The sequence below is a fragment of the Watersipora subatra genome, chromosome 10 (genome assembly GCF_963576615.1).
Source record: "Watersipora subatra chromosome 10, tzWatSuba1.1, whole genome shotgun sequence".
In the NCBI taxonomy this organism is placed as follows: domain Eukaryota; kingdom Metazoa; phylum Bryozoa; class Gymnolaemata; order Cheilostomatida; family Watersiporidae; genus Watersipora; species Watersipora subatra.
In genome coordinates, this window is record NC_088717.1 from 23946080 (window position 1) to 24018168 (window position 72089).

The 72089-nt window shown below is 33.6% G+C and overlaps 2 protein-coding genes across 2 annotated transcripts; one reads left to right on the forward strand and one right to left on the reverse strand.

Moving 5' to 3' along the window:
• Positions 1-493: 493 nt before the first annotated feature.
• LOC137406897 (calpain-15-like) lies at positions 494-31329 on the forward strand. The gene is made up of 12 exons (XM_068093499.1): positions 494-1001; positions 1395-1494; positions 4065-4149; positions 15052-15263; positions 16491-16665; positions 18667-18814; positions 21177-21372; positions 23696-23851; positions 26528-26934; positions 28514-28641; positions 30336-30535; positions 31152-31329. The coding sequence occupies exons 1-12, from the start codon at positions 494-496 to the stop codon at positions 31327-31329; spliced, it is 2493 nt and encodes an 830-aa protein (XP_067949600.1).
• Positions 31330-39890: 8561 nt separating this feature from the next.
• LOC137406898 (calpain-15-like) lies at positions 39891-54691 on the reverse strand. The gene is made up of 7 exons (XM_068093500.1): positions 54534-54691; positions 53162-53323; positions 48544-48702; positions 46708-46883; positions 45215-45342; positions 41294-41472; positions 39891-40044 (listed from the first exon to the last, which is right to left on the reverse strand). The coding sequence occupies exons 1-7, from the start codon at positions 54689-54691 to the stop codon at positions 39891-39893; spliced, it is 1116 nt and encodes a 371-aa protein (XP_067949601.1).
• Positions 54692-72089: the final 17398 nt, after the last annotated feature.

Consider the following 72089-nt stretch of genomic DNA (forward strand, 5'->3'; position numbering starts at 1 on the left):
GCTTTATATGCAGAATTTTTGTCATCAAAATGCTCTAATCTATCTGTTTTCACTTGAAACTAAAAATAGCAGAAGAGAAGGCTGTATGACATCGAAATTGAAAAGTTCATTGACCAACTGATTGAGCACAATGCTTAATGATTGTTAAATATTTGATGTTTTATCCTTGACCTCTTAAAGATGCGACAAAAGGCGTCGCAAAACCATCCTTCTACTATAAAGTAGCTCATGGAAACACGATCTGCTCGTCAGCCCAGCGTAGCGTTTCTGGACTGGTGCACCCAAGTGTTGGACAGTATCGCTGTATGGAAACATATTTAGAAGTTATGAATTAAGCTATCACTAGCTTCTTGCTTCATATTGAAGCTTTAATAGCTGTAAATCTTGCTTTATGCTATAAAACTACTGCTAATAAAGCCTGCACAAATCTTACCATTCTTTCACCCATCATAGGTGTGCTCCTTCATGCCAGTAACACTCGCTCTCCTTCGCAATGTCTGACAGCATATCAGACATGGTTGAACCTCAGACTAATACCGATACCCCCACAACAGTAGCACACTCCCCTGATGAGGGAGCCACTAATCCTGAAAACGGAGGTGACACTCCTGCGCAAGGTTTAGATGATAAAGGCGCCACAGGCGAAAGCAAAGTTGAAGGTGGAGACAACATGCAGGAGGCAGAATTTAAGACTGAAAGTGGAAGCGGCAGTGGAGATCAACAGCAACCTGAGCAAGACGATCTTTCAACTTGGGGAGAGGATGATGATCCAGTGTTTGCAGCAACTTTAGCCGCTGAACGGGAGCAGATGCAAAAAAATACCGAAGCGTATGAACTGTATATGAAAAACCTTCCACCTGAATATTGTGTCTACTGCGATGAAAAACTTCCAAAGGATGTTGAGCGAGAGGACCCCTGTAAACAATGTAACCAACTATATTACATGTCGGTTACTGAGAAGATAGACTGGAGATGTGTCAACTGTGGGTTTACCAATAAAGGTAAGCAACTTGAAAGCTTTCCTCCATTTTGTGTCTTGTTTGTACATATATGATGATAGCGGAAGTATAGGAATACTTTAACAATAATAATAACGTTTATGAGTGGTTAAGAACCTGGATTAGTTAAAACAGATCTGGCCTTTGAACATTTAAACACAGTTTGATAGATTAACTTTTGGTATTAAATTTAGTTCAGTTTTGTTTTTATAGTTTTGAATGTTGCTTTTACTAAGACATTGTTTTAGAATCAATTCTAATTAATTGGCTATAACACTCTCAATTACTCATAACTACATCTATACTTAGTGGAAATAATTTTTACACCAATTTAAAATGTTCTCTTACATTTACAATTTGAAATTTTAAGCTATAAATAGCCTTAATAATCAACAGGAAACAAAAGTCAGTGCCATGTCTGTGAGCTGACAAAGCAAACAAGTCGAGCGAGAGAAGTGGATCTACTCAAGACGCCCATGGAACTTCCCGAAATACCGTAAGTTTTCTTGAGTTTTTATAAAAATAATAAGATTGAATTGTGACCTTGTGTAAGTATGGAAATGTTCAGGTAACTCCTAACCTTTTGTTGAAAATTACCTGATCCGTCAAATGTAAAACTATGAATATTTTAGTTGATGTATAGAAAGTTAGCTTTGGCTAATATAAACTGTTTCATTGAAATGAGACTAAAACGCTAGAAAACTGGCTGTTAGTTGTTATTTTGTTGTGGCACACTGTGTCATTGAGTAAATTACACTGAAGATCATTTCATGGTTTTAAGTGCATTGGTTCCAGTGCCAACACAATTATATACTTTATTTAAATAACTAATAAAAGATATATCAACAGCTGATAGCCAACAACTCTGATTACATAACATACATTTCTAATATTGTATTTGTTTCATTTTGAAATGAAAATAACACAAATAATTTGACTGCTATTGCTATAACTTGTGAAATATGTTAGAATTATTTAATATGAAGGAAATTACTACAGCCATGTGGGTTATAGGTAAACCGACACTTTGTCAAAAAACTATACAGAAAATGGCTTTTTGTTTACAATACATATTATTTTGCACTATTTTACAGTTAGCGAAGCCAGTCGCATCTTTTAATGTGATCGGACTTTTGCTAATATGAACTACTTCGTTCCTACTAAATCACTAGTACGTTACTACTACTAAATCTTCCTACTTTGTTATTTGACAGGTTTTGCGGTGACTCGAGTTTTTCCTTTTTATTTACTAACTACATGAATGTCCGGTGTTGCATGGGTAATAAAATAGTTACTCAATGAATTTAAGCAGCTTACCTTACCATCCAGCTGATCTGCTAAACATCTAAAAACATTTTGATTCCTCTGTACTTCCCATCGATTCGCTTTTGCACCTTGTGATCTTCTATTAGCCATAACAGATTGAATATTTCATCATCGCTAAACTGTGTATTTGGCATTAGTTAATGTTGAAGCATTATTCCCTGTTAAAACCAAGGACTGTTACGACCAAGGATGAATGGAAGTAATGAAAATGTTTAAAATTGACTGGCTGGTGCAGCACTTTAGTGCGCTTCATTTGCATCATGCGCGTTGGTGCTGTTTCCATGATTTGCACGCGTGACGAATTCGATAGAGTTTGGCGAATCGCAAAACTCAATTATCTTGCGGAATCATGCCGTTTCCAAGACGCGGTTAATTTGCAGATTGGCTCAGATTTGGGGATCATGCGCATCATGGAAACGCAGTGCTAGTAAGCTAGTCAAGCTAGGCTAAGCCTTTACCATAGTAAGAGCCGTGTTAGAAGCCAGCTTCATTAATGTTACGCGGACTGATCTTGGACATAATCATGAACTTGATGAGTGCTAGTATTTTTGCAAGTGATGCATAAGTTTGTACCCTATTAATGCATAGTGTAGCATGTAGTGTAGCGAATTAGCTTGATGGACTGTAGACTTAACAGTCCAAGTTCAAATCCAGGGCAAAGTAGAGTTTTTGTTCATAAAACTTTATTTCTAAAACAGCACAGATGAGCGACGGACTACAAACACTGATATTTATATATATAGGGGATACCTTACATTTAAAGGTCATAGTCGTTTTCTCGTTTTAAATAATTAAATTAAAAATTGGTAAATTAAAAATTAATATATTATGTGACTTCAATGTGCTCTCTCTACAAGAGGAGGCCTTTATTTGGATGCGTGTATCAGTAACCTGACACAGTCGTCAAGTCATGACAGAGGAGCACGCAGTCCACTGATATAGAATTCTCCTAGCAGGGATAAAAATAAAATCTATTACAAGATAGTATAGGCACCATTTTTAACTAGTGTACACGATAAGACCATTCTTCCTCTTCCATTAACTAAGAATTGCCAATAAGTTTTTTCCATCATTTTGTTTTCCTGACGCTGATTGCATAAATCATATTTATCATTTGCTTCTTAGATTTTCACACCAGTCATGTTTTTTCATTGGTTTCACACAGAGATTTTTGCGTGTTTCAGTATTGTATATACATTGAACTATACAGCTATGCTGCATTAAAAAGAAACGTACATACATTATGTTTATAGCAACTGAGAAAGTTCAGAAAACTAATTCAAGCAGCATAAAGTGTTAAAATGAAGGCTAGTACTTAAAAAGATCCAGTTTTTATTTCACCAAAGATTTAATTTCATGGGTTTGTTTTTAACGTAACCCACGCAGAGTAGGAAAAACCACTTGATGACAAGTAAGTCTAAAATTACTTTGAAAGTAAGATTAATGTTGATATTAGAACTAACAATAACAATGAAACTGCGATTACCTAGTAATGATAACAATATCAATAGTAACTACTAACTGCAGTTTTCTTTTAACTTGCAAGCATGTCCTAGGACACAAAGACGATTATGGGTCTTATTATAGTAAATATTATTATTATTGTCATATTCTTATGAAGCTAAACTAATAAAATTCTAAAAAACAGCCTCAATTAAATACAAAGAATGCCACAAAAACAATACATAGATAGTGCAAACAGGTGCAATATACGTAATAGAACTCTTATTATATGGACAGAGATTTGCCAAGACAACCAGAAGAAGAAGACGCTGTGATAGAGCTAAAAGAGCTGCTGGAAATAGCTGTAAACAGAGTTAACAAAGTAAGTAATTGGTGGATTTTTATCAACTATTTTGTTGCTTATGCAATAAAAAACTTTATATATTGCAAAACTTACATTTGTACAGCGTTTCTATTATTACTCTACAAATTGATATTATATATTCATTTATACACATTATATATATAATATAATCATTTATATATATTATATATAATATATTATATATAATATATTCATTTATATATATTATATATAATATATTATATATAATATATTCATTTATATATATTATATATAATATATTATATATATAATATATTCATTTATACATATTATATATAATATATTGTATATATAATATATATTATACACATAATATATATTATATATATTAGAAATATATATTAATATATTATATATATATAATACTATATATAATATAATAAATACATTATATATAATAATGTATATACTACATATAATATATACTATATATATGTATTACTTTTTTGACGACAGTTTCAATTTAAACAAATTTTTTTTAAAATTATGCCATACAACAAGCTGCTCCAGTTTTGCAGGCCATATACATGTATTAACTCACAATCTGCCATTGTATTTCATGATCAGCTTATACTTTGTCATATTATCTATAGTATACTATTTATTATTTGGCAATTATGCAGATTGAACTAGTTAAAAAGAGTTTTAACACTTCCTCTTGGCTACTGATGATTATGCAACTATGATTATGTAACTTGAGTAAGAACTGTTTATTTTTAATTGGTGCACTTTTTATCTTTTCAATGAATTTAGAATGCAATTTAGGATAGCAACAAGTTATTATCAGAAAAGAGAGAGGGCTACACTTGAACAATCGTTTCATGAGCTCTTCTGTTTCTTAGTCGTACACCGAATATGAGACAATAAATTTACCCATTTAAGTAAATAAATTAAGCTTATAGTAAACATGGGAACTTTAGCGTGAAACCAAGCCTACTTGATAATCTGTTTTTATTGCATGTTTACCAAAATTGTGGCAACCTCTAAACAATACGACACTTGCTGTTTCATTTAAGGTTGTGCTGAAAATCACCAAAATTAGTCAACTCTATGCATTGTTTTGTATCTAGAATTTGTGCTCCGATCAAATATGCAATTATAGCTTTACATAATAATTATATAAAGCTTCAATTATGACAAGCTTATTGTGTTAATTTGATTGTTTTCATTCAATTACAGCCTGACATGTGTTTTGCAGTGAAAAACTTTTGTAACGATGTTAAAATGATTTGAGCTCAAATTTATAGCCAACTGTAAACTTTGAAGTATTTCTGCATCATTGCTAAAGTCTTCAAGTGTTTTCAAATTTTTGTAACACAACAAGACTAATATATTGCTATAATACAGCTATATATCTAATAAATAAATTTTATGTTTTGTTTAGCTATTTGTTAAATAACCAGAGCTACTGGTTATATAAACTAGGTTTTGAAGGCAACAGTTCATTACATACTATAAGAGTAAATAAACCACATACAGTATGTTATAGCTTGTGTTATTGTTTATACAGAAACATCACATAAATTATTCGCGACAGAGATCGGATGTTTCTGTTATGTTTCTGTATGAATAATAACCAAAAATATTTTTGAGAAATGCAATGATTGAAAAGCTTACTGTGAGCTTTAAGATTTAAACTGTTGTAGGTTTAACCTGTAAATCTTTGTAGTCAAAGAGGAAAAGATATTTATTTAATTAGATAAAACAGTTCAGTTTATGGTTTAAAATACTGAATAGATTTATGCACCTATAGCTAAGCAGAGACGAGATCTTTCACGAAAACAACGACAACAACAAGAGATGCCATAAGTTTGCACATCGCTGTAATTGTACGAAAAGATAAAACTCACGCTGTAACTTACTAAAAGCAAAATGGGAGAACTGCAAAGAAAATAAGGCAGTTTTTTCTTGATGTGTTTGACTGGTTCAGCAGCCTGGAATAGATCTACTTTAGGTAGCCAATACTATCAAAAATGACGAAAGAAAACTGCCGGTTTTCTCTGTTGAATACATGTTAGTGATTTTGAGGAGTGTTACTGTAATTGGCACTTACTCCTTTTCTCCTCTTGTTTTTATTCTCACCAGTATTTACTTTCTACTTTACTTATTTTTTTGCTCTGCATCTTTTGCACTGAGTAGAAAAAAGAATCGTCTCACTATTGTATAGCTAGTTACCAGACAGTATCAGTCTGCAGTCACTGCTCAGTATTATACTCCTTACACTGTGATAGCCTGTGTCACTAGACAGGTAGGTAGGGTGGGAGATAAAACCTCACGCAAAAGTGACAAGCTGAATTAATTGAGAATTAGTGCAAACACTTCAAAGTATTACTTATTCTAACTTATTCCTAACTATTTCCTAACTTATTCCTAACTTATTCCTAACTTATTCCTAACTTATTCCTAACTTATTCCTAACTCATTCCTAACTCATTCCTAACTCATTCCTAACTTATTCCTAACTTATTCCTAACTTATTCCTAACTTATTCCTAACTTATTCCTAACTTATTCCTAACTTATTCCTAACTTATTCCTAACTTATTCCTAACTTATTCCTAACTTATTCCTAACTTATTCCTAACTTATTCCTAACTTATTCCTGACTTATTCCTAACTTGTTCCTAACTTATTCCTAACTTATTCCTAACTTATTCCTAACTTGTTCCTAACTTATTCCTAACTTGTTCCTAACTTATTCCTAACTTATTCCTAACTTATTTCTAACTTATTCCTAATTTATTCCTAACTTATTCCTAACTTGTTCCTAACTTATTCCTAACTTATTCCTAACTTATTCCTAACTTATTCCTGACTTATTCCTGACTTATTCCTAACTTATTCCTAACTTATTCCTAACTTATTCCTAACTTATTCCTAACTTATTCCTAACTTATTCCTAACTTATTCCTAACTTATTCCTAACTTGTTCCTAACTTGTTCCTAACTTATTCCTAACTTATTCCTAACTTATTCCTAACTTATTCCTAACTTGTTCCTAACTTGTTCCTAACTTATTCCTAACTTATTTCTTACTTGTTCCTAACTTATTCCTAACTTATTCCTAACTTATTCCTAACTTATTCCTAACTTGTTCCTAACTTATTCCTAACTTGTTCCTAACTTGTTCCTAACTTGTTCCTAACTTGTTCCTAACTTGTTCCTAACTTATTCCTAACTTATTCCTTACTTATTCCTAACTTATTCCTAACTTATTCCTAACTTATTCCTAACTTATTCATAACTTATTCCTAACTTATTCCTAACTTATTCCTAACTTGTTCCTAACTTATTCCTAACTTGTTCCTAACTTATTCCTAACTTATTCCTAACTTATTCCTAACTTATTCCTAACTTATTCCTAACTTATTCCTAACTTATTCCTAACTTATTCCTAACTTATTCCTAACTTGTTCCTAACTTATTCCTAACTTATTCCTAACTCATTCCTAACTCATTCCTAACTCATTCCTAACTTATTCCTAACTTATTCCTAACTTATTCCTAACTTGTTCCTAACTTATTCCTAACTTATTCCTAACTTATTCCTAACTTGTTCCTAACTTGTTCCTAACTTGTTCCTAACTTATTCCTAACTTGTTCCTAACTTATTCCTAACTCATTCCTAACTCATTCCTAACTCATTCCTAACTTATTCCTAACTTATTCCTAACTTGTTCCTAACTTATTCCTAACTTATTACTAACTTATTCCTAACTTATTCCTAACTTATTCCTAACTTATTCCTAACTTATTCCTAACTTATTCCTAACTTGTTCCTAACTTGTTCCTAACTTGTTCCTAACTTATTCCTAACTTATTCCTAACTCATTTCTAACTCATTCCTAACTTATTCCTAACTTATTCCTAACTTATTCCTGACTTATTCCTGACTTATTCCTGACTTGTTCCTGACTTATTCCTAACTTGTTCCTAACTTATTCCTAACTTATTCCTAACTTATTCCTAACTTGTTCCTAACTTATTCCTAACTTATTCCTAACTTGTTCCTAACTTATTCCTAACTTATTCCTAACTTATTCCTAACTTATTCCTAACTTATTCCTGACTTATTCCTGACTTATTCCTGACTTATTCCTGACTTATTCCTGACTTATTCCTGACTTATTCCTGACTTATTCCTGACTTATTCCTGACTTATTCCTGACTTATTCCTGACTTATTCCTGACTTATTCCTAACTTATTCCTAACTTATTCCTAACTTATTCCTAACTTATTCCTAACTTATTCCTAACTTATTCCTAACTTATTCCTAACTTATTCCTAACTCGTTCCTAACTCGTTCCTAACTCGTTCCTAACTCGTTCCTAACTCGTTCCTAACTCGTTCCTAACTCGTTCCTAACTTATTCCTAACTTGTTCCTAACTTATTCCTAACTCATTCCTAACTCATTCCTAACTCATTCCTAACTCATTCCTAACTCATTCCTAACTTATTCCTAACTTATTCCTAACTTATTCCTAACTTATTCCTAACTTATTCCTAACTTGTTCCTAACTTGTTCCTAACTTATTCCTAACTTATTCCTAACTTATTCCTAACTTATTCCTAACTTATTCCTAACTTATTCCTAACTTATTCCTAACTCATTCCTAACTCATTCCTAACTCATTCCTAACTCATTCCTAACTTATTCCTAACTTATTCCTAACTTATTCCTAACTTATTCCTAACTTATTCCTAACTTGTTCCTAACTTGTTCCTAACTTATTCCTAACTTATTCCTAACTTATTCCTAACTTATTCCTAACTTATTCCTAACTTATTCCTAACTTATTCCTAACTTATTCCTAACTTATTCCTAACTTATTCCTAACTTATTCCTAACTTGTTCCTAACTTGTTCCTAACTTATTCCTAACTTATTCCTAACTTATTCCTTACTTGTTCCTAACTTATTCCTAACTTATTCCTAACTTATTCCTAACTTGTTCCTAACTTGTTCCTAACTTATTCCTAACTTATTCCTAACTTATTCCTAACTTATTCCTAACTTATTCCTAACTTGTTCCTCACTTGTTCCTCACTTGTTCCTAACTTATTCCTAACTTATTCCTAACTTGTTCCTAACTTGTTCCTAACTTATTCCTAACTTATTCCTAACTTATTCCTAACTTATTCCTAACTTATTCCTAACTTATTCCTAACTTGTTCCTAACTTATTCCTAACTTATTCCTTACTTATTCCTAACTTATTCCTAACTTATTCCTAACTTATTCCTAACTTATTCCTAACTTATTCCTAACTTGTTCCTAACTTGTTCCTAACTTATTCCTAACTTATTCCTAACTTATTCCTAACTTATTCCTAACTTATTCCTAACTTATTCCTAACTTATTCCTAACTTGTTCCTAACTTGTTCCTAACTTGTTCCTAACTTATTCCTAACTTATTCCTAACTCATTCCTAACTCATTCCTAACTCATTCTTAACTTATTCCTAACTTATTCCTAACTTATTCCTAACTTGTTCCTAACTTATTCCTAACTTATTCCTAACTTGTTCCTAACTTGTTCCTAACTTATTCCTAACTTATTCCTAACTTATTCCTAACTTGTTCCTAACTTATTCCTAACTTATTCCTAACTTATTCCTAACTTATTCCTAACTTATTCCTAACTTATTCCTAACTTGTTCCTAACTTATTCCTAACTTGTTCCTAACTTATTCCTAACTTATTCCTAACTTATTCCTAACTTATTCCTAACTTGTTCCTAACTTATTCCTAACTTATTCCTAACTTATTTCTAACTTATTCCTAACTTATTCCTAACTTGTTCCTAACTTATTCCTAACTTATTCCTTACTTATTCCTAACTTATTCCTAACTTATTCCTAACTTGTTCCTAACTTATTCCTAACTTATTCCTAACTTGTTCCTAACTTATTCCTAACTTATTCCTAACTTATTCCTAACTTATTCCTAACTTATTCCTAACTTGTTCCTAACTTATTCCTAACTTATTCCTAACTTATTTCTAACTTATTCCTAACTTATTCCTAACTTGTTCCTAACTTGTTCCTAACTTATTCCTTACTTATTCCTAACTTATTCCTAACTTGTTCCTAACTTGTTCCTAACTTATTCCTAACTTATTCCTAACTTATTCCTAACTTATTCCTAACTTATTCCTAACTTATTCCTAACTTATTCCTAACTTGTTCCTAACTTATTCCTAACTTATTCCTTACTTATTCCTAACTTATTCCTAACTTGTTCCTAACTTGTTCCTAACTTGTTCCTAACTTATTCCTAACTTATTCCTAACTTATTCCTAACTTATTCCTAACTTATTCCTAACTTATTCCTAACTTATTCCTAACTTGTTCCTAACTTATTCCTAACTTATTCCTAACTTATTCCTAACTTATTCCTAACTTGTTCCTAACTTGTTCCTAACTTGTTCCTAACTTATTCCTAACTTATTCCTAACTTATTCCTAATTTATTCCTAACTTATTCCTAACTTATTCCTAACTTATTCCTAACTTGTTCCTAACTTGTTCCTAACTTGTTCCTAACTTATTCCTAACTTATTCCTAACTTATTCCTAACTTATTCCTAACTTATTCCTAACTTATTCCTAACTTATTCCTAACTTATTCCTAACTTATTCCTAACTTATTCCTAACTTATTCCTAACTTATTCCTAACTTATTCCTAACTTATTCCTAACTTATTCCTAACTTATTCCTAACTTATTCCTAACTTATTCCTAACTTATTCCTAACTTATTCCTAACTTATTCCTAACTTGTTCCTAACTTGTTCCTAACTTGTTCCTAACTTGTTCCTAACTTATTCCTAACTTATTCCTAACTTATTCCTAACTTATTCCTAACTTATTCCTGACTTATTCCTGACTTATTCCTGACTTATTCCTGACTTATTCCTGACTTATTCCTGACTTATTCCTGACTTATTCCTGACTTATTCCTAACTTATTCCTAACTTATTCCTAACTTATTCCTAACTTATTCCTAACTTATTCCTAACTTATTCCTAACTTATTCCTAACTTATTCCTAACTTATTCCTAACTTATTCCTAACTTATTCCTAACTCGTTCCTAACTCGTTCCTAACTCGTTCCTAACTCGTTCCTAACTCGTTCCTAACTCGTTCCTAACTCGTTCCTAACTCGTTCCTAACTTATTCCTAACTTATTCCTAACTCATTCCTAACTCATTCCTAACTCATTCCTAACTCATTCCTAACTCATTCCTAACTTATTCCTAACTTATTCCTAACTTATTCCTAACTTATTCCTAACTTATTCCTAACTTATTCCTAACTTGTTCCTAACTTGTTCCTAACTTGTTCCTAACTTATTCCTAACTTATTCCTAACTTATTCCTAACTTATTCCTAACTTATTCCTAACTTATTCCTAACTTATTCCTAACTTATTCCTAACTTATTCCTAACTTATTCCTAACTTATTCTGAAACTACTTATTCTAATTTATCATTCTTCGAAAGATAGGAGAACTTTGCACCACAATGCCTAAATTGACTAAAGTGAATGATTTGGAGTTGTGTTCTTTTGAAGATAACCTTTATAACGATGGTAATAGTAATAGCAACACTATCATAATGGGAAGAGTGAATACATAATATTATTTTAGAGCATTTTATATTATTAGTATATTGTTTTTTTTAAACTACCTAATTTTATTGCAACTGTTACTTAGTAATGATAATTTTAACAAAACCGAATTCAAATGATAGTTCAGCCTTATACCACAATACTATAACTAATAAAAGTGAAGGATGTGCAGTTGCTTTCTTTTAAAAATAAAGTGCGCCAAAACCTGCCATGCCAAATGCTATCTAAGCTCAATAAACATTAGCTTAAGTGCCACAAACTAATAATTCTTGAATTCTACCAAGTAGCCAGATGCTCAAGAAAATAACGGTTGTATGCTATACATTGCATATAAAGTTACCTACCTACCAATAACTGTTGTATGTTATACATTGCATATAAAGTTACTTACCTACAAACAACTGTTGTATGTTATACATTGCATATAAAGCTACCTACTTACAAATAAGCCTGACTTTGTCATAAAATCACAAATATTTACCAAATAAAAACTGTACTTTTTCGCAAGCATTAGAGATAAAACAAAGAGTGTAGACTCCATCACAAACTGTCAATTACATGTAAATTTTGACAATTATTTTTAAGTGGTAAAATAAAATGTTTATATATTTGTAAGAAATTAGATTTTTCAAGTTGCAAAGTTCCCTTTTGAGGAATTCAAAATAAATGTTCAAAAGTGAATTTTATTACATAGTTGAATATTATTCAACTTATAAAAATTTTAAGTCCGAACAAATTGAAGCCTATGTGTTGGATCCTGCGACCAACACGTAGAGGCGACTAGGTCGGCTTATTCTACCGGTCTGCATTCACCCTTCACAGGGGCTGTGTGCAGGTTGCCCGTGATCAACACGCGGAGGCGACTAGGTCGACTTACACCACCGGTCAACATCAACCACCTTGCACAAGGGATAGCTCCCAGAGTGGGTTTTGTACCAGGTCGACAAGGTCGACCGGAGGTCGACGGGGTCGACGATGCTTCTATGAATTTATCACCACAGCACAGCCCATAGACTAGGTCTTTGGAGTTAGCTATATGCTTGGTGTGGTTCTGCTATTGCTCAAGGTAACAGAAGAAGGATGGTTCCAAATGCAATGCATATATTTGAACAACTAATAAGAGCCGAGGCCCTGCCTTAAATACATTAGATTATGTAAATGAAGTACAAGGACCAGCCTTCTTTAGGGGCGTGGTTACAAAGAGAGCAAAAAGGGAATATAACTCCCATTAAAATTTATACAGAAGGATGGCAACCTAACGTTCCATCACACCTATCACTGCGTTTCGTGTTATGACTGGCTTTGGAGTTGTCTGCTACTGATGAATTTGCACCCTACTGTTTTAACGATTCGAAGTTGCACTACATGTATATAGATTTCCCTAGGATTAAAAAAGTATTCCTCAAAGGAAAATTTTTAATGTAGATTTGCTCCCGGGTCATGGTCACTTTTCAACTTATCTCATCTCAGTTTGATGGTGTGATATCTGTTGTAAAATAATTCGTGACTAGTCGCACAAAAGAGCACTTGGCCTCGTAAAGTCGCCCAGATTAGACAACTCACCCCAAAGTGTAAATGAGAAAACAACTATTTGACTATATCTTATATTTTAAAAATGAAAGAACACCTCAGTTTATTTAAGGTTTTAAAGTTTAGCAATCAATTTTAAAATGTATTTTTAGCTATTACGAGATCAACTATTTGTAGTGAAATCACTAATAAACGAACGATGCATAAAATACGTACTCAAGTCAAGTATATTGCTGATGGTTTCTATAGCTTTTTTCATAATATTTTCATTATTCGATTTTAAATTATTATATGTTTGTTTGCTTTATTTCATCACTAATATATGAATATATACAAAAGAAATGAAAACTATATATGAACATCCAGAGAAGGTGATGATAAGGCCATGTGCGCGATAGCCAAAGCTAATATTTAGCGCGGACCTAGGTGACAGATTACAGGCAAAAATTAATCAAGCATTATAAAAAAAAATCCCAATAGCCATGCCCTTAAGCTCCTTTTAAAACCTAACGTGTTTCGTATACTGCAAATAGAAATAGGCAGAGTGTTCCATAAAATAGCTTCTTGATAAATTGTTCTTTTGTGATCAGCAGCGGAAGATGATTTAGGTAAAGATAAATTGACATTAGAATTTGGAGTGAAATAGTGCTGTGAGGGATGCAAATATGATGAGTAAAAAATATATGAGCTCTAAGCAAAGTTTGAAATTTAAACAACTGACTAACATTCAAAATTTTGCATTTTTTAAATAGATTCCGAGTCGAGAAATAAAAAGGTTTCTTGTTAATAGTGCGAACTACTCTTGTTTGATAAATAAATAATTTTTCAAGATAAATTAATGGAGCATTCCCCAGGCTTCAATACAATAGGAAATTTTTAAATTGTTCAATGAGTTATAAAGTAAAATTAGAATATTTTGGGGTAAATGAAAAGATAATAGGTACAATAGGCCACTAAGTGGACGTTTAATAAGGTTTCTATATGTAATTTCTAGTTTAAATTGTTGTCAATTGTTATTCCGAGAAATTTAACACTGTCTGTTTTCTTAATCGTATCATCATTTAAAAAAGGAGAATTTTCTGATGTTCTGATGGTCCTTTAAAATAATTTAATTTGTCTTCTTAATGCTAGTAGTTAATTTGTTGTTTTGACACCATGTTGTAAATTCTATCGAATCAGTGTTTATAAGGTTAATGTCATCATTTAAGTTTTTTGATTTGTAAAATAAGCTAGTATCATTAGCATACAATATAGGTATTAAGAATTTTAGGTTGAAGCATAAGTCGTTAATATATATATTGAAAAATGTATCTCATCATAGACTGAAAAACTGTTAATTTATGTACCTCACATTTGGTTGTGTAGCGGAATTCATTTCCTCGATCAAATATAAGTGTAATCTCTAACTTTACACCAGACATTAATATTATTATGCAAATATGACTTACACTGCATTACATTCATTCAACACTTTTAGTACATAAGCAATAATTTTTACAGCTACAACACTGCTGATACTATTAGTCATGGTACAACAAAATATAAATACAGAATATAAAATTTTGTATTTATAGCATGGTGCACCTCCTAATCATCTAATCAGAGTTGTCAAAAAGATTATAATAAAGATTGCTTCTAACACTGTTACCATGGATACTATGATTTTTAGAATTGACTTGAAACGAATATTATTATACTCTTTGTCATTATCTAATTGTTTAGAAACTTCGTCGGTACACAGATAGATTCCTAGACACTACGAATAACATCGCGAACAAGCGCAGGAATGAAGATGAGATGCTAAAAAAGCATGTAGAAAGTATTCGTGATTATTATGAAATAGAAAGGGATGACCTTATGAAGCGCACAAGATGGCCTCTTTTTGATAAACCAACTTCTACCGATGTTATTCATGGGTCGTGCCAAAATTCTTGGTAAGCAGATATTTACTGTTTAGTTATATATACTGTATATGCTATTAAAATATTTGCTTTATCTTATTGTTATGTACATGTGTTTATAACTTTAGTATAACTATTTAGTAATCATTAACAAAATGATGTTTTTTGTTACCAAAAAAATTAGTAAAAAACAAGCCATAAATCTCGCTTATGATTCATGAATAAAAAAAAATTGTGACTTGTTTTACGGTGTTTTTCCGATGGACTTTAACGATGAACTTACATATTCTTTTAGTGAATTTTAAGAGAAAGTGTTGGTAATTTCTTATCATTTGCAATTACGTTTGATGTTTGAGGTGACCGATTGTCAGAATATTTTAAGATTAATACAGTAGATGCAGTATGAACAGTCTCTTGCATGAAAGTGCTCAATATTAAAACAGAGCGATGTAAAATTGAGTAAAAATGAAAGTTAAACTTTCATTTTTACTCAATTTTATTTTAAGATTAATATTGGCAAAATTTGATCAGTGCTAAAATGTTAAAAAGATGCGCGCAAAATGATGTGATTAGTAGCTATCGTTGTGATAGTAAATATTGGCTATTACATTAAAACTTCAGCATTGCGTATCCATATTCTGTCAGTTTCTTTGCATCTATTGCACACTTTCTTAATCTGATTATTCTAACCGCTATCAAGTTTTGTAAATTTCAATCTTGAAGCATCCTTGTCAGATTGCCTAAAATATTAAAAACAGTTGTGAATAGCAAAAAAAGACTGATACTTTCTAATCAAACCTGCTAAACCTACTAAACCTACTAAACCTACTAAACCTACTAAACCTACTAAACCTACTAAACCTACTAAACCTACTAAACCTACTAAACCTACTAAACCTACTAAACCTACTAAACCTACTAAACCTACTAAACCTACTAAACCTACTAAACCTACTAAACCTACTAAACCTACTAAACCTACTAAACCTACTAAACCTACTAAACCTACTAAACCTACTAAACCTACTAAACCTACTAAACCTACTAAACCTACTAAACCTACTAAACCTACTAAAATCCTGTACAAGTTCATCGTTCAAGAGTGTTTTTAAATGCTGTCATTTTTTGCAGCTGTTAGTTTTTTGTTAACATAACATAGATAAGTTACAAACCATTACCACACCAATAAATTGAGATTTATGCACTCTTTTATTAAAAGAATATAACTGACGTACACTAACACATCTGTCTCTTTTGCAGGTTACTTTGTGCGATGAGTTTTCTTGCAAAGGATATTAAAAAATTATTTTTTACGGACAAAAGGAATGAAAAGGGTTTCTATGGCGTGATGCTTTGTGATGGTGGTCTGTGGAAAGGGCTAGTTGTCAGTGGCCTGCTGCCTGTCGGAAAAGATGGTCAACTGGTCTTCGCTCAGGTATGCTCTCATTGTAGATTGACTACCGCCTCTCCTACATTTACATTTACATTGAAGAACAACTGTTAAAGGGCTGACCACATAAGAACTGTATCAAAGTTTCTGAAATGTGAATATTTTAGAATAGTTAGCCAAAGTTTGCAGAAAACAAATGCGAGCAGATAAAAGTTTCTAAGAGACAACCAGTCTAAAATAAAATGCAATATATAATACAAGAAACTAGCTGAATGCCTAGCATTGCATGGGTAATAAAAAAGAACAGCTTATAGACAGTAGCAGGTGATGTACATGTAGTTTCCATTGGCTAAGTAGACAAATTAGACAATAGAAAAATTAGTGAATTGGATAATTTGAGTAACTTAAGCTAGTAACGCAAGCTTGTTAAACTATTTTTTAATAAGTACCATTAAGCTAGGTAGTAAACGCTACGCCTTATGATCTCTTTAGCAATCAATCATGATCTTCAATTATGATCTCCAATATTATTTGCGCAAGCGCTTTAAGTGTGCGTATATTAGCTGGTGTAATGAGTTTGACCAACAACCGCTTGGCCTTGAGAATAGCACACTGGCCTGAAAATCTGGAGGTTTGAAGTTCAAATCTAGTGCAAAGTGGATATTTCGCTCATGAAACTTTCTCGCTATAACTGTACTTACATATGGTCAATGAAAAAAGCAGAGATTTACATATACTGTACTGAAAAAATCTGGAAAATTGCATTTGGTAATAAAAACTATTATTCAATAAAATTTGCTAAACAGTGTTGGCCATCTTGCAAGTTCAATATTGTACCTAAAATTAATGTTTATCTTTAGGAATAAACATGGCGAATGTAGTTGCACAGTAATGATATCTGACAAAAATTCATTCAAGCATGAACTCTAGTTTCACCAAAGCTGAACCAAATTTAATGTGATTAAAACTGTTGATTGCAATTTTGCACCATTGCTTACTCAGTCAGTTTTAGTTAGCCAATAGCATTTGACCTCTATAATTTTTAAACTTTTTTCTACAAAATATAAGGGTCTTCCCACGCTTAAGATAGGTAATCACCATTTGTAGTGTTTACACTCATTGGAAACCCAGAGACCTTTATGGTTATTTAGAAACCTTATTAGGAGTTGAATGAGTTCAACTTACTTCTCTCTAATTATTACTTTTAGTATTCAATATTTGGAGCTACAGCAATGACTGTGAGAAAAGTAACAAAATTACCTACATCTCTTTAAGATAGAAAAGCAAGCAAATTATGTTAATTATTTGAATGGAACATTAGATAAATAATCGACACGCTAATAAAATTGAACTATACCTAAAGTATTTGCTTGTAAAACAGTTTTTTAATACCTTATATACAACAAAGGTCATGGTCAACATTTACTATATTAAAATTGTTGCCAGCTTTGGTAATGAAGTGCTGACATTCATTTTACAACTTCAGTTGATTAGAAATCTACCTTTATTAAGTAGTGACTGCGAGTCGATATTATCAAGTAGCGACTGAAAGTCGATATTATCAAGTAGCGACTGAAAGCCGATATTATCAAGTAGCGACTGAAAGCCGATATTATCAAGTAGCAACTGTGAGTCGATATTATCAAGTAGCCACTGAAAGTCGATATTATCAAGTAGCAACTGCCAGTCGATATTATCAAGTAGTGACTGAAAGTCGATATTATCAAGTAGCGACTGAAAGCCGATATTATCAAGTAGTGACTGCGAGTTGATATTACCAAGTAGCGACTGCGAGTCGATATTATCAAGTAGCGACTGCGAGTCGATATTATCAAGTAGCGATTGCAAGTTTATATAGTATTTTAGAAGAAAGCCAAGTTTAAATAATACATGTAGCTTAAAGATTGACTTGCAACAAAATTCACATTACAGTTATTTGTCAAAATAATTATCAAATAACTGCAATGTGAGTTTTGTTGCAAGTCAGCCTTTTAACCTGAATGCCTTACTATTTGCTTAGCCTTAAATCTATGACTCATGTTTCAGGGTAAGAAGAATCAGTTGTGGGTGCCATTGCTAGAAAAGGCTGCTGCCATGCTCATTGGAAGCTATGGAGCTTTGGAACAAAACTATAACTACAATACTTGTGCTCTGAAGCTCCTCACCGGCAAACCAGTCGAGATCATATTTACAGGTAAGTAACATCAACTGTCATAATGAAAGGAGCATTTTTGTTATTTATAAACAACATCTTTTAGCAATAAAACAGCGAATATTTTTTAATATACCGTTTCATTAAAAAAGTTTTAAAGTCAAAATTTCTGTTTGAAAATATTTGATATAATAAGATATCTTTCTATGCATACAGTGCAAAAACGTTTATCTGGTCAAATACAGTGCAAAAACGTTTATCTGGTCAAATACAGTGCAAAAACTTTTATTAGGTCAAACAGAATATGCTCTAGTTACTTTTACTATAAATGCGTGATAAACTCTGATCTTGTACTTATGAAACCTTCACACTGAATTAAAGTGCTTCATTTAAGGTTGCTCCAAACTGCGCCCTTCAGCTTGTGAAGCCGACCAATACTCTAACATTTGCATCAGTCCATCGCATTCCAATAATAATATCTATTAACTATATTATTACTATGATTACTAACGGAACTTCCGGCGTTGCACGGATATTAAAAATCAGCTGATAAACAATGAGAAGTAATGTAGTTGCTTGCCATTCCCATTAGCCTGGCACATTGCCAATAGCTAGTTTATGTAAGCGTACTAATAAGAGCTAACTACTTGCTCTCACGAGAGAGCTAGCATAAAAGAGCGTTGCGTTGTAGCGGAAAGTGGTAGTATATTTTCACCTATTTTTAACTAAAATGGTATGGCATTTGCCTGGCAAACAGTAGGTTCTGAGATCAGATCTCCTGCTATACAGATTTTTCGTCACAATATTTTAAAAGCTATAGTTAGACAAACTGAGCTACATACACATGGAGTTTGAGAGATGTATAGATTAGTATTGTGTTAGGCAAGAGTTATAAGACTTACTACAGCTTATATAATGAACATAGACAGGTCTACTTGAAGGAATGTCAGACTCAATCCAATATCTTAGAACTTATGTTTCTATATAAATATGCTACAATCAATCTGATTAGAAACACAATAAACCATCTTCCTATGCATTAAGGACTATTGTCCTCAAGGAAAATTCTTGAATTTCAGTTGAAGGTGAAAGAAAGCCAATCATAGCCAGGCTTAAAGATAGCCAATCATAGCCAGGCTTAAAGATAGCCAATCATAGCCAGGCTTAAAGATAGCCAATCATAGCCAGGCTTAAAGATGAACTTACACAAATTTTTAGTAAAATTTATCAGAAAGTATTTATATTTAACATCATTAGCAATTGTTTTTGATTTTTGAGGTATCTGACTGCCGGAATGTTTCAAATAAAAATTGACCAAACTTGATTGCGGTTAAAATGCTCAGATAAAAATACCGTGCAACATGACAGAAACAGTGGCTATCGTTGTTATAGTTGATATCGGATATTGCGGTCAAATTACATTTGATTTTATGCTGTATTTTTCAAGTTGCTCCATTCTGTTGGTCCTTTTGCAACCAAAAACACCATATTCACCCTTGGCTTGCTATTAGTGTTTTACCTGCAATCAAGTTTTGTTGTTTTTAATCTTGAAACATCCTGACAGTCAGATCACCTCGATCACTAACCAAAAAATGATGAAAAATACTGATTCTTTGTGATAATATCTACTAAAATTTTGTGTATATTTATCCTCAAAGCTAGTAATAAATAAATCTTTCAACTTTTTATATTTTATATTTGAATCTATTCGCTAATCATCAATTATGCATCTGAAATTGCGTTTGCATTGTGCTAAGAACCCACAACATTTATTATGTATAAGCGGTGATGTATTGTAAAGGTACATCCTGGATGGTTAAAGCAGGTTTCATAGCAGTATCTGTTGTAGCATTGGCTATCAATCTCCTCAATCTCCACAATCTCTAATCGTTTTCAGGTCTGTGTCTGCATATCTTATCATTTGTCAGACCCTTGATGTTCCCCCCTCATGTTTATACCTCTCCCCTCTTCTGTTCTTCTTTTCTCACCATCACCCCTAGTTCCTTCACCCCTAGTTCCTTCACCCCTAGTTCCTTCACCCCTAGTTCCTTTGCCCCTAGTTCCTTCACCCCTAGTTCCTTCGCCCCTAGTTTCTTCACCCCTAGTTTCTTCACCTCTAGTTCCTTCACTCCTAGTTCCTTCACCCCTAGTTTCTTCACGCCTCCTTGTGACTCCGCCTCCTTGTGACCCCCGCCTCCCTGTATTAATACACTATCTCTGTTCATAACAGTGGGTCACCATAAACTACATGCTAAATTTTTACTCAATTTTACAAAAAGCCTTATATGTATGTTCCACTAATGAAAACCCGGAATGTACCTATGCCTAGTAAAAAGTTCCTTGTAAAAGGGTGTAAGTAGTTACTGACAACTTACTGTAATTAGTTAACTTAAATGTATTTTAGATGAGGAAAGACTTGGTGCAGCAGAGAAAGAAGCTTTTATTAAAAAACTGAAAAGTTCTTTCAGAGAGGTGGGCACATATATTTACACCCACACTGAATCCTATAAGACTACAGGCCTAGACTACAGCCTTGGAGGTCTCCAAGAAAGAGAAGCTTACCTGGTGACAGATCTGAATGAAGACACTAAATCAGAGCCGTATGAAATCACATCATCAATTTTAGCCTTAGCTTCAGTGAATGAACTAAATTTGACGACTTGCTTAGTTACATGTATGTGAATGGTGCCTATATTCCAGCCAGGCTGTGCCTTGGCCAGGTTGGAATCTAGGGGTTTAACTTATTACAATCAACTTTTTGTATTAATGGGTGGTCGCATCTCTACTTTGTGATGTATTAATAGCATAAACAGTCATAGCACATTGCTCACGTATAAGTTGCAAGATCGTAGGCAAGTGTCGCCTTAAGGTTGGTTCACACTAATTCACTATTTCACAATTTATTTGCCTTTCGGCATTCATAGTCGACGATGTGAATCCTAAATCAATGGCATCGACAAAGCAATGCGAATACGTTGGGAAAGTTTGCATTTGGAAACTTTCCCAATGTACTACAGACAACTTCTGACTTGCGACGACTACAGGCGACGATCGCTTGTGTATTGTGAGCCATCTCTGCAATAGTAGTTCATTTTCAGGGAGAGCGTGATTTATTTATTTCGGTTTACGATAGTTGCTGTGGAACTAGTATTTGATTCAAGCATGTGAAAACAAAGCAGTTTTTTGCAAAAAATTAAAATTAAAAAGAAAAACAAGAACAATACGTCACAAAGTATTTGCTGATGAAAACGCGGATGGATTTAGATAGCGTGAACATTGTTATCATTGACGATCACCAAAGTATTGTGGCATCAATACTGAGATATGGCGATATAGTGTGAACCAGCCTTTATACATACAATGTATGTGCTCTCCATGGCTCGGCTCCGTTCCTTTGGTGCCCTTTGGCTGACTGACATCTGGCTGCCGTCTAGCTGGCAATATACTTAGAGGGCATACTTTGTTGTGCCGTGCTTGGATAGCTGACCTCAGTAGTAGCTTGGTTGTGCCGAAGTCACCTTAAGCTAAGCTTATGAAAGCTAACAACAGAGTGCTTCCTTATTTTTACTGAAAGGCTGTTGGTAAAAGACTCACTAAAAAGCCGGTTCATGAAATTTCATGACACAGCAAAATTGAGCCCTCCTCCCCCCTCCCCGTAAGCTAGTAGTCTAGATCTACTAAACTATTGCTGTGTTTAAAGCTAGTTTATTTATCGTTACGGGTAATAATAGAACTATAATGGTGAACCAGCTAAATAATAACCTCCAGCGCTTCAAGTGCGAGTCTTTTAGCCAATGTAACGAATATCATGACAATCATTCGTAACTACAGTAAGTTGAATGATAGTAGTGTAGGAGTATAGATGACTGTTCTTCAGATTTGGTGGGCTCGAAATCAAACCCTCTGCAAAACAGGTTTTTCATTGCTTGATTTTAATTGCTGTGGACACACATGGACAGACAAACCAACAAACAAAGAAAAACTTGCTGTGCATTAAATATGGATAAGTGTGAGCTTTGCTATTACCAACTCATGCCGCTCAAAGCAAATTAGATTATGAGACAAAAATGCAAAATAGTAAAAGAAAATTATTATCTTGAATGAAAAAGCCCTTTTTGCGTAACGATGTTTTATAACGTAAATTGGGAAGATGTTGGTGTCTGGCGTAAGGTGTAGGCAATTTTCTAGGATAGTAGGAATTTAATGGATGGTCAGGCAGATAGGAATTGTAATCTGATGATTTTAGTCAACAAATATCTAATAGCAAATGGGAAAAAATCAATATGTACTATACACAATCCAATCTTAATTGACCTGGTGAAAAAACAAAAGATATTTTTGCTGTAAAATTAAAGTTTTCAGTGCAAATAACTGCTCCTGCCATCAATGCTAATCATGGCTGCTTGCTGAAAACCAATAAATTTTTTTAGACATAAATCATTAAATATGAACTTACACAAATGTTTCAGAGATTTATATCAGAGAGTATTTTTTTATTATTTGCTATTGTTTTAGATGTTTCAGAAGATCTGATTGCAACATTTTTCAAAATTAACAGTGATAAGATTTTATTGTGGTAAAAGCACTCAGCTCGATCAAAAGTGCGATTATGTTGTATATAATTGCAAAGAGACGACAGAATAGAGACACGTAACGCCTGAACACTAGATTCGATATCAACTATTGCAACAACAACACGTAGCGACGTAATTCCGCACGTTTTTTTCTTCTGAACATTTTAATTGCAATTAAGTTTTATTGATTTTCATCTAGAAACATTTTAGCAATCAGATAACCTCAAACATTAAAAAATCACAAATAATAGAAAAATTTCAACACTTTCTGATGAAATCTACAAAATATTAGTGCAAGTTCAACTTTAAGCTCATGTTTATAAAAAATTTTCAACAATATGTTTGGCAGGTCACTGCGTGTAATGAGGGTGAATGAGCCGGGATCCTTCAACGAGGCTGGCAAGTATTGGAATAATGCCAAATATGCGTATTTTGCCCCCGAAACACTTAACAGCATTTTTGGAAAAAGATTTGATGATTGGATGCCACTAGACGAGTTTCAGAGGTGAGTTGTTGCGCAATAGATTCTTATTGTATTTGAACATATTAAAGAATTCTACTTTTTACATTCCGTAGTATCTAAAAGATTGTCTCAGAAACAAAATTAAAGCAACCAAATTATTATGGCGCCGCTGTTACAACTGAATACTGTTTAAAAATAGTTTTGCTGTCACTAAAAATGATGCGAAAAACCAATGATATACAGCCCCCCAAGAATAGCTGACGGCTCTCATATGGGCAGGGTTTAATGATGGAGCTCTGTTGGGATGAACCCGAACACGGCACCCGAACAAACAAATATGCTGAATAAAGCCCCTTGTAAATTTACAAATATTATGAACTATAGTGGTTATTTCACTTATCTGTTGAATTCACTGCGTTGTCAAATAAATATAGTATCCCAATATTGTCACCGTTATGATCAGTCAGTTGCCATTCACAAGCATTCGTGATATTAATAGTCACAATCGTAAAATAGCTCAAATTCGGTTTTGTATTTAGATTTTGAGTATGAACACTACACTGCACAGCTTTGCCTGCAGTCCCATCTTATTGGCAAGGTAAAACAATGTGAGAACGATGAAAGACTTTGTCATTTTATATTAGGGGTGGAAAAATATTAATCAAAAACTAGGTAAAAAAGCCGTTGTTCGGGTAAATTATATTCAACTTTAAGCATATATTACAACTTTTACAAATTTTAAAATTACTAAAAGTAGGTAATTTGAAATGTCTTATTTTGTATGGATGCATTGTTTTGGTTAGGTATCACCCCTACATTGTAGAAGTTCAAGGTTTGCTATTGTGAACCGCGGGGTCTACTGACTGAATGAGCTAATGAAACGATAACAGCGAGTTGTGTTTTTCAAAACCTAACAAGGCAACGCGATTGCCCCGCGAGAGTTGTGTTAGCTCCGAAACCCAGGCTAGCATAATCCTAACATAGCTCCATCATTAAACCCCGTCCATATGACAGCCGTCGGCTATCCTGGGGGGGCTGTATATCATTGGAAAAACGAAGTTAAATCAATAGATTCTTGCATTATCTTTTGATTTGTAGTATTGAAAATATATTGATAGTATTGACAATACTTATATTGATAGTATTAACAATATATGAACAGTATTGACAATATATGGATAGTATTGCCAATGGCCTCTTGAACAATGATTTTGCATACAGCAGTAAAATTCTAGACTAGCACAGATGTTGTGGCGGTGCTCAATTAAAGTTTTAAGAAATTAACTACAAACCGAGTTTCTTTTTAAACTAGTACAAAATACAAAAAGAAAAATGATAAGTAAATTAGCAATAAGAAGGTGATAATAATAATAATCATATTTATAGATAATAATAACTGTGTAACAACAGCAGTGATGAACAATTTTTTTTAGCAATTTTGTTGGATTTCAAAAAGCATATTATTACATATTATAAAAAAACAGCCAAATTGTATCTTGGGAAAATTTTTATTGATTTGCAAAGTAAATCTTTTATATACATTTTTTAGCAGAATTTTATTTGCTTTATCAGCAAATCCTATTTTATATAACACTATAATAATACTAATATTTGTCAAAAAAACAGTTTCACAATTATTTGTAAACTATGCCCAGAATAATTTATTTACCATTCTACACATATGACAAATATCGTATTCTATTCCGTGACACCGACATACTACATCCACCATCATATGTTTCAGTTTATAAACTTTATGTTACTACAACCTACAGTTCACTATCCTAACTCCATCATACTATTAGATTACCAACTTTTAAAACATTTTTCCAACTCACTTAACATTTTTTGATTTTGGTTTGTTTATTTACTTTGGCATGTAATGAAAAACATAGCTTTTGTAATGATTATCAATGCATATAAAAGATATACATAATCTAATAATATCAATACTCTAACATATTATGACTTGGTGGGATACAATTCTACAAATAATTTTCTCCCAACTCTTTTTGTGCATAACTACAAAATTATAGTTTGAAAAATGATAAAGTTTTAATACAATGATAGTGTAGTGACAGTACTAGTAGTACAGTACGAGTAGTACAGTACTAGTGACTAGTGACTAGTGACTAGTGACACAGGGTGCAACAGTACTAAAGCACTATGCTTAGTCGACAAGCCGATGATGTTTCTGTAGGGCACTGTAGTAAAGCGTTAACTGTGCGACGTCTTCTGTCAAAAGTGCTTCAGCAACAAAGACTGTGTACCTGTGAAGCAACAAGCAAGTAAGATCAACGGGCATGTGAAATTGTGACGCTGTTGATTGCTAAGGCAGTTTCTATGGCAGTAAAATGACGCATCTTAAGGGTGTTTTGCGTGCAGACAGCCACACTGAATCGTGACAGAATGAGAGTGCTGATTTGCATGACAGCATTGCATCATCTTATACGATTGTGCCACTATGCTATTGCTTTGTACAAACTAAGCAATTGTTTTTAGTTGTACAACCCCTAGGTCACATAGATAGGACTTGTTTTAACTCAATTTCTTTCATTACTTAACACTAAGTGTTGACAACTACAAAACTAGTTAACGTGATCATGTGACGACGGTCAGCGCGTTGCTTCAGATCCTCAAGTGTAAAAAACGTCAGCTCAAGCTACAAAATTCTTGTCAGTGAGCATTTATATATTCATGCACTACTCTCATTTGTAGGTATTTTAAACAAGTTGAAATATTCCGGAATAGAAAGAACTGGTACGAGTGTAAGTCTCAACAGAAACTCCCGACTTCAAAGGATTCAGTTTTACGAGTCACAAAACTCGTGCTGACAAAAGCCACAAGTTTAGATATTTGTGTGCAAGACAAACGACGAATGATAAAGCAAAAGTTGAATAAGGAGATAATAGGCTATCGGGAACCTATGCGCCCAGGAAAAGATGCAGAAACTCGAACTATATATGGCTTGGAGATGATAATGATGATTTTAGACGAAGATGAGAAGATTGTGGCTAGTGATGTACGCCGTTGCTGTTCTCACATATATTGGTCAGGTCATCTGCCAGCTGGACAATACTATATTGTCTGTGTTTCACTCACGAGGTGGAATTTTATAGAAAAGGGTAAGATGCTTTGTTGTTATACGGAATATACTTACTACTTTTTACGATGAATAAGTGGTAGATGTTGTTGTCCTGTTATTACTCATGTTGACATATTTTTTTTAAGTTGTCTTCCTCTGCCACACACATGCACCACTGCCTTTAGAAGTTGACTTATATGTTCTCATATGTGCAAGCTGCCTTTTGAAGTTGTCTTCTTCTGCCACACATAGTCGCGCCGCCATGTGAAATTGTCTTCCTTACTTTAATATCTGTGAATTGCCTTGAAAAGTTGTCTTCCTCTTTGCCCATATGCACACTTCCTTTACAAATTTATTTACCTTTTCTCATGTGTACACTGTTTTTAAAAATTATCTTCTTAAAATATGAAAATTTCATTTAGAAATTGTCTTAGTCTCTCAAACATGCAGAAAGTATTTAGCAGTTATCTTCCTCTATTTCACATATGTACACTACATTTACAAATTTACTCTCACTCTTTCTCACATAGGCACACTACCTGACGAAGTTGTCTTTTGTAGCCTTCTTTATGATATCACTTATCTAAGTATTGTCATAAACAGTGCTCAACCGGTGAGCATCGTAAGTTTTTGGCTGACTAAGTTGAAGCTGCCTTCTGCTTACTGTGCTAACATAGAAAATTCTAACAATAGATGCAGTCACTTTGTAAATCCATACGAATTATTTTGTTAAATTTTTTTGCAGATTTCTTCCAGCACCTCATTTATTGACACCTTCAAACACTAATCACAACTTTTTAACAATATTTTAATTTTAATTTTAAAACAATATTTTCAATTTAATCTTGTTATTTATTTTATTTTACAGTGAAAAGTTTCTATTCTCTTTTTTATACAGTTACTAGCTGATTGAAGCCTGTTTTGCAAAAATAATGCCCTCTGCTTTATTAAAATTTTTAGTCAAAAATAATTTAGAAAAATTTCTTTTTGTTTGATTATAGTATCTGCTTGATGTTAAATGATGTTGAAGTAGCATTACATAATATGTAATGCTATTATAATACAAAGCATATTACCACTACATATTACTACATAATACTATGCATATAATGCTTAGTTAGCCTACATTGACTGTAACACTGCTTTGGTTGCAAGGTATACCAGAGGACATCTATTCAAGCACACATAATTATGTTATAGGTGAACGTTCATGTCTTGAGCATTCATCAGTTAGGTGATAAATTATTTATTTGATGAATATATGAAACTTTTCGGCAAGTAGGTTTGGAATTAGATAAAAAACTTATCAGCTTGTTTATGGTAGTTTTTAGCATCATCGTTTGTAGATTTCAACAAGTAATAAAATTGTTGTAAAATCAGAGATGTTATTATATATTGATATAATCAAGCTCATAAATGAACTATGTATTAACAAACTTGCCTCAAAATTATTGTTAATACAAAATGAAGCAAAATTAATTTTTTGTATGAAATTTACAGTTTTAGTAGTTCAATAATTTATTCAGTATTTCTTTTTTAGTAAAATTTGTTTCTTACTTTATAAATAGCCATCTTGATACAATTTAGTAAGTTAAATAAAAATAAAACCATTATTGCAGATGAGATTTTATTTACCGTCTCAATTCACTCTGAAGAGGATGTGAATTCATTTCAAATTGGACTTCACAAGGATACGCTGACAAAATCGCTACTGAATCTGGTCTTTGAAACAGGAGTTTTAGAAGAGGTAAGTAACAAGGTCTACTCAAACTGTGTTACAAGCAAAAACTAATTGCTTAATAACCTTGACTTACTCTTGATCAAATGTTTGTTCGAATGGGCATCAGTATTGAAGAATTATTGCAAATAAAAATAAATCACACAGATATTGCCCACATCTTTAGTGTTTGTGAGAGGTCTGAGACAAATAAAATCATGAGAACAATTTCTGAAAACAGAACATGAATCAAATTAATTGGCTTTTTTTAAGAGCACTTAAACTTTAAAATACCGGTTATTATTAGGAATACCTAGTAATGCGTTAATTTATGTGGTTGTCTATTCTTCAACAACCAGCTAAATAATGATTTATATCTGAACAATATTAGCAGCTGCCCAAGCTTAAACTCTTGTTTACCTCAAGTTCCGCAGTGACCTTTCGTCTATAACTCTTCATTTTTTTTTTAATTTTGCATGCCGCTTGGAGCTGATAAACAAATTTCCATCTAATATTTGATAGGTTTATATTAAGGTATCTGAAAAGTCTATCACAGTGCTAATGTAAGTGATGTAAACCACAAGCCGAAAAGAACTACTTCAATTTTTAGCGTCATCAATTGTATTTTGGATTTATCCTACCCTGCCTGCCTTATGTGAGATGATAAATTCAAGAACAGTTTACACATATTGTCAAACTTACCTCAGCGATGGTTACCGCGTTTTAGTTATAGATCACTTGCTTTATTATTGTTTATTTGAATAACTTGGAAGAACAGTTTTAGCGCGAACTCACTTTTGCTGCAAATTATGTACTGAAAAGATTTTCAAGGACTCATTACAAAGTAGAAATTTGCAAAAATGATGCAAATTGATCAATGAAACAAAACTGTTTATTATACTATTGAGAACCTGTTAATAAGTATACTACTATGACTTCTGGCATGTAAATCATTGTCTTTTTAACGAAGCATCAGTATTAGTTTGCATCATGCAAATGTTCACTGAAACACTTATTGTCTCGTAACTCAACGTGAGCACAACTCCGAATCCACTTCATATGTGTCATGGAAACATAGTGATAGTCAGCCAAGGTGATCAGGGTGATGAGGCTGACAGTAAGAGAAACATTTCAACAGGTTCAGTTATTGAAACAAACTTTTAATGGTACTCAATCAAATCTTCAGGCTGTAATATTGAGTCACAGAACGCTTTTATTGACAGAACCAATATTTATTCAATGATTGACATGTTAGTCATTAATTGCATAAACATCTCTTTTATGGTTGGCTATCATTTGCATAGTTTTAACCTGATACCATGTTATGATTAGTTAAGCATTCTTTGTAAAGTAGGGTAAATAACTTTTATTGCTATTCTTTGTACAGTTGTGCCATGTTATTTTATAATTGAAATATGTATGTTCCAAATGGGGGTTTGTTAGTTTGAATTCTTACATGTAATACAGAACCATACACACAAAGAACTCAAACGTTTCTGCAGCGGTACACATAATGTGAACAACAAAACAGATGCAAGGAAGTATGCACTTACTTGAGTAATATCAATATCATAACTAGTGTATTTTATAGTTAGAAAAATATAATAAGCGGAAATAAGAAAAAGGGCAAACTTTGTTGTAACACTTGTATTTTAAAAAGGTTTTAACCAATTTTAACCTCAACCACATATATGGGCAGCTGACACCTTTTTTGATTCTGTTAGCACAATCAAGCTTTGGAAAAAGGAGTTAATATTTACAAGCTGGTGCCAAAGCAATGGCCTGGGATGCTGGTTGCTGTGACCAACACATCAAAGTCAAACTGCCTAGTGAAGACGCGATCTAATGAAAGTAGAAACATGGTTTCTCATAGAACTCATGGTCTTATCACCGAAACATCTGATGTTATTCCTCCTGATATATGGTGAGTTTAATATATTATAATAATATATGTAGTGATTTGCAGCAGGTCTAATAAATAGAGGGTTGCAAAATATTATAAGCATTTTATATGGGACTAGAATTTTTAGATTTAATCTTCTGTAAAAAGCGATCACAAGTTTTTCTGATGCTGTTTGAGTTTTTTATAGTATAGTATATTACTGTATGAGTACAATATATATGTTGATTACATTGAGATTAGATTATATTCAGGTTATATTACATTTAAAGTAGATTTAGATTAGATTAAGATTACAATAAGATTAGATCTAGATAAATATTGATAGATTTTGGTAGATTTCGATAGTTATCAATAGATTTCAACAGATTTCAATGTTTTGATGGGTTTCTATCAGTTTTGATGGGCTTTGATGGGGTTTGACGGGTTTCGATACAGTTCGATAGTTATTGATAGATTTCAATATATATTGAAAGGTTTTGATAGGTTTCAATGGGTTGAGATGGGTTTTGATGAATTTCGATGGGCTTTGATGGGTTTTGATGGCTTTTGATAAGTTTTGATGAGTTTTGATTGGTTTAAAGTATGCTTAAATTTCATTATAATATACAATTCACTGTAAATCTATTTTATGTTGCAGCCAGCTTGTTCAGATTATTTACCAAGAAGATCCATCAAAGGACTTCACGCGCTGGATGCAAGTGTCTTCACAGATGACAACAGAGGAAGAGACTCATTACCCGGAGGTTACAAAAGAGATACCCTACATTCATCAACCTACGCCTATCATGATCTTCGATCCTTTCGCGCATTTCTAAAACTGAAAAAAACCCTAGCTCTTGTAGCCAATCTGTCAAAAATTAACATTTTCATGTAATTTTCTTGCTTTGAAAAATAATAATTCTTTGTTGCTATGGTTATTTTTTGATTGCGATTCAGTGTTTACTATCTACTTTGAAACCATTGACTGGAATGAATCTCTTCAAACACCAAACAAGAGTTAGTTCAGCTAGTTCAGTTAGTTGACATATAAATAAACAAGTTGACTGTGACTGGCTCCCACCTGGTTACTTTTGTGACTGTGACTGGCTCCCACCTGGTTACTTTTGTGACTGTGACTGGCTCCCACCTGGTTACTTTTGTGACTGTGACTGGCTCCCACCTGGTTACTTTTGTGACTGTGACTGGCTCCCACCTGGTTACTTTTGTGACTGTGACTGGCTCCCACCTGGTTATTTTTGTGACTGTGACTGGCTCCCACCTGGTTACTTTTGTGACTGTGACTGGCTCCCACCTGGTTACTTTTGTGACTGTGACTGGCTCCCACCTGGTTACTTTTGTTTCATGTCCCAAATATTCTATCAAAGTAGGTGACACACAAAAACAGGAATTCAGTCAACGCCCTTTTAGAAACTGAACTTATGATTAATAATTTATTACAATGACTTCAAATTTCTGAATTGAATGTTTAGATAATTTCCTGCTCAACAAATAATCAGATGAGTTTTTATTGAATGCTTTCTCAAATTTTAAATCTATTGTAAAGTAAATTTCCTAATTAAAGGCTTTTTGCTCAGCTTGCTATTATGCATCATGATATGCTGTATAATGCGCTTTTTAAGAAGAATCTAGTAAGAAGTTGTATCTTACACTTGTTTGAAAACCCAAATTAACCAAATAAACAACTAACCATTTTTAAAACTAAAAGATGTTTATAAACAAACTTAATGACTCAATCTGAGTAAATTATTTAAAGTTTAAGTACTATTTCTGTTTTCCTGATCAATAATTTACCATTATTGCATGAAATAGTTTACCATTATTGCATGAAATAGTTTACCATTATTGCATGAAATAGTTTACCATTATTGCATGAAATAGTTTACCATTATTGCATGAAATAGTTTACCATTGTTGCATGAAATAGTTTACCATTATTGCATGAAATAATTTACCATTATTGCATGAAATAGTTTACCATTATTGCATGAAATAGTTTACCATTATTGCATGAAATAGTTTACCATTATTGCATGAAATAGTTTACCATTATTGCATGAAATAGTTTACCATTATTGCATGAAATAGTTTACCATTGTTGCATGAAATAGTTTACCATTATTGCATGAAATAGTTTACCATTGTTGCATGAAATAATTTACCACTATTGCATGAAATAATTTACCATTATTGCATGAAATAGTTTACCATTATTGCATAAAATAATTTACCATTATTGCATGAAATAGTTTACCATTATTGCATGAAATAGTTTACCATTATTGCATGAAATAGTTTACCATTGTTGCATGAAATAGTTTACCATTGTTGCATGAAATAGTTTACCATTATTGCATGAAATAATTTACCATTATTGCATGAAATAATTTACCATTATTGCATGAAATAGTTTACCATTATTGCATGAAATAGTTTACCATTATTGCATGAAATAGTTTACCATTGTTGCATGAAATAGTTTACCATTGTTGCATGAAATAGTTTACCATTATTGCATGAAATAGTTTACCATTATTGCATGAAATAGTTTACCATTATTGCATGAAATAGTTTACCATTATTGCATGAAATAGTTTACCATTATTGCATGAAATAGTTTACCATTATTGCATGAAATAGTTTACCATTATTGCATAAAATAGTTTACCATTATTGCATGAAATAGTTTACCATTGTTGCATGAAATAGTTTACCATTGTTGCATGAAATAGTTTACCATTATTGCATGAAATAGTTTACCATTATTGCATGAAATAGTTTACCATTATTGCATGAAATAATTTACCATTATTGCATGAAATAATTTACCATTATTGCATGAAATAGTTTACCATTATTGCATGAAATAGTTTACCATTGTTGAATGAAATAGTTTACCATTATTGCATGAAATAGTTTACCATTATTGCATGAAATAGTTTACCATTATTGCATGAAATAGTTTACCATTATTGCATGAAATAGTTTACCATTATTGCATGAAATAGTTTACCATTGTTGCATGAAATAGTTTACCATTGTTGCATGAAATAGTTTACCATTGTTGCATGAAATAGTTTACCATTATTGCATGAAATAGTTTACCATTATTGCGTGAAATAGTTTACCATTATTGCATGAAATAGTTTACCATTGTTGCATGAAATAGTTTACCATTATTGCATGAAATAATTTACCATTATTGCATGAAATAGTTTACCATTATTGCATGAAATAATTTACCATTATTGCATGAAATAATTTACCATTATTGCATGGGATAGTTTACCACTATTGCATGAAATAGTTTACCATTATTGCATGAAATAGTTTACCATTATTGCATGAAATAGTTTACCATTATTGCATGAAATAGTTTACCATTATTGCATGAAATAGTTTACCATTATTGCATGAAATAGTTTACCATTATTGCATGAAATAGTTTACCATTATTGCATGAAATAGTTTACCATTATTGCATGAAATAGTTTACCATTATTGCATGAAATAGTTTACCATTATTGCATGAAATAGTTTACCATTATTGCATGAAATAGTTTACCATTATTGCATGAAATAGTTTACCATTGTTGCATGAAATAGTTTACCATTGTTGCATGAAATAGTTTACCATTATTGCATGAAATAATTTACCATTATTGCATGAAATAATTTACCATTATTACATGAAATAGTTTACCATTATTGCATGAAATAGTTTACCATTGTTGCATGAAATAGTTTACCATTGTTGCATGAAATAGTTTACCATTATTGCATGAAATAGTTTACCATTATTGCATGAAATAGTTTACCATTATTGCATGAAATAGTTTACCATTATTGCATGAAATAGTTTACCATTATTGCATGAAATAGTTTACCATTATTGCATGAAATAGTTTACCATTATTGCATGAAATAGTTTACCATTATTGCATGAAATAGTTTACCATTATTGCATGAAATAGTTTACCATTGTTGCATGAAATAGTTTAACATTATTGCATGAAATAGTTTACCATTGTTGCATGAAATAGTTTACCATTGTTGCATGAAATAGTTTACCATTATTGCGTGAAATAGTTTACCATTATTGCGTGAAATAGTTTACCATTATTGCGTGAAATAGTTTACCATTATTGCGTGAAATAGTTTACCATTGTTGCATGAAATAGTTTACCATTATTGCATGAAATAGTTTACCATTGTTGCATGAAATAGTTTACCATTATTGCATGAAATAGTTTACCATTATTGCATGAAATAGTTTACCATTATTGCATAAGATAGTTTACCATTTTTGCATGAAATAATTTACCATTATTGCATGAAATAGTTTACCATTATTGCATGAAATAGTTTACCATTGTTGCTTGAAATAGTTTACTATTATTGCATGAAATAGTTTACCATTATTGCATGAAATAGTTTACCATTATTGCATGAAATAGTTTACCATTATTGCATGAAATAGTTTACCATTATTGCATGAAATAGTTTACCATTATTGCATGAAATAGTTTACCATTATTGCATGAAATAGTTTACCATTGTTGCATGAAATAGTTTACCATTATTGCATGAAATAGTTTACCATTATTGCATGAAATAGTTTACCATTATTGCATGAAATAGTTTACCATTATTGCATGAAATAGTTTACCATTATTGCATGAAATAGTTTACCATTATTGCATGAAATAATTTACCATTATTGCTTGAAATAGTTTACCATTATTGCATGAAATAGTTTACCATTATTGCATGAAATAGTTTACCATTATTGCATGAAATAGTTAAGAATGCAACATGTTACCAAATGCCAATGAGCTTGCAGTGAGAATATATTTTTTTTAGAGCTCATTGGGAAATACTGGCCTTCTGTTTAATCTAGAATGGAAAAACTGTGTACGTTACACTTGTCTTGTCTAAAAAAAACTGATATGTAGCCTTTGCCCTTCACCCTTTCCCCTTAATTTTTTGATATTTGAATGTGATTTGTTTGTAATCATGATGTTATAAAACAAAATTTTTGGAGACCTGAAAAATTCTAAAAATAAGGACCTTTTTTTAATAATGAAACGTGACGCATGTTAGAACTCAGCTTACAATAGCCTCTTATTAGGATGAGATAGAACAGCTTTCTTATTTACACGTATTACATAAAACCTGAAATTGCTTTAGGAAGTGTCAGACCTTTTTAAAGGTAACTCGTGGTTCATCCAGAAATATAGGAGTAGCAGCTGTAAATACTAAATGTTGTGCGACCCAATTGACAACTATAACAACATACAAAACTTTACATAAAACTGACATGGTTTTTGGTACTAACGTTGGGTCTACAGCTGTGGCTAGTTTCTGATGCTAATCAATTCTACATGCCATAATTCTAAAATATAGAAAATCAAACTTTGTTGCCTAAATCAACAGTTTTAAGGCTATGACACAGTTTTATAGCCTTCAGTTTTTGAATCCTAACTACACAATAACATTATTACTTTCCCTTGTCTGCCTGTAGTTTGCATGTCTAAAACATGAAAAGAAAGTTGTGTTGCTGTGTGGCAGCATATTAATAAGGTGTGACATTGTGATGGTACGACAGTGGTTAGTGTTGTAGCTTGAAGTTATCTACAAAAATAGCAAAAATCAAAATTATTAGACCGCGTTAAACCGGTGAAGATCAAAACATTCAACAACCTGACAGTTCACCAACAAGCAGAGAGTTATGATTATTACTGAGTTGAAATTTGGATTTGCTTTTTATACTTTTAGCATTGTTTAACAAATAATTTTTGACCTTATACAGATACAATGATTACCTGCATGTTATTTCTAGCAGCGCATTTGACTTACACCATCTCTTAGTGTCAAATATTAAATGAGTAATCTTCAGGTGAAAAAGGTGAAAACACTAATGAGTAACTTTGTTGAGCAATATCGCAGGTAACAGTAAAAACTGTTAAAACTGGTATACAGACTGTCAAGTGTTGACAGGTGAGCTGAACATATAGTCATCTCTGATATTGCTGACTCTGGTTGCTGACTGCTGCCTCCCAGACACATGCTAATAACAATTATGTGAATAAAAACTCTTCGAGCGTTACATGTTTAATAAATTAATGCCAGAGACTAACGTGTATGTCATTCAATACACTATCCAACTTTATTCAGCGTAAAGCAAATTATGCTGCACAAAAAATTGAAGAAAAACTTATCTTGAAAACTAATTTGCTGCTGCTAATTAGAATAGTATAAGGAGTTTAGTTTCTACAAATATCAACAACCTATAATAGTAGTAAAATTACTTAAGCTGTTATTTGTATGAATAATTTTAGCTAAACTCAATGTTATTTCTTGAAAAGAAAACAAAAATAATAGCTAATAAAAATGCAGACTATGATATTTCATCAAATTAAATCTTGTTGAACCTTCTTTAAAATACGTATACTGATATACGTATAATGTATATGTAGGTTATGTCTTATTGATATGAAGGATGAGTCCTACAGAAACTCCTTGCCACTCATGGTTTGAGTTTGGTGCAAAACACCTGCTTAAGCAGAATATAAGTGGTCAGTGTATCGGAATATAAGTGTTCAGTGTATCGGAATATAAGTGGTCAGTGTATCAGAATATAAGTGGTCAGTGTATCAGAATATAAGTGGTCAGTGTATCAGAATATAAGTGGTCAGTGTATCAGAATATAAGTGGTCAGTGTATCAGAATATAAGTGGTCAGTGTATCAGAATATAAGTGGTCAGTGTATCAGAATATAAGTGGTCAGTGTATCGGAATATAAGTGGTCAGTGTATCAGAATATAAGTGGTCAGTGTATCAGAATATAAGTGGTCAGTGTATCAGAATATAAGTGGTCAGTGTATCAGAATATAAGTGGTCAGTGTATCAGAATATATCAAATATATGTTAAAAACGTAATGAGATTTACAGAAGAGTTAACTGCTTGCAATCAGTAAACAGACCGGGATAATTTGAGATGAAAAGCAACAACAACAAACTTGCACTTTTTATAACAGGTTTAGATATTTAATGTTGTGAATAAAAGTTCTTAGTAGAAGAACTATTTTGAAGTTGCATAGCAACTCCGTCAATAGTAACAGCGTTTAGAGCTATTAAATCTTCTGCAGTGTCATCTTATTACTGTGCGACAAAAATTAGCTATGACTTATATTAATAACATGACTCATGTTAGTAGTATAACTTATGTTAATAATAATTTTGACTTATACTAATAATGTGACTAATGTTAATAATATAACTTTCATAATTGAAGTTTGCTATAGAGTGGTGACATCAGTATATCTAAAGAAATTGGCAGACAACATGCCAAGAAGCTGATAAGATGCTCTTCAAAACAAAGTCTGGCCCATTAAGTACTAATGAAATCCTTTCAAGCCTAAACGCGCACTTTTACAGCCACCAATATTGTTCAACAGTTGGTCTATAGCAAAGGTAATATATTTTATTTATTTCACAGAACTGTTGACTCTTTGTTATAATATTTTATTACACGGATATAAAAGTGTAGGCAATAGCAAAACTTGAATTTTGTATGTTGTGACATTACCAGCTAGAATGAGTTTAAACTTGCATTTATTTAAGAAGTAAACTCAAAGTATAATACTTAGATTTTGCTTTTTTAAAAAGATCCTTGCAGATCTTGTTAAAGGAACTCTTTTTGATCCTAAACTTTGCTAGTTCTAAATCAAAAAACTCCGTAGCCTAGTTCTTTTTACAAAACCGCTGGATAACTTGAAAATTTTAATGCAGACCATATTTTTGAACACCACTGTGGAGCATTGAAATGCATTAACAGTTGTCATTGTTTGCTATCACTAAGATATGCATAAAAATGAATCCTGTTATTAGTATGATTGCTACTGTGAGCGAACATCAGTCTGTTTTTAACAGACAAATACAGTAATGTTAGCTGAAAGCTGCTGATATACCATAGTTAGTAAACTTCATCATAAGGTACATACATTCCTATGTCTATGAATAAAAGCTGATGATATAATAATGAGATGCAACAGTTTTTAACTTATTGTTTATTTCATCATGCATAAAAGCTCAACATATTCAAACAAAAATTATTTCAAATCATGCTAAAACAAAAAGCAACTTTATTTCTAAATTGAGATTATATCAGGTCTAAAACAAATAAGATCTCACTGAAGTTAGTAATTTTACCAATATGCAGAATACCATCTTGCTATGCAAAATTAACCAAATGCAAACAACATTTTTCAAAGAAATATTTTGATAAAAGTTTAGTATTGATGAAAATAAGTCTGATCTAAATATTAGGATCATCTTGGTGGTGAAAGATTTCACATGTTGGTAAGTTACTATGTAATAAGGAAGGCTCGTCTACAAGGGCGGGATGATGTCTGGACACTAACATGCCTTGCATCTCTTCTGCTGATTTCACTTTTATAACAAATTCTGCATGCCAAGGGACAACCGTAAGGTCCGATTTTGTCAAGATTTGCACGATCTGGCTATAAACACAGAAATTATTTATCAGACCTAAAATTCTATACCTATAGTAATTAACTTATTGCATTTTTGGCTAAAACGTCCTTAGCAGAATTTGTGGTGCAGTTTCCTATGAAGTACATGTATTTGAATTTAGTGCACCTTTATCTAAATTATTCATCAAATATACAATGAGATCAGCACTTTATTTATATTTGTTTACAAAACACGATGTACACTTAGAGACTCATGAATAGGCAAAACAGTTGCCTAAATAATTGTGAAGTAGTTAGCTGTGTACACTTCCTATTTAGAGTGTATACAGCTATGTTGACTGATAGTGTACTTCAGTGTTTGTACAACCAACTTACAAAAGTTTATGGCATTTTGTGAGCTGAAAAATAAGCATTCACACGTCCTCCAATCTACATCATAAAACAGCTGATGTGATTAGAAAATCATTTGCCGTCTGTCTGGATCGGTTTAGCATTAACTAATGTTGGTATGTTATTGCTAGCAGTAATCAATGGATAACGACAGAGAAACTCAACAGATATCTAGCTTAGAGTCCTATTTAGTGCTTGATTATTTCTGAGAGGTTTTCCGCAAGAGTTCAGGCTTTCAATAATATGATTACACGATGATGCACTGAATGTGGCTTTGAGCATCCATGTGTTGTTTCTACTACTAGTGTTTCTTTTTACTACTGTAGCTGACATTTATTCCAATACTTGCACTCATACATAAATTGAGATATTGCAAGTTGGGCTATTAGTGATTATCTGTTTTATTCCTGCTAATTTGATCATTTTATACAAATTTAATCAAATTATTTAAAAAAATAATATGACTGGGTGTGGTGGTGGCCACACTATGACTATTGTGTTGTCACATTGCAGGGGCCAGGCCCAAATGAAAAGACCTCCCACTCGGGGTGAAAGACATCAGGACCGAGCTGAGCCACGACTCGGTAGATAACCCAGCCGTTGGTAACGTTTTCACTCAGCCAAAGGTCGGCTGTCGAGTCGGTCCTACCACCGATGGTCGAAGCCCAACCAAGCCAGGAACAATATAAGACGCCGTGGAAGCGACAGAGAACAGAGCAACAGGAACTCTCACACTGTGCAGTTAATTATGTGTTTATTGACTTGCATTATTGTTTAGTGACTTATATTATAAATATAACACGTCTATCACCTTAATAGTAAAACTCTCATTAATAATATAATTTACATGAAAAATATGACTTATATTATTAATATGACTTATATTAATAATATGACTTATATTAATAATATGACTTATATTAATAATATGACTTATATTAATAATATGACTTATATTAATAATATGACTTATATTAATAATATGACTTATATTAATAATATGACTTATATTAATAATATGACTTATATTAATAATATGACTTACATTAATAATATGACTTGCATTTATAATACGACTTTTATTAACAATATGACTGGTTTTAATAATATGAGGTAAGTTAATAAAAACATGGTCCAGTTTGATAATATAATCTCATTAACAACATAACAAAATCGTTTGTTCTGCTTAATATATTACTAACATTATAGTAATGTGTAGCTGTTATTGAAATAAATCACATTATGTATTGGCAAAAATAGTGATATTAGTTTATGATATAGTACTAGCTGAATACCCAGCATTACACATGTAACAAATAAGTTTGGGTGTATTAATTGATGTATGAATTGATGCATTGCGTGTACCGGTTATGACCCTCTTGTTACAAAATATTTTTCGCATGTTCAGGCGTGTTCGTCAATAATAATGGGTCATTTAGAATTATTTGATGCCAACTACACATACACATTTGTTCCCATTATAAGATTCTTTAAATTAATTGATGCAGTATTTTTTGGCTTTTAAATAATATAAAATTTACTGCTTTCAAAATAGTAGTTCCGGAACTATGAAGTGCAACATGCGTAAATGATGGGATATCACAAATTTTCAATCATTTACTATAATAAGAGCCGTGTCCGTCTGTCTATTTGTCCGCCTGTCCACTTGAAACCATAAGCTATGAGCATTATAAAAACGATTGCACTGCACCAAGTTTAAACCCAGATATTTCTCTTTTCAGCCAAGCGCACTACTATTTTCCCATTTCACCACTTTTTCACATCTGAGAATACTGGGCTCATAATAATTACACACGTGGCAATAGCTTACAGCCCCGGGACTGACGATGTACTAGTCTATAATGAAACCAGATGCATCAATTCAAAAACTTACCTATGACCTGGGGGAAGAGTATCGAGAGTGTGACCCAGTGTTCTTGTAGAAACAACATTATTATAGTTGGACCGTAGTATTGAGCAGCGAGTTTCCTTCCTTATGTTGTTGTTCGACGCAACTATAACTGCTCCAATCCAAAAATCATCATCCGGAATATAAAAGGTGGCATCTTTTTCCTGACAGTTAACAGAATTATATACGATATTCTTATACAATCATGTATGATATTCTTATATAATCATGTATGATATTCTTATATAATCATATACGATACTCTTATACATGTATAATCATATATGATATTCTTATATAATCATGTATGATATTCTTATATAATCATATACAATATTCTTATACAATCATATACGATATTCTTATATAATCATATACAATACTCTTATATAATCATGTATGATATTCTTATATAATCATATATGATATTCTTATATAATCATGTATGATATTCTTATATAATCATATATGATACTATTATATAATCATATATGATATTTTTATATAATCATATGATATTCCTATATAATCCTATATGATATTTTTATATACTCAAAATACGATATTCTTATATAATCACATACGATATTTATATATTATCATATATGATATTCTTATATAATCATATGACATTCCTATATAATCCTATATGATATTTTTATATAGGCCCCTACTCAAAATACGATATTCTTATATAATCACATACGATATTTATATATAATCATATACGATATTCTTTGACACAAGAAATATTTAGTGTAATTTTTACTTTAATAGTTTGATAAAGTATTTTCGAGTAAGACAAGTCTACAGGCTATATAAAACTTAATTATTGATTCGCTGTATGCTGAGCTTGATCAGTATATGGTGCTACAATTCCGACTTATTACTAATAGAATCAACTAGAGCCGTGGTTCTTGACCTGGGTTTGATCAAAGCTTTGGGATTCAGGGAGTCAGTCACAGAGGTTTAGTGGAGGCTTCTCATAAGCAAAAGCAGAAGTGGCACTGATTTTCAAGGTCATGTCTTAATGACAAAATATGTATTTTATTTTGAGTGCGTAAATCGTATTGGATTTGTTCTTTTAAAGACAGTGATGTTAATGTACAGTTTATCTTGTGCACCATCAAAACATATACCTGCCTTGAATGTTAAAAAAATCCTCTTTTAATTTTCATCAAAAAGGGTTTGATAAAAGGCCACATAAAGTTGGTGTTGCTCAGTACGTTCAACAAGGTTCAGAACCACTAAACTAAACTACTCATTTTTTATTTTGTATGTTCAAAATTCAAAATTAAAGATGTCTTCTTTTTTCATTTTAATTTACATTAGAAACTCAGCAGAGAACTCATTTATTATTGAGTTACTGTTGTTTGTTAAACGTATTTAAAAGCCTGTCTGAAAGCAAGTTCAAATTGGTGTTTGAATTCAGTGTTTAGTAAGTAATAAAAACTTTTCTTTAATAAATATATTGATTTCAATGTGGAAACTAGAGTATAGCTCAATGATCAAACTACAACACAAAGAGTTGTCTTTTCAATGCCATAGCCTAAGGATTTGTGGTTTTAATACAATTGCTATGACCTCAAAAAGTCAGTACACAAACTAAGCTGTGCCCTTTAAGCATTTAAGTTCTCTTAACAAGTTTTGTCAAGTTGTCGAGCTGAAAATCACAATTTTTACTCATTAGACATTTTAATACAAAACTAAAACCTTCAGTTAAATTTTAATTCTGATGGTCAAAACTCAAAAGGTGCTGCCAATTTTAGAATATTAGATCTCAGAGTAAATTTGTGAGTGGTTTCCCTCAGCCAGATATGCTGACGAGCTTATTTATGGCATTTTTGAAACAAAATGCCTGGTGTGTATGGGTTTCAGAAGGTCATTCTTTTCAATGTTTATACAATTGTTGTTTTTGTTTCTGTTAGGGTGTTAAGTTCACCTTCCCAAACTGTATGGAAGTTGATGCTTTAGTCACCATTGTCTCGACCCACGCACAGGTGTTACCTGTTTACTTGTGTTAGTTGTAGCAGGTTTATATAGCCTGACTTGGTTTGAATACGTTTGAGTCTATTACACTAGCAGTTCCATGCGCTGTGAGAGATTATCAGGTGTAATAACTATGTGTATAATTGCTCCTCAATGTGCAAAGGTGATCGAGTGATCCTATGGTAGCGCACTTAAATTTAACTCTGAATATCAAGGTTCAGCTCCGGGGCAGTCTAATTTTTTTTCTAACGCTGTCTATCTAATACTGAAGACAATGGCAAACCAATATTTTAACCTTTACTATGATAAGAGCCATGTCCGTCTATAGTTATAGTCGGTCTAAAGTCTATCTCACTTAGATATTCAGGTAGACAGACCCAAAGTCAAGCGTACTATCACTAAACCATGCAGCCACCTTCTTACGTGTAGATCTTGACATAATTGTGGATACAATCATTACAAAGTATGGTCTCTTACGGCCCATTGAATCGCAGGCCTGCTAGTAACCAATATTTTTTTGCACGTGATGTATTTTAACCAATCACTATTGACTGGGCATACATATGATGAACATACAAACACTTCATTTTACATATGTACATACATGTATATAGATTTACTCCAACATCTGGTGGTTCGTCATAGGAAAAATCAGTTTTCTATGTCAAGGTTGCACTGTATTAAATGGCTATTACAGGTTTAAATTGACTTATTTATTAACATTAACTTGTTCAGTAATGACATTAAGGTCAAGGACTATTTATGCTAAACTTCTTACCTGTTCTATAACAATGCTTAAACATTTTAAACTTGCATGTGTACTTGTTTAGTGGGTTCAAAAATTGTTTTGGGATTCAAAAAGTACAAAGCTATGGAAACAACAAAACACAGATTATAAAGTATTGTGTACTTATTATGAATTACTTGATGATTTTATGGCCTTTAACAAGATTTGCTCTAGTTAAACATGATAGAGTAGTATTTGCTTCTAAAAGTTAGTCTCTTTCGCCGGGGTTGCATTATTGTTCAACGGGCTGTGATCTTCTGCCCCAACAATGCTTTCGAGGTTCTCTGCAGTCGATAACCACCAAATGCTCCATGATTGAAGATTTGTCACCAGATGTTGGGGATAGATTTGCCAGCAATCAACCACTGACACAGATAGATACCTGCTTCTATATAGCTGGACTAAGCTCTCCATGATTGTCGAGTCATCAGCGGATACTAAAGCAGACTTATTAGGTAATCTCTGAGTCAGACCGCCCTGGCCCAACTACCTTTTTGAGACTGCCAACCATTCCAAGACACTAGGATCAGTGTGCCTACCAGCCTTGCTAGCAATGAACTTTACTGGTCACAAAAATGCTCAGAATAGTAACTCCGTCACAGGGAGAGTTTCCAAAATGGTTACATTAAAAAGCAAGCATATACAGCATTTTATAATCAATCTATTATACAAGTATGATAATATAATTTAATAAAATTCTTTTAACAGCCAAATTAACAATATAATAAATAATAATATAATATATATGTACAAGTAAAATATGTATTTACTCAAACATATATAATCCAACAACCGAAATATCACCATTATAAAAATTAGTTTATCCCAGAGAGATAATTTCAATTATAGGTGTGAACCAGCATGATACCATGATAGCAAAAAGGTGGTTGTTTTGTAGCCACTCAATTTGCCACCTATCTTTCATCCTTCTGCAGTGTTCATTCACTTCAATATGGTTTGTTAGTACCTTATTCTGAAATGAGCTGTTAGCCTCATTACTGTCAAATAACACACATTTAGAGCTGAAATTATTCTTTCATTTCTATAATACTAGTTTTCAACATATCAGCGATATACCTTTCCATCACACCTACTATGAAGACATATCTTCGAAATTTAGAGCATCTTACCTGATATTGCTGTCCCACATTAGCAGCTAATCTCATCACATAGCGAGGAAGTTCTGAAGCTGGCTCCGCTACTTTTCGACAAGCAACTTCTCTACTCGAGTGGACAACAAGGTTATAGTCTGTGGACTCTGAAATCAAATGTAAATAATAATCGTTGTTGTAGTTCAACCTTTCTAGTTTATTTCACAAAAACAGACTGACACAACTTTCTTAGATAGTGCATTTAATACACAACATGACTATAAAGCTTTTATAAAGAACAGAATATTCTGTTAATGACAACATAATACATCTATTAATAAATTGTAATCTTTGCTAGAAAACTGTATCTGGCTGTGTCAGATCAGCTAGAAAGCTTGTAATTTCACTATAGTCAAAAAATTTTAAAACAATTTGTAATTTAACAAGTAAATATTAATTTGAAAACAAATAACTGATATGGTTTGAACAGTTTGTGTAGATACCTAAATAGGTTAAAATTCAAGTTATAAAGATATTATTAAAACGTAGACACATTTGCTTTATAAAATTTTACAATTAAACCTGGTGAAACTCATAAATGCTTTCATTTTTGAAGCGCATTATTTCATGACAAAAGTCCGTGATCGAGTTTATTAAGAAACAATTGTCCTTAATACCCCAGGAAACATTGCTCTTGTTATATTTGAAATTATTCCTGGAGTGTGGTATGAAGTAGAATGGTGCGAGTGGTAAACTGATATCTACTGAAGGTCACAGGTTGAAGACCAGCTCAAAGAAATCTTTTACAATGCAATGCTCGAAACTTTGCTTGCAATCATTGCACTTAATTTCAGTGCAACAATTTCAAGCAAGGTTAACAAAATTAGAGTTATTTTATAGTATAGTAGACAACGTAACATACATGTAGGTTTCACTGAGCAATTGATGTGGAAGTTTTCTAACTTTGAAGATGAATTTACACAGAACTTTATTAGATTTTATTAAAAAGTTTGGATATTTTTTATCATTTGAGAGTTTCTGATGGTTAAGGTGATCTGATTGCCACAGTGTTTAAAGATTAAAATAATAAAACTTGATCGCAATTAAAACGATCAGAAAAATACATGCGCTATGACGTCACTAGTTGTTATCATTAAAGTATTTGATATCAGCTAGTGCAGTCAAATCGTAGCGTAAACTGTCTCGATCCTGTCAGTCTTCTCGCAACAATAGACGTCACAACGGCACTATAACTTTATCTAGGTATTGTCATTGTGATCAAGTTTTATTGAGTTTAAACCTGAAACGTCCTGCCAGTCAAATCATTTCAAGCATAAAAAATAATCATAAACAATAAAAAAATATTAGTACTTTCTGATAAGAATTACTGAAACTTGGTGCAAGTTTATTTTTAACAAGAAAATGAATGCTTCTAGCTTGCAATAAAATTTTCAAGAATATTTAATAGACTGATTTTAATTTTTAATAGTTGAAGCCTTTAACATTTCTATTGTTAAGAAAACAAGTCTTACGCCTTCTCTTCCATTCTGAAAATGCCATCATTCTAACTTTGTAGATTCCAGGATTCAGTAGCTTTGCTTTCCATACAGCTGACTGCATGTGGTCACACTTAGTAGTTCCAACCACCTTTTCATTGTCATCAAATATAAAGGCGATCATCAACATTGCATCAGAGTCTGAAACTACTCTAAAATACAAATAAAACTCAAATACAATACCAAATAGATTATAATAATAATCTATACTGTAATAAAAGCAGTGTCTGTCTGTATGTCTGCTAGAGCGTTAGAAAAAACATGCATCACACAAGAATTAGACTTGGGTATCCAGCTTTGCAGCCAACTGCACCACTGAACCACCTTCCAGCTTTGCGAAACAATTGTACACACACTTATTACACATGACAATCTCTCATGGCGCTTGGGACTGTCAGTGTACTAGTATGTAATAATAATATAATCAAAATGTATAAACAGTGCATTTTTAAACTCACATAAATCAACTTCAGTTAACATCTATTTAATATAATATTTTATATTTAATATTTTTCTATTTAAATAGAAAGGTTTTATGCTAAAGCTGTTCTATTTGTTTGAATTCTATTTTATGGCATTTTATTTTATTCTAATTTTATGGCATTTTGGTTTCTTATTTTGAAGTACCCAGTTTTTCCCCTTCAGCATAGCACACCTACACATCTCCTCAACATAGCACACCTACACATCTCTTCAACATAACACACCTACACATCTCTTCAACATAACACACCTACACATCTCTTCAACATAACACACCTACACATCTCTTCAACATAGCACACCTACACATCTCTTCAAAACATCACACCTACACATCTTTTCAACATAGCACACCTACACATTTCTGCAACATAGCACACCTACACATCTCTCCAACATAGCACAGCTACACATCTCTTCAACATAGCACACTTACACATCTCTTCAACATACCACACCTACACATCTCTTACTGGCAGCACACCTACACATGTCTTACTGGCAGCACACCTACACATATCTTACCGGCAGCACACCAACACATCTCTTACCAGCAGCACACCTACACATATCTTAACGGCAGCACACCTACACATATATTACCAGCAGCACACCTACACTTATCTTACTGGCTGCCAGAACGCACCACTAAATATAACATTGAAAACTCACATCTGAGAAAAGCTGTAATAATTTTGGTTATAAGCTAAAAATAATTAGGAATCAGTGATATCATGTTTTATATGAGATAATAAGTAAACTTCACTATTACATTCATTAAACAAACGTACGAGTTGAAAAATAATTAGATTTGTACTCAATGAATGCTTTGAAACTTTGTATGCAAAAATTGTTATAAAGGATGAAAATCAAAAGCCTCTCTTATGAAACTTTTCATGTAATTAAGTAGTTGCAGCTGTTACTAACCCATTTTAATAATGCTGTAATTTCTCAGTATTAGATTTAAACTGAAACTTTTTACTGTCAAGATAAAGTGAAATCTTAAAATGAAATCTGAACGGTAATTTATGTTTGAATCGCAATCCACCATTTGTTGTTATGCGCACGTTCGGTGTAGAAGTTGATAGTGTTCGATATTAACCACAGTATTGTTTTTATGACCCCGTGTTACAATTTTTGTTTAGCGTAATCTGATTAGCTTGCTGCTTTCTCTGCATTGTATTTGAAACAGAAACTTCTGTCTGTTATTTAACAAAAAACACAAGTACCAATATGTTCAATATCACACTTTGACCTGCGCCTGGTAATGGTACTATTTAATACAGTTTTCACATTTTAGAATACACTGAATAAAGAGATAGCTCTCACCCTTCAATTTTTTCAAAGCTAAAATCTAAACAGGTGTCTTCGAAGACCTCCACCTCAAATGTCTCCCATACATCATCTCCAGATTGTTGTATCTTTGCTTTAATATGGTACTGATGGTAATTCTCTCGAGCGTAGCAAATTACAAGCGTGGAAAAATACCTGTACAAGAAATGCAAAGAAAGTCAACACAGAATCTATTTACATCTAATGAATAAGTTCATGATGGGCTTCTCCTACTTATAATCACCGAGCTAACTAGCCTGGGGTTGCACGGAGAAGATACGTGTAAAAGGTTTTTGCACGAAAGCTTTATTTTTAATCTACATATACAACATTTACCATTCTAACTTTTAAACAAAGGTGTTTGTTTCTGTGTGTATTGTAAGTTTAATTAGGTTGATGCTATATATACCTAATATTTATAGCATTTGGGAGAAGTCTGGGCTTGGGTTATTTCTTCTATTTGTTCAAGTGTGCTAGCTGAAGAGGGAAGTGTGTGTACTCTAATCAACCATCATTAAATATTAACGGGTGAACTAAGTATGTACACAACTGTTCCATCGTACACAATTAATCCACTACGGCAAGGTGACCGTGTTGTGTAGTAGTTAGCGCACTAAGCCGCACTTGCTTGCAAAGCAGTGCCTGAGTTGAATACCAGTTTAAAGCCTACGACAAACCAACAAACATTCGCCTAGACTTATATAAAAAGATTCAGTACCAATTCAGTGTATTTTATATGTTTAGCTACTAACCTATTTTTAAACACCCTTAGCAATCTTATTTTCCGTGCTTATTTCTATTCTCATTGTGTGTAAGACAATAGGTCTACCTATTATATTCATCTCTTGTATATTATACTTAAAGGTTGACTTGCAACAAAATTTATATTACAGTTATTTGATAAGAAAAGATTCACCATGTCTTACTCTGTTGGTACACTGTTGTAGGTGCAAAATATGTGGAAAGGTGATTACAAGCTCTTAAAAGCTCAAAAACGAATATAAAATCGTAGCCACACGAGACCGCCGTAGTTTGGATTCTCTTCCCAAAACGGCCCAAATGTGATGTAGTTGTGAGAGATGGTTTCTGTTTACACTTTCGTGCAACATTATTCGTTGAAATATTTTCACAAATATACTTCATACATTCAATAAAACCATGTCTATTGTTCTTACGCGTCTGTTTTATTGTCATCGTAATGCTGTCACTTTTAGCAGTGATATCTTATAACTTACTGTAAAAATTCGTTTAATTTTTTAGCCTTAACTTGAAGGAGTACATATCATTGTCTGATAATCCTGATGAGCCTGTTGGTCACTTGTGATAATCAAAAAGTGCTGCAGAAAATATTTGCGAAGTATTGGGTCACATCATTAGATTACGACTTGCCAATTAGACCAAACCGAAGCAAAACTGTAAAGTAGCGAGCATCTATATTTGATACGGGGTCTTCGGTAAAACTCGAAGTGTTTGTCATAAACCAGTGCTACGATAAGTTTTATATTGAGCTTTTCATTGGCCTTTTAATTCACGTGAGAGCATCACGTGACAAGACAATAATCAAATTTCTTGGCTACGTCATCGAAATAAAGAGATTCCAATCTACGGCGGCTTTTCCTTTTTGAGCTTTTAAAAGCTTGTAATCACATTTCCACATATTTGGCACCCGCAACACAACAGAGTAAGACATGGTGAATCTTTTGATACCAAATAACTGTAATTTGAATTTTATTGCAAATCAACCTTTAATGAAATTAACCATTATATCTTTTGTTGTAAAATCAAGTATAAAAAGATCAAGTTGGCAGTAATAAAGCAGATGATGCCTAATATCACAACGTAATATACTTTACATACGAGAACTACGGATTGGAGAAGCTACCAGCCAGTAGAAATAACACATACTGAATGAGGCATCATACAATCAGACTATTGAAGGCCTAAACTCTTGTATTAGAACTTCAGAAATAACCAATCATTAGACAGTACCCTGAGCTGATTACAACTACTTGTAACACATTCGTATCCACATTACTGCATGCTAAACCCTTCCAGAAGAAAAGTTCAGTTCAAAAAGGAAATTTATCTCTGATTTATCAAATCCTAAAAAAGATTACTCCAACATGTTGATATTGCGTGGCTTTAATTGTGTTGTGTAGCAATGAATAAGAGGTCTGTAAAAATCGATATAAACTCCCAGATTTTATCGTTATTTTTGAAATATGGTGGTTGAAATAGTTAGACGACTGCAATTAATTATTGCTCTACCATATGTGCGAGCTGGATAAAGATCAGGCGGCATTGAATTGCTATATAAGAAAAGCTTGCTTCTTTGAGATTTCAGAGTACGTTGTGATACTTGTGAGCACACTGGTTGTGCTCTTACACTATATACTTGTTCTCGAATATACATGTATATTCTATGCTCGATATGACTATTTGCTAATTTATGCGCTTCTGAGAAAGTTGGTTGCAATACATGCAAAGCGCCTAGTTGTGGCTGGGACATAGGCTAGCTAGGTTATTTTACAAAATATTGTTAAAGCTTGGTTCCCATATACGCCGCAAGCACTGGCGACAGAACCGCAGAGCTATCAGCAGTAAAATGTGAACCTACGCGCCGAGTTTAGCGCGTAGGTTCAACGCAACAGTTTAGCGCTGTTCAAATTTTGCGAAGAGACGCAGGCAAAACCTTTCCAAAATGTACTGTACAGATGAAGGTCAGCATTATTGAAACGGCATGGCGAGCGAACATTTTTGTGTGATTTTTAGCGATGCGGCTTTATGTAAACAGAAGCCGACGAGCCTAGCGCCGCAAATGTTTTGCTGCACAAGATTACCGCCGGGGTCTCTCAGTCGATATGGAACCTGGCTTTAGGATACCTGTGGGGCACATTTACTAGCTATAGCCTAAGCTAGAAGAAACAACACAGAATGTTTAAAACCATTGACACACTTGCTTTGCTTGTTTATACAAGTGAAATGCATCCTTGTACATTGAAGTGCAAATACATGTAGCATCTGCTTCTCTGTGCTTTTGCTTGATTCTTAAATATAGGCAGAAGGGCTCTGGCTCTGCCCCTTTATGTGTCGGTCTTGAATTAGTCGGATTAAACTGACCCGAACTCAGTCGACCTTATTTGTGCTTGTCAGTCTGGCTCCCATCGCATTATTCATTTTTGAAGATATTTGATTTTGCCGGTTAATGCTCCAAAATTGTATGTTTGCAATAATTATTTAATTTTTGACCTAGCCTATCTTAAGATGAACCATTGTTTATTAGAATTGAAACTGTATCAGCAATGTTCTGTGGATACCCATAGTCATTAATAATTAATAATTATCACACAAACTCATTTAAAGCATCGTTTCATTTTAGAGAGCATACATTTATAGAAAATCGTTCACTGCAAATGAAGTTTTTAAATGAAATGACATTGAAAGCCTGAATGATTAAACATGGAACCACACAAAAATTCAGTATATTTTAGGAGAAAGTATTAGCATTTTTATCATTTGCAATTTTTTTGGGTTTTGAGGTGAAGTGATTGCCGGAATCTTTGAAAATTGAAATCAATAAAACATGATCGCGATTAGAACACTCAGATCAAGTGAAACTGCAATCATGAAATTGATAATTGCAAAGAGATCAAAAGAATAAAGACGCATAATGCTGAAACTTGAATGCAAAAGCCGATACCAGCTATAGCAACGAAAACAACTAATGACGCCATTTTTGTACGTATTTTTCTCTGGAGTGTTTGAACCGCGATCAAGTTTTGCATATTTTAATCTTCAAACATTCTGGTAGTCAGATTATCTCAAACATCAGAAAGAATTGCAAGTTATAAAAAGTGACTATACTTTCAGATAAAATCTAATAGAATTTTTTGTAAGTTCATCTGTAAACTTATTTTAATGATATTACAGACGAGGACATATAGATAAGGAGTGGCAAACATAACTTACAGTTCCAAAATTAACAGATAAACTGAAAATTTAAATTACGATTATACCTTGAACTCTCTTATTGGTTGCGTTATTGATTACTAGAATGCTGTGAGAGATTACTATGCGTAAGAAGTACATTCACAGTTACTCTTAGAAGTGGAAAGGTGGTTGAGTAGCATAATTTTGGCAAGCTTGGTTTCAAATATGAATGTCTGGGTTCAATTTTGGTGTGAGGAAATCTTTTTTTCTGATGCTCTTAAATGTGGCTTCTGACAGTCAGCTTTTGTTATTAGATTATAACTACTTACTCAGCAATGTCTTCCAAGGGAATCCAAAACATTCCTTTGCTTGCACTTTCTAAGTTTTCAGGAAGGCTATCAGATAAACAGAAAGCTAAAAGCTAAAATTTAAATTCTGATCAAACCTTGAATTAACTTATTGGTTAAATTATTGATTATTAGTGTGTTGTAAGAGATCGACGTGTAATAACTATGTGTACAATTATTCTTAGAAGTGGAAAGGTGGTTGAGTAGCATAATTTTGGCAAGCTCGGTTTCAAATATAAATCTCTAGGTTCAATTTTGGAGGGAGGGAATCTTTTTACCTGATGCTCTTAATGTGGCTTCTGAGTGTCAGCTTTTGTTATTAGATTATAACTACTTACTCAGCAAAGTCTTCCAAGGAAATCCAGAAAATTCCTTTGCTTGCATTTCCTAAACTTTCAGGAAGAGTACTTTTATCTGTCACTGCCTTCCAAAATTCAGAATCTGGACCCCAGTTTCCTGTGAAAGCTTTGGATCCCCATACATTTCTCAAAAAGAGTAGCCTGCAAAGTTTTTCGTAAAGGTTCAAATAAAATATCGTAAAAAATTAAAAAAATTTCATCAGTTGCTGCTTACAATCATTTACAGCGTAGAAGAATTCTATTGCATATCATATGTTGGTACCAGCCCCACTTATGCGAGTACATTTAATCAGCATATAAAGGTCAAGGACAATACATTTTGTGCACATTTCTTTGGGAACTATTGGGACTGGTTGTTGCAAAGCTGATGATATTTGTGAAGTGTACAAATTCATAGAAAGTTTCACCTCCAGCTTTTATCAACAACCAAAATATAATTTCAGTGGGAAAAAGTCATGAAAGAACTGAAACTATCTACCAAATGATTTAAAGTTGTCACCCCCTACATTAATAGCTGATAGTCAGGATGGACCAAAAATAGAAGGAGTTACACATTGATTAAAAACCAATTCACTGATGCAGTGCTATCATATTTATAGCAGGTGTAAACAAGATTTTGTCAAGAATCTTTGAAAAATTCATTGCAAGGCATATTTATAAAAAGCTACAAAAGCATTCCGATTCTCAGGTCCTTGATCCGAACTCAGACGCAACAAAAACATCCTGTGTTCAAGAGCTATAAGCTAACAAATATGCACAGTTGTAAGATAAGAATGTTTTACCGTACTCATTCATGTGTGGTCAGTTGATTAATAGCATGCTGACCACACACTGCTGAATGCGGGGAGTAGAGGATAACTCCTCAGTTATTAATAAAAATAAGATATCGATTAGTATATGTGAGGTTGGAGATACTTTATCATGTGACCAGAATATCTCTCAAGTACATGTAATAAGCATTTGGCTAATCTGAATACTGCACTCACTAAAAACTAGTCTGAAATATACCGCACCGGTAAAACATTATGATCAATAGCATGAGTAGACAACAAACCAATATTTAGAAGTGGGAATATAATGAGCAATGTTAGATATAAACATAACTAATTCAACATGCCCACCCTAGTCCCACAAGTTGCAAAACAATACAGATTTAAATTGGTATATTATGGGCAGCGTGAAGCAAGGTTATGCCGATTCCTTGCGGTTAGATGGCCATCGGCAGTTGTCAGCGCTGGTCAGCTACGCCCTCTGGTGGCCCCTTTACGTGTTTACTTATGCCTTGATCATTGGCCATCTTGCTGCTGTCTATCACTAGTACTATCTAACATCTTTTCTGTTGCATACCAACTTTCCATCTTTGTCTGGCCGCACTACCATCTGGTGTGACATATCACCAGATTCTACCAACACCTTACCACTTTGCTTGGTGACCCTGTCCATTACCTGTTCTTCCCTCAAAAGTTTGAGAGGTTTAGCCACAGCACTCTTATTATGTTTGCCGTTCATCTTCTGATTGTATTGAGCAATGCATCACTGAACCAACTGTGTTCTGGTAGCCTTGACTCTAGGTCAGTTGTTTAGGCGGGTTACCATAGTGGTTTCAGTTTCTTTTACCTCTCTGAGTGAGGATCTTCGAGTGAGAATAATTCAAACTGTGGTGAGGTCTGTTACGCAAGTAGACCAAAATATAGGCCAGTATATTTTATCAACTCACTCTTGACTGTCTGCACATCTCTCTCACTATTCACTCTATGATAGTGAGACCTGCTGGTAATATCTATGTGAAACCATAATCAGATGCATATCACCTAAACCAGTCAATGGCATACTCCAGTTCATTATCTGAGACTACAAGCTCTGGAATGCTATGATGGGCAAACATAAACTTCATATGTGTGAAAAGTCTACTGGAAAAAGCATCTGCCCTCCCTAGTAGGAAAAGTTCAAGATATCTCGAGTATTAGTTAATTACTAACATATGTTTCACCTTTCACCTGAAGCAAGTCAATACCAATTACCTGCCAAGGCCAGTCAAAAACTACAGTAGGTTTTAGAGGCTGTCATTCTATTTTTATGGGCAGGACATTCCTTAATTTGACTAACCACCCTCTCAACATTCTTTGACATCTGTGGCCACCATGAACTGCACCTGCCCTAGCCTAGAATTCTGTAATACCCAAGTGCTCTCTAAGCCAGTCCCGCAGGATCATCTCTCTTTGGCATGTTGGTATCATAAGTTTATTTCCTAGCATAAGAAACTCCTGGTAAGCTCCAATCTGTCAAAATATGTTTTAGGCATGGTGTCTTCTGAACTCAAGTAGCTGGGCCAGCCCTAACATTTACAAAATTGACAACTTTGGAAAGTATGCAAACTGTTTGCTGATCTATTTTCTGTAACTGAGGTTTTGAATCTGTAATGTGCAATTGAACTAGTTCATCAACATAGCTTTCAATTTAACATACTTTTGCTTGGTCAGAACCATTTTAGCCGACTCTGTTATATCTTGATAGAGCATTTGCAATTCAATTCTTAAACCCGCTAACATGTTTCATTGAATACTGAAGCTTTTGTAGACGAAGCTTAAAGCCTTGAATCCTTGGGGGTACTTGATCCAGGAACCTGTTGCCAAACTATGACACCAGTGGTTATGGTATGTCTAAATGGTAGCTTATTTCATATCAGGAATGCACTGGGAAAATTCTTCTATAGCCCAGGAAGCAGTCAAACTTTTTTCTCAATAGTATCATATCGCTGCCAGGCCTGTATTCCCTAGTTGCAAGTTGGGGTGGCAAATTTTAGGCGACTAGTTATGAACACCTAGGGCTTGGGGGCGGTGTAAGCCTCCAACAGGGTGGGGGGGGGGGGGTAGCGCCCTAAAACTCTGGAACTTTTAAGCATCAAAAACCTTCAAGGTATGCATAAATGCAATCAATTGTAAGCATCAAAATTGACATAAATATATTGTTTATGGTTTATGGTAGGCAAAACTTTTTCTTTATTCAATGAACAATATCAAACTCATGACACTACTGTAATAGATTTCTGAAAGGAACATTGATAGAACAAGAGCTATTACTTCTTTACTGCAATAGTTCTTGTGCTGTCAATGTGTCCATTGCAGAAATCTTTCACAACTGATTCTGTGCCTACTTCCGCATCTTTATATATGTGTAATATTAAAAGATTATTTAGACGAGCCTGCCCATAGTGCTCCTCATCGATGTTTTGATTTTGCGTTGATTAAGTTTTATATGATAAGGAAAATGCAAGTTTGGGGGTCTTCTTCCCACCCCCACTATAAGCAATAAAGTTCAGTTTCCAAGTCTTAACAAGTCTCACAAGATCACTCATTTGGCGAGATCATAATGAAGACAGTATAGAATGCTAGTTGCTAGTAAATTATTTGTTGGAAATTCCAAGTGAATGAGCTTAGACTGCAATTCTTAGTACTTAGCCGCCAAAAATCACTAAAAAATTGAGGCGGCTCAGCCGCCTAGCTGCCCAGCTGCCCAGCCGCCCCAGGGAATACAGGCCTGATCACTTCCCTGTTTCAGTAAAGAGTTCCGTATAATCGGTGCATATACAAACCTTTTTCCTTTAGGTTTTGAGACCACCACGAGGGCAGCCACCCAAAGTCTGAGTTCAACAACTTTAGCTATGACTCTATCACTAATCATCTCCTGTATGGCTTCATCAAAAAATTTTACCTTGAAAGGGATATAGGCCACGGAACCAAGAGTGCAAATAGCGTGATATCTGATTTCAGGATTATAGAGTCAGGGCTGCTCAGCTTTCTGAACTCCGTGAACAGCTAATCTTAAAGTCGGTAAAGGGGTAAAATTTATTTCCTTATCCACACCAACAATATAATATTTGTATGGTTGACAGTATTGAAATAATTGTGCTCACTCACTTACATGTAATTATGAACTAGATGTTATCATTGTTAAAACATCTCATAAAAACTAGAAAAAACTCTTTTATCTTTTCTGAGTGTGTGTTATCTCGGGGCGGTAAACAGAGTATGTACCTGTTACACAGAAAGTCTATTGAGATATTAAAAACAATCACTTGATTCAGCGAATGGTCAGGATTACTAGCGATACGTTTAAAATGATTTACACAAACACAAACAGTGGTAGTGAAAGCAAAGCTAGTCAGTCCTCATGCCATATGTCAAGGTAAATTATTTTTGATGCACTTTGTTGAATCTGCTCCAGTCTTTTTTACATATAGAGGATAAAATGTGCCAAGCAGGTGCACCATGCAGCAGCAAAGACCTGATATTAGGTGTATTAAATGTTTTCAAACTGTCAGGATTGAGACCTAAAACCTTCAGCAGTCTTATTAAAAAGAGTCAGCTATTACATTTAGAGATCAATTGGTCTATGTCACAAAGTGGTGATGCAATGTGACAGGTTCGAGATATCTGGTGTTGTGATTGTATCCTGATGTCTGCACAAGGCTAAGAGTTAAGACGTCCGGGTGTAATATTGCGGCTAACTATGTATAAGTAATAATATGCAGAAATTGCTGTGAGAGTATGATATAATCCTTTATTGCTGACTTGTAGACATGCACGCTGTAAACTGAATTTTGAACTTCTGCAGTCAGGCTATTTATACCTCCTTACAATTATTCTAGAAACTTCCAAAAAATCCATTCAGGAAAAATCTAGTAATAGAACAATGCTTCTAAATTTATGATCATGACTCATCAGCGTATTGCGCAATAGCTATTGACCTGCTATAACATTGTTTATGATACTATATACAGCACTCAGAATCTGTGACAGTCTACATGGCTGTTGAAACTTAAATTATTATCAACAACTACTTCTAAAAACTTAGTTTCTCTGTTGGGGGGTAATTATTTTGTTATTTTACTAAAACATCCTCATTGTATCGACTGGACGGAGATAGAGGTATTCATAGTTACACTCTTATCAGCATTTAAAAGCATGGAATTATCTGAGGACCACTGGCTAGCACCGAGTACAGGCACTGCTTATATAATTACTGACATTAATACTTAAATATGGCTTGTAAAATTTAATATCATAAACTTAATTTAAAGAACAAAAACCGTCCACTTCCGAATCATCAACATAAATCAGCCATAAAATAGGTTTAAACTTTGTACCCTGAGAACTGTCTAGATCAGATCTGTATCAGATTATTTAACGCACTGCTGATGATTGGTCAGAAAGACCCTTATAACTTAACAATATTTTTATTAATTTTATATCTTCTCATTTTATCTAAGACACTCGAAAGCTGCAGCCTATCAAATGCCTTATAAAAATCTTGGCGGACACTTTGTATAAATTTTGTTTTGTGATTGTCAAGAAGTTTAGTAAGGTTATTTACATGTACATATTAAAGCAAAGCTTCTGTACTGCTTACAACAGGTCTGTAGGCATACTGTGATGGATTTATTACTTTGTCCAGGTTTGGACCAATCTTGTTAACTCTAATTTTCTCTGCTAACTTGGGGATAAAGAATAACAGTGAAATAGGTCTAAATTGCCTGAACTCTGCCAGGCTGATGCACTTGAAGATGGGAGAGATCTGAGCTCACTCACATATATCAGGGCATTCAGTGGTGCTCAGCACACAGTTAATAATATGGTTAATAAACTGGAATACAGATGTTCTCTACATATTTGACAGAAAACCAAGTGGAAAAATTATCCTTGTTAGTTCTTTGGCTTTTATCAAGCTCTCTCATCAGCTGTTTAACTTTCCTGATGCTCAGGGGGGAGCATTGACCAGTATCTGTTCAAGATAGAAGTTTCCTAACTTATGATTGCTTTGCTGCTGATGCCAGCATAGTATTTATTTATATTTGTAACAAACTTATCAGCTCCAAGGATTCCCTATTGACTAGAAGTTTAATCGATTGCTTGGCTTGCTAAATATGTCTCTGTTTATAATTTTATAATCCAAGGTCTTTGCTTTACTCGAATCCAGGATTTTTTCCCGGTCTTACCTGTGGTGCTGTTGTTGCATCTGACACTGGATATAGTGTTACTAGAACTTGCCAACTGTATAGATTTCTTTAATGTACGACTGCTATAACTCATAAAAACTAACTAAGTTTAGAAAGAGCCTCCTGGGTGCAGCTTTCTGGACCCAGCTGACATATAATCAACCTTTCACAATCTTTTCTTGAGAACTGGGGGTTATCTGTCCTTGAACAACAGATATCCATAACTGTTCCACCTCTAGCTTTATTGTGGACTCGCTCATTCCATGGCATGTTAAAAGTTTGTTATTAGGACCATAAACCTTCCTTGCTGTTGGTCCAAGTTCTCTTTAGCAATGATTTAGACTGCATACATTCAGGGTGTCTTCTGTGTCCAATTTAAACTTTATATTTAAACCTTTTCCTTCACTTGTACTCACTGCCAAAATTGTATACATGTGCTTGACTCAACACGTTCTATTGGAATGGCTTTTTACAAAAACACACCTTCTTCATCTCCAGCCCACCTCAGAAGATCTACTTGATTAACTTGCCTGCCACTTTTGTGCACTTTCACTAAGTGATTCATCTTTTCACATTTTGCATATTTCGTGCCTTGCACAAGACACTTCTGTGATTCCTAATCGTTTTCATCGCAGTTATGGCTAACTTAGTGCCTTATTCTTTGTTTTTTTCTATTACTAGCTTCACTGCTCAAAGCATCAGCCTCTTGCTATTTAGTTCAGCATCTTTCTCTGACCTTCATCTGACCTTCATTTTTCTCTGACCTTCATCCAGCCTGAGTTTTCAGCAACCCTCAATGACCTTACCACATACTGTTGTTCAATGAAAGTTTGTCATCAACATTTCTCAATAGCTTATCCTGTTCTTTTTTATCTTATGGACCAAACACCAGCTTATCTCTGATCAAAGAGCCTCATTGGCATAAAATTGGCATGTTTCAGCCAATCCCCTCAACTTCATCAAGTAAATATTCACTGTGTGTCCATTCTGCTAGTAGTTGTGAAAGTTGAATCGATTCACTTCCATTCATAAGTGATGATTGTACTATTCATGAAAGCTTTAGATTCCATCATCAAGTTTTTTTTACCTAGACCCTCTGTTCAAGCTCACTAATTGCAACCTGTACTAGAATCTGTTATTGAGTCAAACTTCTGGGAGTATAATTCATGTACATCTTCACCACTGAAGCAGTTGAATGAGGCCAGCTTCTTCATTTTAGCGATCTTATTTGTTGCGATTCAACCTGTTGCCACAAAAGAGTCATTCAAGGATTCACACATCTTCTCCAAACTCTATGTACATTTTTTTCCTTAACTTAAGCTGACCAGGGCTGGTATTCCTTCTATCTACATCTTTTTAGTGAGCTCAATATATTGCTGCTATGTTTAACTTAATGATCCATGTTTGCGAGGCTTGGAGATATTTTATTATACTACAAGAACATCTCAAAAGTAATTGTAAGCAGTATTTTGATAATCCAGATACTGTACTCACTAAAAGTAAGTCTAAAATATATCGCATTGGTAAAAAAGTTTGATTTATAGCGTCAAAAGACAACGACCAGTATTTAAGCATGAGAAGATAATAAACAGTATCAGACATAAACATAACTAATACAGCAGGCACATGGTAGCCTCTTCTAGTTTTGTAAGGAGAAATACTAAGAAAGGATTTTTTATGACTGAATGTGAAAAAATAATCATAATGCAAAATGAAAACTGCCAAATATTGATTAATTTATAGATCGGAGCCTCTTCAGAGAGTACCTGCTATAAAATGTCACAGTATCTTTACTGTTGGACAATTGCAATAATATCTTTCTCTGATTTGACAACTTTTCAAGTTACTCATTAGCCACTCTCTGGTTCATTTACATGCTCTTCATCCATTCTTATCTCCCCAGATAAATAATATGTGATGTTGTACAACTTACCTCTGGCCGTCAACTACTTTAGCATCGAGTACGGTATATACATGATCAGGTTCAATGTTAACGCTAGCTAAGTCGGCACTTGCATTGCAAGAATTACTGCTAACAAGACAATGGTCTTGAAGAGCATATCGAATGTCATCAAAAGCTTCTTTTTTATTTTCTTCTGATGCCAAGTATGATTCTGAAACATAACAATTGCACTGAATAAATTTAAATAACAAACAAATGATTGTTAACAGTTAGTAAAAATAGTGTGGTTTGATAGCTTTAAAAAATAATAAATAATTATTGCATAATTTAGTTTAATTGAACTATTGTTATAAAGTCGACTGACCTTTTTACTGTGCCCTGGCAATCTAAAAACAACTAATAATAGTTGAAGTTAATGAGTACATATATTTGCAGATATAATTATTACAACCAAATACGTATACCCATAGAAGGTGCAAGGTGCATCTCTCTTCTTTGTAATTTTTCTCTCTTTTTCTCCCACTGACTCATTCCCTCTCTCTCTTTCGCTCATTCACTCACTCTCACTCTCTCTCTCTCGCTCTCTCGCTCTCTCGCTCTCTCCCTCTCTCTCTCTCCCTCTCTCCCTCTCTCCCTCTCTCCCTCTCTCCCTCTTTCTCTCACTCACTTTCACTTTCACTCTCTCTCTCTCTCGCTCTCTCGCTCACTCACTCTTTCCCTCTCTCCCTCTCTCACTCACTCACTCTTTCTTTCTCTCTCTCTCTCACTCACTCACTCTTTCTTTCTCTCTCTCACTCATTCACACTCTCTTTCTCTCTCTCTCTCTCGCTCTCTCTTTCTCTCTCTCTCACTCAATCACTTTCTCTCTCACTCACTGACTCACTCACTCCCTCTTTCTATCTCTCTCTCACTCATTCACTCTCTCTTTCTCTCTCTCTCTCTCTCTCTCTCTCTCTTTCTCTCACTCACTCACTCACTCACTCTCACTCTCTCACTCTCTCACTCTCTCACTCTCTCACTCACTCACTCACTCACTCACTCTCTCTCTCTCTCTCTCTTTTGCTCTTTCTCTCTCTCACTCAATCACTTTCTCTCACTCTCTCACTGACTCACTCACTCACTAACTCACTCACTCACTCTCTCTCTCAGGCTTTACCTTCTGTCAGATGCTAATCTGCTAATCCAAACCTAATTTGTTTGTGCTAATCCAAACCGAAGAGCTGGCTTGTCCTCTGGTTGAGTCGCCTGCTTGAGTTGACTCGGCCACAAGCCTGCTGGCTGTCACAACACTATTTTATTCTAATATGTATTAATACAATGCAACTCATAATAATCTACCAGTGTTTTTACACTAACTTTTATTTTGTTCAAAAATTGAGGTCGTCAGATCAACAGCAGAACAAAGAGCTGCGATAAGTGATTACAATAGTGGTCTTCTCCTGCAGGTTTTATGACTAGTCATTAACATTTTTGTTTGAGACTCTGTATAATTGACTAGAGTTGTGCTACCTTGCGCAATGTAAGGCTGAGCTGAAGTATTTCTGTTGGATGTTAAGTAAACATCCCTCAGAAATGCGTCAGGCTCTAATATTAACCTTTCATTTTTAATTTTTCTGTTGGTTTATTAAGGTGTGCAGAGTTACTCTTCAACAACATTGCTAAAAGCTGATACCTTCATGGGACTCAAGAAGTTTTTGATACTAAAAGTTTACACAATCACTGTGTTTCTATGCTTCAAATGGGTTCAGAGATGCTTCTACTCAAAATCGTAAAAAAAACGGTTAAATCTGAGCGCATTCGATGCCATTTCTCTTTGCTAAGTTTATGCTAAGTCCATTGCTGTAAGAAAATGAGTCTACTTCAACCAGTTTTGCTTTGAAGGAGACATCACGAATCTTACAAAAATCTACGCATACAATGCGACTCTGAATCATTGAAATGGTATATAGAGTGCAAATTTGTTGGCAGGGAGCAATTCTGAACCCATTTGAAGCATGGCAACACAGTTTATGAGAGTGAACTAGGCAATCTACATACAATGATATCACACCATCATGATAATATTTATTATGCACCTTATATCTTAAGAACCATTTGTTTATCTATCAAAGTATAGCAAACAGTCTAAATAAAACTAATTGCATTTTACATTCAAAAGAGTTACTTTTAGAATGCTAAATGAATGTATTACAAATAATTGCTCATAGGGATGAGTTGGTTTAGAAAAAAATTAACATTGGAGTTGTGATTAAAGGATGCTCACAAATAGCATAAAAAATGTGATTTTTAAAAACTGAATGACATGTTGTTTTAGTTGCCAACAACAGCTTAAAATTGAAAGACCTAGTGCCACTGTGTTTTCGCTGACAGAGACGAGATGTGAAATTAAAACCACTGTACCTGGAGAAAAAGTCACATGATCAAATAGCTTACAGACACAGTGTGCCATTCAGTTGGTAGAGAATGGATGAACTAACTATTTTCAATTGCTGCTGACTCCTAAAGAGCAGCTATTTAAACAACTATAACTTTAATAGTTCCTCATCAGGTTTCAGGATATAAACTGTGATGCACTCACGATTACTGTACAATATCTTTTAAACATATGACTTGAACTCTTATCTACTCTGAAACCTAGAAGCACCATTAAAAGCACCAGTCAAAATATAAAAGTGAAAAATGAACTCCAAACATAAAAACCAAAGATGAACTCGAAACATAAAATTAAAAAATTAATTAAAATCATAAAATCAAAGCGGCAACACTAAAATGATGGCTAAATATGATATAATCAGAACCTTAGTACCTAAAGTAAACTAAAAATAAAGCAGTATTAGGAGTTTTGACTGGCCAGAAGAGTTTATAGAACTCATTTATGGCCAACGCTAGCCAGATGCTAATGCAAATTTTTGCTTTTAAAAACTTGTTTAGAATTCTTCAGAAAGCAACTGTTCACCCCGTTTCATCGTTGCTATTGCAACTAACATACTAATTTAGAAATGTCTGCCTGTTGTAAATGTATATACAGTTTCTACAACAAGGTAATGCAGTTCCACAGCAAGCATTTTAGTACAAAGTTAAAAATTATGTATCTACCATATTACAAAACTTTGATGTAACCTTGTTTAAACCTTCGCACTGCATAAATAATACAAGTGTTAATCAAGGTACTTTGTAAAAGCTTGCTTTGTGCTGGTCTCAAACCTGTGACTTTCATTTTTAGAAACCATCACTACCATTTGCGCCATTTAAAAGTTGAAAAATAATTTTAGTATCATAAAAGCGATGTTCTATCTGTTTAAGTTTCCTCAAACAGACTAATTAATTCAAGCGTTGTGAAAGAGTGCTGTCACCAGCGCTATGGCTACCAACCTCCTGCCCACCTTGGTCACTGGGCTAGGCCTTCCGGTAACAGGAAAAAGCTTGGTCACCATGGAGGATGCCCGAAGCTTGAGGAAACCAATTAGAAGACCAAATAAAACAACAAAGAAAAGTGGGCAGAGCATTAAAAAATAAGAAAGTGTATATAAGAAGCAAAACTTGATCGCTTTGGTAGAGCTGTACGCGTACACTATCTGCATGTTTTAATGTGGTTCATTGTATGTCATACATGTATGCTTATGCATATTTATTAAACATATCATTGGTGGTTTACACTTAGTGATATTGCTTGACTGTACTGTGGAGAGTCAAGCAGAAGTCAAGGGAAAAGTCAAAAGAGAAGTCAAGGAAACCAATAGTTTTTTTACACAAAGACACTTAGCCTAAAACCAATTTCTCAAATGTGCCATTTAGTCTAATAGCAATTATTCTAAAATTTGTGTAAAGACAAAAAGATAGAAACACATAAACTTAAATCAGTGAGTTGTATTGAGTACACATAGTTATGAGTGAAAATTTTTTGGATTCAGTGCAACTTCAAGTAATTTTTGTGCAGAAATAAATTCTAGAATTTCAAAAATATTATTCGCTTTTTGTAATTTGAAAATTAGTTTAAAAGCTCCAACATGTGCAAAGTCTATTAGTGTTTATGCCATGCCTCAAAGTTTTTTGGTTGGGCGATAACAAGAAAATTGGTAATAGCTCGCAAAAAATTATACCAATTGGCTTTGGACTGATCAGTAATAAAGCTATAATCATTATACCGGTTGTTCGTGACTATAGAAAAGATAAGTACAATGGCGTTTAATTTAGTGTAACTCTGAGTATTGCATCTGATTGCAGTGATAGACTAACTACCCAATTCATCTGTATTACATACCACAAGAAAAAAATGTAGCTGGAGCTCCAGTAAGAAACTTTGTACCCACAGTGATAAGACCAGCTTCAAGAGCTCCGTAGCTGCCAAACAACTTTGCCACTGCCTTCTCTAACAGCGGAACCCAGAGTTGCATTTTGCGACCCTAAAACCAGAAGCAAGACGCTCAACAGTGATTTCAAGCATGATTTAGTTTACATACTAGTACAATGGCCGGCAGCGATATTTAAAACTTAACTGAAATCTTCCGAAAAAAAAGAAATTTTTTGTTGTTTTCTATGGATTCCAATTTATCTATTTGAAGCTCACTAATAAAACATTTATTTGATTTTCTTACATATAAAAGACTATTAAATACATGTATATTGCAACAAATATACTTCTCATTGGTTATTAAAACTAATTTGTACTAAATCCATCATTTTTATGACGTCATCACCTTGTTTGAACATGTGCTCGTCTTCGGAAAAAGCCGCCATCTTTGTAGAAAACGATCGTCATTCTGTGATTAATAGTACTTTTTGGTGTTGTTTTGACACTAAAATAAAATATTTGCAAACCAAAGCATTGCTTGCAATAATTAATTGTAGAAGCTTCGTGTTTTTAACAATAAAATGTGTCCATAAAGATGGCGGACAATGATAGAATGACGTCATGAAAAAAGGAAAGATTGTATGCTTGTCTTCAAAGCTTAAAACCAGTTTTCTACTACAAATCTGTCAAGCGTTGGAATTCGTTTTATATTGCTTGTCTGTCAGGTGTTAAGACCTGCTTCAAACTGCATGTCTCTCAATTATGGCAACCAGTTTTATTTATTTTCCCTCAGTACCACATTCTGTGGGAACATAAGTGATCATGGTTCTCCAACACTTTCTATAATCATGACTTATCTCAGCAGGTTTCAACAGTAGTTTTCCACTGCCTTCTGTTGGATGTTTTTATTGAGACACCATCTCTAACTAGCTGGTTACTGGTTTCTAGAGAAACTCCTCCACTCTTTGTCAAGTTTTGTTTTTAGTCTTACAGAGTTGCTAGCCACTCTCCTCATCTAGGCTGGAGGGCAGATGGGAAGCTGGTTTAGTTGTCGATGACCAGACCAGATTTTGCCCAAAAGCGTTTGCGATTGGACTCCCTTCCTAACACAACCAATGGTCCTTATGTGGCTTGACCCACTGACTTATTGCTCACAAGACGCCGACCTAACCACTGAACCTAGCTGCTTTATATTGTATGCCTTTTAAATATTACGAACATTTTACCACTAAAGCAATAATCATTTCAAGGTACAAAAAAATTGCACTATCCCAGCCCTATGTACGTGTATGTGAGTGTCTTGTTCTGCTTTACTGGCAACATGTCTGGCATGATATTTTGTATCTATATTTATATAGATACAAAAGCTGTCTCAAAGCTGTCTATCATCTTTCTGCCTGTCGTCTATCTGTCTGTCGTCTATCTGTTGCAGTTTGTCTGTCAAAGTTTGTCTGTCGTAGATTGTCTGTCCTCATTTGCCTGTCGTTGTTTGTCTGTCGTCGTTTGTCTGTCGTCATTTTTCTGTTGTCGTTTGTCTGTTGTTGTTTGTCTGTTGTCATTTGTCTGTCGTCATTTGTCTGTTGTCTTTTGTCTGTCGTTGTTTATCTGTCGCCATTTGTCTGTCGTCATTTTTGTCGACGATTGTCTGTCATTGCTTGTCTGTTGTCAATGGTCTGTTGTCAATGGTCTGTTGTCATTTGTCTGTCATCGTTTGTCTGTCATTGTTTGTCTGTCTTCGTTTTTCTGTTGTCGTTTGTCTGACGTCGTTTGTCGGTCGTCGTTTGCTTGTTGTCGTTTGTCGTCTGTTTTTCGGTATGTCCAGCTATATCCCATAAAATTTCGGAATTAAAATTTCACATTTTGCTGAACTTGAAATCATGAAGATTGCGACCACAGTTTCGCAATCCAGTCTTCTAACTACGAGACCACGAAAGCTCTTGCAATTCACCGCTTTTGCAACCTTTATGGATATATCCAGTTTTATGGAATGCGATGCTTTTTTCCTCACTGTACTGAGGCTAATTTTTTGTCAGCAATGTTTATCCCAATAGACTCTCTCGAAATTAAAATTTGGCGATTAGTTCAGCTGATTTGGCGATCTTAGTTCAGCGTCATTCGTTAGGGGAAAAATAGGTTCGCAAACAGATATGTGATAAAGTTTTAGTTAAAAGTTTACTAAAATGCATATGAAAACCCTTTTCAAGTATGTTTTCAGTAAGCTAAATTCATATAAGTTAGATTAAGCGTTTATGTTACACGTCTATCTTAAAGGTAAAAACTCTCTACGTAGTACATTGTAATGTTACATTTTTTGCAGATCATACCCACAAATGCACTAAAGGTGTTGCAGGTAATTAAAGTTACTAAGGTTAATACATTGTTTCGTTACTATTTTTTAATTATGATGATTTTGATGATTGCTACCAGGTGATTGCATTAGATAATTCCTATGGGTTTCTATACCACTCTATACATCTCTACAATATTTTCACCTTATGATGCCAACACTGAAATGAACTAAAACTATATAATTGCACACTAGGTAATTTTTTATTATAATCATAGCAAAACAGACTGTATTTAGCCATTACTTGCTAATCATTTCACATTTACATTCAAACACATTTACGGTTTTATTTTTTTCCCAATTTATTTCAATAAGACACTCCTTTTATGATATGAAATTTAAAAGTTGCAGTTGTTCAAAAAAGCATGAAGACCTTTACATATGTTTTCTTTTTTTCTCTTAATTCATTTGAACTGCACTAAAATATTTTCTCATGATATGAACTTTAAAAGTTAGAATGGTAACTGTTGAATAAAAATAAATTTTCTGTCCAAAGACATTTTTATTACCAAAGACATTATTATTATTAACGCCGGATAATAAACACTTCGGAGAAAGTTTGAACTCACAATCTCCCAGTCTGCAAACAGGTGAGCTAACCCAACAGACTACATGTCCGGCTGGCCGAAAAGATGAATAAATATAAAAATATTCATTGAATCGGTTATAATAGGCACACTTGAAGCGCTTGGGGAAATGCTATTGGTCTCTATTGCCAATAACTAGCACACTTGATCATTACACAAAACGTCTATTAAATTTGCTCTTACCATAGTAAAGATTAAAACTAACTTAAGCTACTAGATTACCAGGTGAATTATAGCTATAATAAAGTTCTAAGGTACATGTTTTACTACCCGTGCAACGCTATACATTCAACTGGTTGTTTACAAGGTAGAAGTGATAGGATAAAATCATGTTATTTTGTAGCTTAGCATAAAAAAGTTTAAGTATTTTACTAAAACGCTTTGCGTATGCCCCAATCTTGTCAATACTTAAGGAGAGGTACTTAAAGTTTTAGCAATGCGCGCTGTCTCTCTGACTCCCAAATACTCTATGGAAAAAAATGTCTCCTATTCTTAATATGGCTGAACTAAATTTTGCAATTATCGAGGACTTCTAAAAGCTAGTCATGTATCTTTCATATCCCTACTAACCTACACAGGAAAAACAGTAGACAAATTAGCGTACATTAGTAAACATCTTTTTAAAACAGGCTGCTGCAGAATAATGATATTGTTACAGATATTTTCTCCTGACAGCATAGATATGCTATTTAAACAAGCTTACTTGGAATTAATCTTATAATCTGTTGCAGAAAACGGTGTTTTTAGAAGGTTTATAGCCTCAAAAATGTAGAATTACATAGTAAGGTAAGATCACCACTACTTTTCTACCTACAGTAATGTGAACCTTGTGACTACCTACTTAGAACCACTCAGAGTTGTGGTAATCGTCTGCTCCTGCTTAATTCTAAATATATGAGAAGATAATTATTCCAATATCTTAGGGATGCAACTGAAGCACTTCTTGTATTATATTGCATATATAGGAAACTAATACGTTATGAGTCCGTGAGCTGTGAGAGATCATCATGTGTGATAAGTATACCCATAACTATTACAAAGTGTAGCAAAGTGGTTGATGGGTGTGGTGGTGGTGTACTTGACTCTGAATCTGATGCCCCAGGATCAATTCCTGTGTGAGGCACAATCTTTTTTCTAATGCTTCTAGCATCGCTTTGCATAGATAGACTGAAGGAAACAGCTTTTATTATAATAAATAATAAGCTCTTGGCTTGTCTTGTTTTTTCTACACTCAAGTGACAGTGCCATTGGTCAGAAAATTTTTAAAAAAGTCGTCAGAATTCATGATAATACAGAAATAATAGATTTAGCTTTAATATCACATATAGGCTACTCTTCAAACAAGCAATCTATGTGTTTATTATTCACTCTACTTGATATTTAAATTACTACATCGTATTGCACACTTTTCGAAAAGTTCATAACACGAACTTTCTAGAGTTACATACTATCATATATCCATCATCACATGTTAACATATTGAGTGCCAAAGATCCCTAAATTTCTGCTTCAATTTGCGTTTAAAATGTTGACTTATTGTTTTTACTATTAATTTAGGTTTTACAACTAGTTTAATATTTTAGTGCCAACAGACTTTTAGCACACACTTTATTGTACATTTTCGGTGTGTATATCAAAATAACATGTTTTTGGGTTTCTATTTAATCAAAAGAAAGGTTGATAAAAAGGTATTCACATGTGACAGTGACAATGTGTGACATGGCTGGGAGTTAGAAGATAGCTGTCATGGCTTCATTACTTTCTAGTTTAAGCAAGACATAAAACAGGCACCTACATTATGATCTTACTATATAGACATCTGCAAGGATTACCTGACTAACATTTACTAAAATACTACAAATAAACATATAAACAGTTTTTTCTTTATATGCATAAGAGATACTCTTTGTTGCTGAGGCTGAAGATTAGGCAAAAATATGTGAGCTTATGATGACTCTACTTGTACTAATGTAACGACAGAGAGTAGTGACCAGGACTGTAGTAATAATAAACTTCTTAGTCACCACAGTTACAGGACCGAGACTATGAGGGACAGAGACAGGCCCGGCTAACGGGAGGAGCTCGGGCTACCGAGAATAAACCGAGGGACTGAGAGAGGAGACCAAAACACCGAGGGACCAGGAAAGGAGACTGAGAGACTGAGAGACTGGGATGACGCTTGTGTAAGAAAATTAAATAAAAGGGGCAGAGCACCGAGGGACCAGGAAAGGAGACTGAGAGACCAAGAGACTGGGATGACGCTTGTGTAAGAAAATTAAATAAAAGGGGCAGAGCACCGAGGGACCGAGAAAAGATACTGAGAGATCGAGAGACTGGGATGACGCTTGTGTAAGAAAATTAAATAAAGGGAGCAGAGCCCAAGCTATGATCAAAAATATAAAAAAGGAGAAAACATTGTTCGAAAGTCAGAGTAGTAGCGCACACGCTCTCTGCATGTATGCTCTTTGCTTGTCATGCATTTATATTTATATATTCATTTAAATACATATCTCACTGCCACTTAATATGCGGTGTTATTATTTGACAGTCTTGTGGAAGGTAAAGGGAACCGGCAGTTTCCTTTACACTAGTATAAATTCATTTAGATGTAAATGAGTTATGAGTTCTAGCTTACTACTTGAGCAAATTGATAAATATTTTGCGATTTCAATTCATCAGTTGAAAGTTTGTGTGCCAGATAGAGTAGCTGTAAAGATTTTACCCAAGCAAATACCAGCTCTCCATGGTTGTTACATGGGAATCTGTCATCAACAATGACATATTTCCATTCTCCATCAACATACAGCTGCAGTCCATAAACTCCATATTTATTATACTTCTGGGTAACAAAGATTCTACGTAGAAGGTGCGGTTTGTCAGCTATAATTGATATTGCACCCACAAGCCTGTCAAACAGTAAAAATGCAAGTTAAGTTTATTTGCTGTTGTTAACAACAGTAAGTTACAACACCTAGCAATTGATAATTAATAGTTCATATTTATTATTGTTTATATTTTGATTATATATATCTACTATTGTGTAATTTAGGTAAGAATAGTAATTAAAAATTTTAATATTTTTTTATCGTAGTAAAGGAAATTGTTGGCTCCCTTTACCTTCTACAAGACAGTCAAATAATAACAGCTCATAACAAGTAGCAATGAAATATATATTTAATAAATACATATATAAATATAAATGCATGACAAGCGAAAAACATGCATACAGAGAGCCTGTGTCGTACTACTTTGACTTTCGAACGATATCTTCCTTTTTTGTACTTTTAGTCGTAGATTGCACTTTTTCCTTTGTTCTCTTACACAGGTGTTCTCTCGGTTCCTAGGTTTTCTTTCTTGATCCTTTAGTCTCCTCTCTTGGTTCCTCAGCTTGTTTTTCGGGACTCAAACTTCTCCCAGTAGCTGAGCCGGTCTTTGTCCCTTGCAAGTCCCCTGTCTCGGTTCCTTGGTCCTGTGACCATGATGGCTACAAAGTTTATTATTATGATTATTACAGCCATGGTCACTACGCTCTACCATTACACTCTCTCCCAGTAAAGGTTCTTCTAGAAACTGTCAACTCTGAGCTAGAAGGCGAGAGCAGTTGAGATCAGAACACTGTTGCCAAGTAGCATACTCTAACAGGAAGAACTCCAGAGTGTCATTCCGAAATGCCTTCAAGATCTGACTGGCCCGTGTATCGTGTGTGAGCCCTACTGCTACAAGGTGGGCTTCCAATGGTGTACCAGACTGTTGTTCTTTCTCCCGGCCTCGAAGCATGGCTCAG

Coding starts and splice junctions, on each gene's coding strand:
- LOC137406897 (XM_068093499.1), top strand. CDS start 494: ATGTCTGACAGCATATCAGACATGGTTGAACCTCAGACTAATACCGAT. Junction 4,150..15,051: donor CTGTAAACAGAGTTAACAAA/GTAAGTAATTGG, acceptor CTAATTGTTTAG/AAACTTCGTCGGTACACAGA. Junction 16,666..18,666: donor GTCAACTGGTCTTCGCTCAG/GTATGCTCTCAT, acceptor CTCATGTTTCAG/GGTAAGAAGAATCAGTTGTG.
- LOC137406898 (XM_068093500.1), bottom strand. CDS start 54,691: ATGAACGGCAAACATAATAAGAGTGCTGTGGCTAAACCTCTCAAACTT. Junction 46,884..48,543: donor AGCTTTGAAAAAATTGAAGG/GTGAGAGCTATC, acceptor TTTGTATTTTAG/AGTAGTTTCAGACTCTGATG. Junction 40,045..41,293: donor ACTCTTCCCCCAGGTCATAG/GTAAGTTTTTGA, acceptor CATCGGTGGTAG/GACCGACTCGACAGCCGACC.